Source organism: Ovis canadensis, chromosome 1 (assembly GCF_042477335.2).
Source record: "Ovis canadensis isolate MfBH-ARS-UI-01 breed Bighorn chromosome 1, ARS-UI_OviCan_v2, whole genome shotgun sequence".
NCBI lineage: Eukaryota > Metazoa > Chordata > Mammalia > Artiodactyla > Bovidae > Ovis > Ovis canadensis.
Genome location: NC_091245.1, coordinates 158,372,039 through 158,444,127, shown reverse-complemented (window position 1 = coordinate 158,444,127; position 72,089 = coordinate 158,372,039). Strand labels below are relative to the sequence as shown.

The window sequence follows — 72,089 nt, the reverse complement described above, 5'->3', positions numbered from 1 at the left end:
TAAAATGTTTTCCTTAAATACAAAGTCTCTTTTGTGCTTATTAAACATAAATTACCTATAAAAATCATGATTTGCCCTCGTGTTCCAGGCTGACACCTCTTGTGTCAGTGAGAGTACAGCCCATAGTGTCTCTTAGTGCCAAGGGGTTGTGGGGAGGCGTGAGGCATCATGTTTCCTCTCTGCCTTCTCTCCTCTGAATGACAGCAACACAGGCCTTTGGCTTCATTTATCCTAAAATATTTAAATCAAATTATAAAACTAATGTATTAAAAATGAGAAATAAATTCAAACCAGATTATGCTGGCTGCTGTGATTTATTAGTCCAATTGATCTTTGTCTGTGGCTTGTTAGCCTGGTGGGTTAGAACACAGTGTTAATGACGCCAAGATCAAGGCTTCAGTCCCTCCTGGCCTATTTAGCTTTGTTCCACTCCAAGGACAGAACTGCACCCACACCAGGCCAGATTTCATGTGAATATATTCCACTTGTCACAAGCTGACAGAGAGAATGTAGTTAGATTAGTCCACATCAGCCATTACTACCAGCAAAACTAGCAAAACAACAACCAGCTCAAGGTACACATTGAACTAATGGTCTGTCATTAACTTCTATGAGGACAAATGATCTTTTCATGGTGAAGTACCTACTCTTTGCTGACTTGTTAATGCAGGCTAAGAAGTGTCTTGGTATCTGTTCATTTTATCTCACTGTTCCCAGCTTGGATTCCTTTTTTATTAAATCTCTATTTAAGTATATAAATAAGTAGTACTATAAAATCTTACAATTCCAGCCAAAGTTACTAGAGGAAAAATAATCTCAACAAACTTTACACAGGGAGCCTGCTGACTGTTTCAAAACTGTGTAAACAGAGGTACAGAGTTTCAGTGAACCTCCAGTGAGTGAGAAATTGGTGAAGCAGGTGATGATGCCACTTGCTGTATGTCCCTGGTGTATTCACTGGAGATAAAGTCTCATTTTTATTAAACAAACAAAACTATAAGGACTGAAAATAGACTCATTATTAAATTATAAGTAGATGAAACTTCATCCTTGGAGTCTTTACATGAGAGCTTCAACTTGTAACGAGCACTGTGTGCTCTGAGCTAAACACATCATAAGAGAAGTAAATAAGACAGAGAAGTGGCACTTTATTAGATGTTTAAAGTCATCAGGGGAAAAAAATACCATCTTGAATCAGAGTACAAATAATATCTCTGTAAGAAACCTTGCCTAAGAAATTCTTGCATGGATGTTTTAAAAACAATCTGCAGAGAGAACACGCTGACTCTTATAAGCTTAGCCATTAAATCTCACCAGGCTGGAGAGAATAGAGTGGTGCAAAACACAACAGGCATGTGCCGTGCACAACTCTTGCATGTCCTGTGCCCTAGATTGTCTATGGATTCACAGGCCTGGCTGGTTGGCTTGTGCATTTTCAGATCCGAACTCTTAAAAGGACCCACAAATTATTTTTTTTAAAGTATTTAGTTGTTCTGTAGTTTGTCTGTTTCACAACTTGCTGAGGAAGGTTTGTGACAGGGAAATAAGCTAACATTTTGAAGTTCAGCATGAGTTGATTTCTCCCCTATGAGCTTTATATATACTATTTATTAATCCTCACACAAGTCCTATAAATCAAACTATCTCCATTTAGACATAAGAAAACCGAAGTTCAGACTTTTGTCTGGAGCTAAGGCTTGTGCTCTTTTCATCCTTCATGTAAGTATCTGAAGGCTCTTTGTGACACTGATTTTACTAGTCACCCTGCAGCACAGCCAGCACCTGCTCACTTGGTAAGGAGCTCAGCCAGCTGGTGACTTCCCTGATCACTGTCCCCTACAAGACTTGCTGTCCTGTCCACCTGCCTACTCTGCTGTATTCCCTTCAAAGTCTCCGTTTCCTACAACTAAGGCCACATTTCTGGTACTATCAAAGGTTGTTTGATTTTCTTCTCTAGTTTTATTGAAATAAAATTGACATAAATCTGTAAATGTTTTTAGAGAAAGGAATCCTTCTACATTGCTGGTGGCAATGTAAATTAGTGCAGCCGTCATGGAAAACAGTTATGAAGTTTCCTTAAAAGAACAAAAACAGAGTTACCATATGATTCTGAAGTCCCATTCCTGGGTGTATATCCAAAGAAAACTCTAATTTGAAAAGGGACATGTACTCCAATGTTCACCGCAGCATGTTTTGCAATAGCCAATATATGGAAGCTACCTAAGTATCTATTGACAGGTAAACAAATAAAGGAGATGTGGTGCATATGCATAATGGAATATCACTCAGCTGTAAAAAAAAAAAAAAGAATGAAATGGTGCCATTTGCAGCAACATAAATAGACTGAGAGATGCTCATACTAAGTGAAGTAAGTCAAACAAAGGCAAATGTCATATGATATCACTTATACATGAAAAACAGACTCACAGACATAGGACAAATCTAACGGTTACCAAAGGGGAGGTATCAATTTCTAGGATTGTATCCGAATTTTTGCAACCCCATGGACTGTAGACTGCCAGGCTCCTCTGTCCATGGGATTCTCCAGGAAAGAATACTGGAATAGATTGCCAGTTTCTCCTTGAGGGGATCTTCCTGACCCAGAGATCGAACACTCATCCCTTATGTCTCCTGCATTGGGAGGCAGGTTCTTTCCCACTGGTGTGGCCTGGGAATAACTGAATCACCTTGCTGTACAACTGAAACTAACATAACATTGTAAATGAACGATACTTCAATTTAAACAATGTTTAAAAACTGTGTAAGTTTAAAGCATAATATGTAATATGACTTATGTACATCATGAAATGATTACCATGGTAGGTTTAGTGAACATTCAGCATCTCATATACATTAAAGAAATTGAAAAAAAAAAGTTTTCCTTATGATGAGACCTCTTACAATTTACACTCTTAACAGCTTTCAGAGATAATGTCAATTATCTCTACATTGTTGCACATTACGTCGCTAGTACTTACTTATAACTGGAAGTTTATACTTTTTGACTACCTTTATCTAATCCCACCTAGCCCCACCCCAACCTCTGGTAACCACAAATCTGATACTGCTTTTAATAGATTATGAAAAGAACCAGATAGAAGCAAAAAATTTAACATAAAAGAACTTCTCAGGAAACAAACAAACAAACAACTTCTCAATTCTACCCAAGAAGGAAAATTTGAAGCTACTTCTGTAATCCCTAGCAATTAATTTTTTAAATGCATTTCAGAACTTTCGGCTCTTCCCTGGTGGCTATGAGGTTAAAGTGTCTGCCTCTAATGCGGGAGACCTGGGTTCGATCCCTGGGTCGGGAAGATCCCCTGGAGAAGAAAATGGCAACCACTCCAGTATTCTTGCCTGGAGAATCTCATGGACGGAGGAGCCTGGTGGGCTACAGTCCATGGAGTCTCAAAGAGTCGGACATGACTGAACGACTTAACTTTCAGAACTTCCAGGAGCTCCCTACTCACTTCCTTCCAAACCAGTTCTTAAAGCCAGAAACTCAGGTTCAACAGGAAATTTTAATTAAATTGACCCATTAGACAAATAATTGATGAAGGAAATTTCTGTGAGCCTTATTAATTCTTTTATCTATCTTTTTATCTCTTTCAAAACACAAACACATAAAGTTAAATACAAATATAGACCATTTTGTTAGACTTAGTGCTCATTAATTTTTATATAAAGTATGGTATGATGATAATTTTTTAAAAAACACGTGTTTTGGAATCAGACCTGGGGTCAAATCCTGACTAGGCACTCACCAGGTAGGTGATCTTTAAGCTATTTAACTTTTCTGACTTTTAGCTTTTTCATATCTAGAATGGTAACACCATCTAATTCATGGGATTTTTGTGAAAATTAAATGAGTGAGAGAAAAAGAATCTTAGCATAAATGCCTGGTTCATTGCAGGTGCTCATAAAATGTGAGTTCCCTTTTTTCATCATCTTCCCCATGAAGACTCAAAAATACTGATCCATATAAACCTACTACATTATTCATCTTCTTATAAAGCACATGCTTTAAATCATCTAACAACTCTATAACCTACATTTTGGGTGGTGAAAAATCTACTGCTAAACAAAGCCTATCCCTATAACGGTGACAATATTGAACCTCAAACGAAATTATCTTTTCATAAAGCATACAATCATGATTTCATTAAGTATGATATAGTAGTGAATATGAATAAAATATGGGCTTCCCAGGTGGTGCTAGTGGTAAAGAACCCTTCTGCCAAGACAACAGAGGTAAGAGAAGTGGGTTCGACCCTTCAGTCGGGAAGATCCCCTGGAGGAGGACATGCCAATCCACTCCAGTTCTCTTGCCTGGAGAATCCCCATGGACAGAGGAGCCTGGCAGGCTATAGTCCATAGGTTGCACAGAGTCAGACATAACTGAAGTGACTTAGCATGCATGCAAGAATAAAACATATATATTTTATTTCTTCTTGGATCATAGTGAGGAGATAGGAAGAAAAAGAGGGGGTTAAAAAAGCCTATATATCAAAATAGGATAAATACTAGGAAGGAGATGTGAGCAGGCTGTTATTGGAGAGAATAGTGGGGGCAGAATAGGGGTGTACTTTAAATTGAAGAATGTCTTTGAGGAAGCATGTTTAAGCTCTAAATGGTAAGTAGGCCAAGTCGGAGGAAATTTTTTCCAAGGAAAGGGTGCATGCAAAGACTTAGGGAGAGGGCTCATTGGACTGAAGCAAGTGGTAGGATGACATGTGCTAGAACAAAATTGCAGAGTGGATAGGAGGAAATGGGTAGAAATGGTACAGGTTAGCTGGCAGAGGCAGAGAGAAACAGAGAGAGAAAGAGAAAGAGGGGAAGAGAGAATTTATGATTAAAAAAAAAAAAGCATTATATTCACCAGTGAGTTAAAACTTAGTAGAGCTAGCTGGATTAAGAGTCAGATGCTGCTGCTGCTGCTGCTGCTGCTGCTGCTGCTGCTGCTGCTGCTGCTGCTGCTAAGTCGCTTCAGTCGTGTCTGACTCTGTGGGACCCCATAGATGGCAGCCCACCAGGCTCCCAGTCCCTGGGATTCTCTAGGCAAGAATAATGGAGTGGGTTGCCATTTCCTTCTCCAATGCATGAAAGTGAAAAGTGAAAGTGAAGTCGCTCAGTCATGTCCGACTCTTAGCGACCCCATGGACTGCAGCCTTCCAGGCTCCTCCGATCATGGGATTTTCCAGGCAAGAGTACTGGAGTGGGGTGCCATCGCCTTCTTAGCGTCCCCATGGACTGCAGCCTACCAGGCTCCTCCGTCCATGGGATTTTCCAGGCAAGAGTACTGGAGTGGGGTGCCATCGCCTTCTCCATGAATCCTTTATTATTATTCCTTGAGTTGGTCTAAATTACTACTTGGCTTCCCTGATGTCTACGACTGTAAAGAATCTGCCTGCAAAGCAAGAGACCCAGGTTCACTCCTTAGGTTGGGAAATCCCCTGGAGGAGGAAAAGGCAACCCACTCCAGTGTTCTTGCCTGGAAAATCCCATGGACAGAGGAGGCTGGCAAGCTACAGTCCATGGGGTAACAAAGAGTGGGAAACGACTGAGCAACTGACATTTTCACTTTCTTATATATATATATGTGTGTGTGTGTGTGTGTGTATATATATATATATATATATATATATATATATGCATTTTTTGAAAAGACGTGGTTCCTAAACATGGATCAATTTTTCACCTGGTGGTCAACTGAAGAAAAGGCAAATTTTTCAATGCTGGAGGTTAAATTGTCTGTTGAACTTTCTGAGACACAGTATATGTGATTTTGTTCACTGCGGGGGTTTGAAGAAATTTTCAATAACAATTTGGGCCATGCATAGTTTCACTTGCTTTATTTATTGACTTTCACTTCAGTTCAGTCACTCAGTCATGTCTGACTCTTTGCGACCCCATGGACTGCAGCACACCAGGCCTCCCTGTCCATCACCAACTCCTGGAGTTTACCCAAACTCATGTCCATTGGGTCAGTGATGTCATCCAACCATCTCATTCTCTGTCATCACCTTCTCCTCCCACCTTCAATCTTTCCCAGCCTCAGGGCCTTTTCAAATGAGTCAGTTCTTCTTATCAGAATGCCAAAGTATTGAAGTTTCAGCTTCAACATCAGTCCTTTCAATGAACTTATTTCCTTTAGGATGGACTGGTTGGATCTCCTTGCAATCCAAGGGGCTCTCAAGAATCTTCTCCAACAGCATAGTTCAAAAGCATCAATTCTTCTACACACAGCTTTCTTTACAGTCCAATTCTCACATCCATACATGACCACTGGAAAAACCATAGCTTTGACTAGATGGACCTTTGTTGGCAAAGTAATGTCTCTGCTTTATAATATGCTATCTAGGTTGGTCATAACTTTCCTTCCAAGGAGTAAGCGTCTTTTAATTTCATGGCGGCAATCACCATCTGCAGTGATTTTGGAGCCGAAAAAAATAAAGTCAGCCTCTGTTTCCACTGTTTCCCCATCTATTTGCCATGAAGTGATGGGACCAGATGCCATGATCTTAGTTTTCTGAATGTTGAGCTTTAAGAACCCCATATAAGATATATTTCCATTCCATGAGTCTTGGACTCTGGGCTAGATGCTAATTTTGGTAAGTAACTTGCATATAGAGGTGATTTGAAGATGGATGAGATCTCAGGTTGAGGGGATAGAGTAAGATGAGGAAAAAAAGCCAAGCAAAAGACTAAAAAACTAGATATTTAGAGTTTAAGTAGAGGGACATTTGGTGAAGGAGACTGAGAAAGAATAGCCAAAGTATAAGAAGGCAGATTATCAAAGAGGGGCATAATGGTAGGATGTCAAGAGAAGAGGTAAATGTAAGGAGGGATTAATCCACAGTTTCAAAATTTACAAAGCATCATTTAGGATGAAGTTAAAGATATAAAGTTAGAATTGTTAACATGACCATTACTGGTGACATTAATAAATTTTGGTGGGATGATGAGGCAGAAATATGATTGTATATGGGTGGAAGAGTGAATAGAAAAGGAGAAAGTGGATTTTTGAGGGTTGGTATTGGTGGATAAGATAGGAGACAGTAGTTATAAGAAGATGTGGGTCAGCATGCCGGAGGAACACAGTGAAGTTGCTGGGTACTGAAGAGAGTACCCTGAAGGAAGGTGATCTTAGATGACAACTGCTAAGTGGTTTAACTGTTTTACATGTGACTTTTGATCTTCTGTTTTTATGTCTATTCTACTAGTATTATCAGCATCACCTTTTGGTCCAGACAACTAGAGTCTCTCCTTGGCTCCTGAGATTTAGAGAGCCTCTCACTGGTTCCTTTCCTGCCATGCCTCTCCTCAGAGGTAACTGTAGGGCAAAGGGGACATGCCCACTGAAGTCCTCTCTTCTAGCCTCCCCTGCCCCCCATTAAACTGGTGATTAGTTTCCTACTGCTGCTGTAACAGATCACCACAAACTCAGTGACTTAAAGCAATGCAAATTTATTGTCTTATAGTTCTGGGGGTCTGAAGTTCAAACTGGTGTGGTCGGCAGGATTGCACTTCTTCTAGAGACCCCAGGGGAGCCTACTTCATGCCTTTTCCAGCTTTTAGAGGTCATGTACTTCTTGGTTCATGTTTCTTTTCCATCTTCCAAGTCAGAGATGGCCTGGAGAGTCTTTCTCGCTTCCTGTCAATAGGACACTGACTCTTCTGCCTCCTGCCTACCCTCTTAAAAAGACCCTTGTGATTACTTACACTGGGCTCACCCAGATAACCTAGGATCATTTTTCTATCTTCAAATCTACTCATTAGTAGCCTAAATTCCACTGCAATCTTAACTCTCTTTTGCTGTATAAGATAAACATATCCATAGGAAATATTCTGTCTAGAACACCTATGTTTTTGTACTCAAGGGTTGACAGCTTCCTGAGTAGATGAACCAAGTCTACTTCTTCAGAGCCATACTTCCTAGAGCAGGCTGCATTATCAGTGGGCTCAGCTGAGACCAGAGGGCTAGCCAAGAATCAACTCTTTATACCTTAGGAAGAATGTTTGGATACACATGGTGAGCCATCCAACACATGCCCTGCAGATCTCATTTGTTTTCTCACACTAAGACTCTAAGCTAAAGATAAGCCTAGCTTTCATCCTTCTAAAACAAAAGGCAGCCCCCGCTTTACCCTATGTTATCCCAAGAGATATTGGGGAAATCCACTTCAAGTTACCCCTCCAAATGAAACTGGTTTGCGGAGTTCACCTCATTAAATTCCAGCTAGAAAATTTGGAAGTACTCTGGGAAATCTGGTGGGTGGTGCCAAAAATATAGTGACGGTAAATCCCTGACTCAGAGAGTTGGAAACATTGAAGGTATTCTAAGTATTCTATTGGTGGTTTCCCAGGTGGTACAGTGGGAAAGAACGTGCCTGCCAATGCAGGAGATACAAGAGATGTGGGTTCATTCACTGGGTTGGAAGGATCCTCTGGAGTAGGAAATGGCAATCTGCTTCAATATTCTTGCTTGGAAAGTTCCATAGACAGAGGAGCCTGGTGGAGCTATGTCCTTGGCGTTACAAAGAGTCACGTACAACTGAGCATACACACATACAAGCATTCTATTAGAACCACAGTGGCTGGACTATAAAACAGTAGGAGGCTAAACACCCGGTAGGCTTGAGTTTCATGGCACTCAACCAGAAGAGAAGCGGGGCAGACCGAAAGAAGAAAATAAAGATAAATGAGTAATTTTTTAGGAACTTGAACTCAGAAATGCAAATCATCAAATTTCATCCCATTACTATGTTATTCCAAATAATTGTGACACCTCTGCATGACAGATATGAAAATGAGTACATCATTGGTCAGATTGAAACCTCTGATCTGGATGACTCACTACTGTTAAATGCAGTCAGCCTACATTCCCCCCAACCCACTCCTTTTTCACAGCTCTAGGTTCACCAAAAGATGATCTCATCTAAAACCTCAGCTTATATGCACAAACGAATATGCATGAATAGGTACATGTATGCACACCCACATATATATGTGTGCATGTAAATATATATATATGCATGTAAATATATATATATGTGTGTGCGTGTGCGCATCTGTTTGTTTATATATATTATTGTGGGTGGTAGAAAACTGAACTAAGAGACCAGAGACCAGGAGGCTTTGATTTTAGTTCTGCCTCCATTTCCTTCGTTGTTCAGATCAGTCATGTCTGACTCTTTGTGACCCCATGGACTGCAGCACATCAGGCTTCCCTGTCCTTCACCATCTCCCAGAGCTTGCTCAAACTCATGTCCGTTAAGTCGGTGATGCCATCCAGCCATCTCCTCCTCTGTCTTTCTCTTCCATCTGCCTTTATCTTTCCCAGCATCAGGGTCTTTTCTAATGAGGAGGCTCTTCCCTTCAGGTGGCCAAATAACTGGAATTTCAGATTAGCATCAGTCCTTCTGATGAATATTCAGGATGGATTTCCTTTAGGATTGACTGGTCTGATCTCTTTGCATTCCAGGGGACTCTCAATAGTCGTTTCCAACACCACAGTTCAGAAACATCAATTATTCGGCATTCTGCCTTCTTTGTGGCCCAACTCTCACATCCATACATCCCTCCTGGAAAAACCATAGCTTTGGCTAGACGGACCTTTGTTGGCAAAGTAATGTCTCTGCTTTTGAATATGCTGTCTAAGTTGGTCATAGCTTTTCTTCCAAGAAGCAAGTGTCTTTTAATTTCATGGCTGCAGTCACCATCTGCTGTGATTTTGTAGCCCAAGAAAATAAAGGCTCTCACTGTTTCCATTGTTTCCTCATCTATCTGCCATGAAGTGAAGTGACTGGATGACAGAATCTTTCTTTGAATGTTGGGTTTTAAACCAGCATTTTCACTCTCCTCTTTCACTTTCATCAAGAGACTCTTTAGTTCTTCTTTGCTTTCTGCCCTAAGGGTGGGGTCCTCTGCATATCTGAGATTATTGATATTTCTCCCAGCAATCTTGATTCCAGCTTGTGCTTCATCTAGTCCAGCCTTTTGCATGATGTACTCTGCATATAAGTTAAATAAGCAGGGTGACAATATACAGTCTTGATGTACTCCTTTCCCAATTTTGAACCAGTCCGTTGTTCCATGTCTGGTTCTAACTGTTGCTTCTTGCCCTGCATACAGGTTTCTCAAGAAGCAGGTAAGGTGGTCTGGTATTTCCATCTCTTGAAGAATTTTCTGCAGTTTGTTGTGATCCACACAAAGGCTTTAGTATGGTCAATGAAGCAGAAGTAGATGCTTTTCTGGAATTCTCTTGCTTTAGATCACTTGTTTGCTTATCTTTGAAAGATGTTGTAGACTAGGTGATCTTTTTTATTCTTTTCTATTCTAAAACCCTAAACTTCTACCTAGGGGAAGTCAGACATATCTTCTCTCCTACAAGAACTCCAACTTAGCTTTCCTTAATAGGAATTCTCCTACTTCTCTGTCTGGGCATAATTTATCTTCATTTTCTTCTATCAGTGCAGGATACGGAGGAAGAAAGACACCGAAATATATATATTGCATTATAGAAAATTTTGCCAAACACCTCCAGACTTTTGAGTCTATGACATTAGTGTCTGAGAACTACATCTTTGTCATACATTAAATATTTGCGACATACTAAACAGAGGCTCTATGGGGCATGAGGAAGATGCAGAAATTGGAGCATGAACATGTTCGAGCTAGTTCTGCCTTTATTTTCTAAGTCAACAAATAGAACCTGAAAACGTTCTAAATGTTACATATACAAGATATATATGATTCAGCAATAGTCTAGTGGAGGAGACATATTGCACACATAATTGTACAAAAATAATCAGTTTTAGACATATTATCTGAAGATAAAGTTAGAAGTGTTAAGTGACTATACTTCTTCCTAGAAAGGGAGGTCTCAATTCAGATGGCTGAATGAACAGTTGCAGGAGATGGTGACATAGGTAAGAGCCAAAATTTGGATGTTAAAGAGTTGGGACTACAGACTGTCAAGAGCTGCTGGGGAAATTTTTCCAAAAAGAGGGGCAAGCATCATTACTTTGTTGGATTTGCAGTGACTGGAACGGAAGAGAATAGGACAAATGGATCGAAGAGGTTTGAACTTGAGGCCTGGAAATCAGGTAGGTGCCTCTTGCAGGATTCTGGGTGAGAGATCTCCCAGTGAACTAAGGATCATAGCAGCAGAGATAAAGGGATTAGGGGAGAGACTCAGTAGAAAGGTGTAAGTGGGGATGAAATGGACTCCAAGACTGTATGTGGAGACTGTGATGTTGGATGATACCCAGATTTCCAGCTCAGTAACTAGGATGGCAGTTTCAATACCTGAAATGGAGATCAAAAGAGGAAGATCAGGTCTGGGCTATGGGGACAATATTAGTGCTATTATGACTGAGGTCCTACAGAACATTTGTGTGGAGCCACCCGGACAGAAGGTGAAAAGATAAAATCTGAAACAGAGAAGATGGGTATGACCAGCGGTTTTCAACTTGAGAAAAAGCAGTAATAAGTATTTTAAATAAATTTGTATATGTCTTACTTATTGTTACCCTATTTATTTAACTTATACACAGACCACATCATGAGAAAGGCCTGGCTGGAAGAGTTATAAGCTAGAATCAAGACTGCCAAGAGAACTATTGCCAACAGCCTCAGATATGTGGATGACACCACTCTAATGGCAGAAAGCAAAGAGGAACTAAAGAACCTGTTGATGAGGGTGAAGAAGGAGAGTGAAAAAGCTGTCTTAAAACTAAATATATATATAAAAAAAAATAAGATCATGGCATCCAGCCCCATCCACCTCATGGCAAATTGTTGCTGCTTTTCAGTCATTCAGTCATGTCCAACTCTTTGCAACCCCCATGGACTGCATCCCATCTGGCTTCCATCCTTCACTGTCTCCCAGAGACTGTACAAATTCATGTCATTGAGTCGGTGATGCCATCCAACCAGCTCATCTTCTGTTGTCCCCTTCTTCTCCTTCCTTCAATCTTTCCCAGCATCAGGGTCTTTTCCAGTGAGTTGGCTCTTTGCATCAGGTGGCTGAAGTATTGGAGCTTCCGCTTCAGCATCAATCCTTCCAATGAATGTTCAGGATAGATTTTCTTTGGGATTGACTGGTTTGATCTCCTTGCAGTCCAAGGAACTCTCAAGAGTCTTCTCCAACAACACAGTTCAAAAGGATTAATTCTTTGGTCTTCAGCCTTCTTTATGTTCCAACTCTCACATCCATACGTGACTACTGGAAAGACCATAGTATTGACTATAGGGACCTTATGTTTCATGGCAAATAGGAGGAGGAAAGGTGGAAGCAGTGACAGATTTCCCCTTCTTGGGCTCTAAAATCACTGCAGACGGTGACAGCAGCCATGATAGTAGAAGATGATTGCTTGTTGGTAGGAAAGCTATGACAAACCTAGACAGTATGTTAAAAAGGAAAGACATCACTTTGCCGATCAAGGTCCATATAGTCAAGACTATGGTCTTTCCAGTAGTCACATATGATTGTGAAAGGTAGACCATAAAGAAGGCAGAGCACCAAAGAATTGGTGCTTTTGAACTGTGGTGCTGGAGAAGACTCTTGAGAGTCCCTTGGACAGCAGGCAGATCAAACCATACAATCTTAAAGGAAATCAGCCCTGAATATTCATTGGATGGACTGATGCTCAAGCTCTAATCTTTCGGTCACCTGATGTGAACAGCTGATTCATTGGAAAAGACCCTGATGCTGGGAAAGACTGAAGACAGAAGAAGAAGAAGGGGATAGAAGATGAGATGGTTGGTTGGTATCATCGATGCAATGGACATGAACTTGGGCAAACTCCTGGAGATGGTGAGGGACAGGGACACCTGGCATGCTGCAGTCCATGGGGCTGCAAAGAGTCAGACATGACTAGGCAACTGAAGAACAACAACAACTGATAGGAATATATCCTCTTTTACAGAAAGCACAATGTCTAAATGGTGAAAGCCCTTAATAAATATATTTTTAATTTTCAATTAATCAGAGAATGAGCAAGTGACTAGGAGCTACTATGAGTAGCTAACAGTTCCTATCCAATAACTACAGTTTGTACATTTGAGTGTATGAGGGAGGGCATGTGTGAGAGTACATGTGTTTATATATTTGTATGTCTGGCTAGTTATATATAACCATACACACATTTATATTTATAATATTATAAAAATTAATAATGTAAACAATATGTTAGTACTATACATCTGTATTAGTCTGCTAGGGCCTCCATAAGAAAATGTCACAGACTGTGTGGCTTAAACATAGAAATTATTTTGTCACAGTTTTGGAGGCTAAAAATTTAAGATAAAAGTACCCTCAAAGTTAGTTTCTGGTGAGGCTTCTCTTCTTGACTTGCTTCTCACTTGGTGTTACAAGCCTGCCAAAGCAGACAGACCTCTGGTATCTCTTCCTCTTCTTATAAACACAGCAATCCTAGATTAGGACCTTGTGTTCATGACCTTTATTAACCTTAATTACCTCCTGATAGACTGTGTCTCCAAATACAGTCTCATTGGGCGTTAGGCTTCAGCATGTGAATTTAAGGGGGCCACATCTGTCTGGAACATCAGTACAGTTGACATCCAGATTAACTTCTCAAAGGTTAGTTCCCGCAAACAAAAAGAGATTGTTCGTGTTACTTTGCTTCTTTACAAAGTAAGTATAATTCTTTTCTACTTTACTTGATTAGATTGAAATACAATTATATTGGAGAAGATTGTAAACCACTTGCAAACAAATCTTTAAACAACAGCTGGATGTAGCTTTAATCCCGTGTCACTGTTTGCTATTTTATGGAAACCAGGCTGAAAAGGCCAGAAGAGCTTGACATCCCACAGGAGGTCATACCATGAAGGTGTAAACTTAAAGCGGAGATTGCAGAGAACCGGGCTGCATTCTTGGCATGTGTGCTCTTGCAAGGAAGTTAGCACTTACGGTTGTATTTAATGTAGGAGCTAATCCCACTTCATTTTGCGCCTGCTTTGTTTTACCTCTTAGTACACTTGGCCTTCATTTAGCCTCGGCCTCTACGTTGGTGTTCCCTGTAAAATCTCGGTGCTGGGAAGCCCTCACGCCCGGCGGGCAGGTGACAGGAGATGGGCTGGGAATCCGCGGAGCTTTTTAAGGGCGTGGAGCTTCTCGCATACCATTCCCTCCCACCATCACCCCATTGCCGGGAGGCGGAGAGGGCTTCCAACTTCGCTCCAATCCGCGGCCGGTCCTCCCAGGGGTCCCCCTGCTGGGCGACCGGCCCGCCACCGGCCGAGTTGGAGGAACTTCGCCGAGCTCCGCGTCAGACCCGGAGAGGAGAGCGCTCCCTCTCCTCCCCGGCCAGCCCCCTCCCCGTGCCCCCGCCTCCTGGTCCTCGCCCAGCCGGGAGCGTCGGTGATAGGACGAGCCCCGGGCGTGCATTGTGTATATGCAAACCAGAGCCCGGCTCCCCAGGTCTGCCCAGCCCGGGCCGTGGGCGCCAGAACCCCGCACTGTCATGTCCCCGCCGCGCGGCGGGCCACTGCGTCCCCAAGTCGCTATATAAGCGCAGGCCAGGGGACACCCAGAGGGGCTGAAGATGAGGGTGCCCGCGCATGGGCCCCCGCTAACTGCCAACTCCTCCCGAGCCCGCGCGACGCGCGGAGCCCGCGGCCGCCGAGGATCCGCCTTGGCCGCAGTAGCTGCAGCTGGAGCTGCGACAGAGGCGGCGGCGGCGCCCGCCGCTCCAGCGAGTAGAGCCGCGGCCGCAGCCCCGGGGCCGCCGCTGCCCCGGCTGCCATGAGTTGTGCGGAGGTGATGTATCACCCCCAGCCGTATGGAGCGCCCCAGTATCTGCCCAACCCCGTGGCAGCTGCAACCTGCCCCACAGCCTGTTACCACCCGGCGCCCCAACCTGGCCAGCAGGTGAGTCACCGACCGGGCAGCCTGCCGGGGGCGGGGGCGAGGGGCACGGAGAGTATCGGTCTGGGGCTCCCGCGACGACGTCCCTCTGGGGTGGGTGGCGCGGAGGATGCTCTGAGAGTTGCGGGAGCGCCCTTGAACAGAAAGCCATCGGAAGAGAAGAGCAGAGCAGAGTTTCGGGAAGGACGGACAGCCAGGTGGACTGGGGATTCCCAGCCCCTGGCTGGGGGCTTCAGTGAGCTGTGGTGATAGCCACCCTAGCTCTTAGGGCTCAGTTCTTTGAAGCTCGCCAAGGGCGCCTGTTTTAAGAATATGTGAGTAAACTTCCTTTAAACCAAGAATTTTGTTTCCTTCGGAAAGGTGGAGTGTAGGTTTTCTTGATTAAGAGGATGAAATGTGTCACTGACACGGGGGAGGCTATCCCGATAGTGAGCTCACGGATTGTCTCTTCTGGGACTTTTCTGGTGGAACATGGGTCTAGTGTGATATTCGTCAAATTATATTAGAAGGTCTTTGTAAGGTCTGTCTTCTTCCATACTGTGACTTAGGGGGCAAGTATTGATCCCCAAATCCCTCATCTATTTTTAATTTCATCAAAGCACGGAGGTGCTATGGTTCAGTCTATTGGACAGAACCCTCTCCTTTCCCAGCCAAGAAGTAACCTTGAATCACTGAATGCTGTATCTCCACCATGCCAAGAGTGACTGAATGCTGTTAGATATGAAGGGTTCAGGAACTAGAGAGATGATAGTATTCCTTTAGAAGGGAGAATAGGGTTCTGAGGAATTTAGCGCTGGATATCCCTGGATGTTCCTTTCTGGATGCCACAGAGTGTCAAGGGTTAGTCAGCCTACATAAAGCACATACGTGAGCACGTGGCTAGGGTGTACCAAAATAGGGTCCTCAGACTCTGGGAGTTAGGGTGGGTTGATTTGGTGAGACTTAAAACAATGTGATTTATGTACTCTGAGGTGGAGATACCTATCAGGGATCCAGGTGCGTTTCTAATAATAACATCCACAGTGTTTATTGATTTTTTTTTTTTAAGTTTCTTAAAAACCCTGTGCTTTATTGTGGTCTTCAGGGTTTGGCTCTTTAATTAATCTGGTCATTTAAAATATTTCCTCTACTTCTGTCTCTTTACTAGATTTATTGTGCTACTCTTTGGAAAGAAATGATAACTTCTGTTTATAATTTAGAGACTGAAATTCAGCTGATTCTGGAAGGGTACATACTCTAGATTCATCTGCTGAGCAGTATGAGCTTAACCAGGACAACTAGGGCAAAAGAGGAAGGAGCCTCACTTGGTGGCTTTTTTTTTTTTTTTTAATATTCATCAGCTTCAGCATTTAAAAGCAAGATTACTTTTAGGGAGGGGAATGGGAAAACTGTAATTTGTGATCGAGGGTAATAGGTTAAAACATTTTGGTTAGGCTCTTTGTTTTGATTCTTTGGCTTTAATATAAAAGATAAAAGTAATGGAGAAAACCATTTAAATCCAAGTCAGGCAAGTGATGCAAAGAGACATTGGATATCTGTTTTGTGTGTTTTAAGAACACTCTGTTCCAGATAAACCACCCTCTTCTTCTTTCCTTTCTTCCATCTCAGACACTGTGGAGGCCTTCAGTTATCAATTGGAACATAGATGAGCAATAAACTTAAACTTTATTAAGCACTCATTAAGGTATTTTTCCCCGTCAAAAATAACTTTAGCAGACTACTTTTGAGTAAGATTTTATTTTCTAGTGTTGTGGAAATAGTTGCATTAAAATATGAATATTTAGTGAGGGTTAGAATTGGAATAAGTTTTTGAGCTAGAAAATAAGGCTTGGTACCAGAAAAATTGTAAATAACTAATCATGAAATATAGTTTTTAATAAAAAATGACTCCAGTGCCTTATCTAACTTTTGCAGTAGCCCCGGAACTCAGTTCCCAAATTGCATTCTTTTGCTAAGACCATGAACAAATCAAAAATTGAGCTTTCTTTTTCACTTGAATTGTCTACCTTGATGAGTATCACATATTAGTAAATAGTAATTTCTGCTACCCTTTGGGCTTCTGTAGATATTGTTTAAGTAGGTGTTAGGCTGAGTCGAGCTTAAGAACTTTGTTGAGAAGTGTGCTTGAAATTTTCATGTTGCTTTGACTACACTGGCTTGTTTGAGATTTTGTTTTGTGGAGTAAAGAAACTATTTGACTATAACTGGCTAGCAAAATAAAAGACAGTAGTGTAGCCACTGTTCTTTTACTGTCAGGAGTTTATTTTGATGACCTATATTTTCTGTTGGAAAAAAGATTAAATTAGGCAATTGTTATCAGGCTGACAACATTTTTAGACTATGTGGTGTGTGTATGGGTGAAGTGGGACTAATATTGACTTGTCCTCAACGTAGTCATCTGAGAATACATATTTTGGTTGTTTTTGCATTCCATAAGTTTTTATCATCATTATCCATGAAGATTGTTTTCTCTGTACATGGGAAGTGACCCCTAGTAGCGTCTTGCCTGAGAGACAAAAATAAGAGCTACGAGCCCTACTACACTAAAAAATTGATTTGTTGAGGACAAGAAGCAGAAAAAGTGATAGTGACAAAGTTTAGTCACCACTTAGAAAATGTTATGAAAGATAGCATTAAAGTTTTTCGGTCACTTCTGTATATTCAATTATTGTATCTTTGAATTGATTTTTTTCCCTTAAAGCCATATAGCTCTGAAGTCTTTGCAAATTATTATAATGGTTTATTACACTGGATTTTAAACTTAAGTATATTTTCCTTTAATGTATGATTATATAGCAGAAAATTCTTTTTGAAATAGTAGAACTTCATACTCCAGGCACATGTACTCTCAGCTTTTCCCCTAAAAGCACAGTGTTATGTTTGAAATTTTAAGTTTTATTTTTTTGTTTGAACATACTATACATTGTTGGTGGGTAATAGGTTAGCACTTTATGTAAATATACCTGTAGAGTCAATTTTATAGTCATTGACGTTACTTCCTGGAAACTGCATGGCTGTGCATACATAGTACAGTGTGGTTTCTAGAGCCAGGATTTGTTGAGGGCTGCTAAGCTGTCTGGTCCCCGTGCCCACCATTTCTTCCTAGCTCGAAAGTAGCAGCCCCTACTATCCCCTCAGGAGAGCTCTTGACCCAGTCTCTTAGCACATGCTCCAAAGGCATGATGACACTGCAGAACATGGACAGAAAGGAATGTACTTGTATCCTAGTAGTGACAGTAGGAAAAATGAAAAAAAAAAAATTTAAGATATGTGTCAGGAAAAATTGAGGGAAATAATGTGAAATCAAAAATTCCCTTCATACTCTGTGGATTCCTCACCTTAAATGCGGGCAATCTGCGGTTGTCTAAAATCTCCCTCTCCCTCCCCGCATACTTTCATAATGTTAACATTAGGGAGATATTTAGAGCTTTCAAAACTGGGTAGTTCATAGACGAGGCAGTGAAAACAGAGGAGAATAACCCTTGTTCACTAATTGTGCATAAGAGTTTTTAACACTCACACTTTGGGCTTCATATATGAGTATATTTAATCTCCCCTCTTCCAGGGTGACAGCTGGGTGACTATACATGCATGCTTCCACTTAAGAGAATTAAAAGTCCTGGGAGGCAGAACTCCAGTTATAAGTTTGTAAGGGATTTTTCAGGCTCTTTCTCTGGCCTCTGCCACTTTGGTTAGGTCTTTAAAATCTCTCCGAGACTCTGTTTGTTAGGGAAAAAAAACCCTGGAAAACACGCACTTCAATCCCTCCTTTTCCAGATGGAGAAATGCATGTTTATAGGGCTGAAATGCCTGACTAAAGATTTCAAAGCTAATGGGTGACAAAATTAGGACCACCGGATCCCCTGCTCCCTAGTATAGCATCTTTCCACCATACCATGTGGTCCCCTAAGTTTTTTTTTTTTTTGCTATTGTGCAATAGGCTTATTTTTGTCTTTAGTGCTCCAAATCAACTTTTTGATAAAGAAGATTAATATGCAGTAGATTCTTTGGCCTTGGGGCTTGAAATTCTTTCCAAGTCCTTGGTAGTGTACGTTTTTAGTTTAGGCATTCCAAAGTATTTTTGCAAGCATTTGTGTTATGCTAATGACTTTTGCTAGCCATGTTGCATCCTTTGTTGATGAAGCAGAATATCAGTTAGCAAATGAACATGTATTTATTTGAAAATAATATTCAGGAAGTGGTATTAACAGTCAGCTTTAAGTGCCTTATATATCATTGCTATTCCAACATAAGTTTAGATTCATTAAGAGGAAAGCATACAATTACATTCTAAATAGTTTCAATACACAGGCCACTTATTTAAGTGGGAGGATCTAATTTTCTTGCAACTGTAAGCAAGGACTTAAGTGGATTTGTAAGAGTTCATACAGGACTTCTTTGAGAAAGAACAGCCTCTCTGATTCCATACAACACAAAATAACTTGACTGTAGACACTGAGAAGTTTCAAGTGCCTCAGAGCTTTATGCTCCCAATAACTTTCCAGCCAGAAAATTCAAAGCCAGAAGGAAAATTAAACTTTAAACTAACTAAACTGAACTGTTGTCTCTGGCAATCAACCAAAATGGAGATTACAATACCGATAGTACGGGCAGGCTGGAAATCCATAAAATCACAGGCAGTAAGGCTTCATTCAGCAGAAAACCAAATGCCAGGACAAGGAAGCATTCTGTGGAAATTTAAGTTAAGGATATTTTCTCTCAATGCATGGAAGTCCTTCTTTACCTAGTGCTTGGTAGAGGCTCACATCTCACAGAGTTGGAGAGGACCGGGAGATGATAAAGGAAATGAGGGTGATCAGGAGGTAGAATAATCCCTCATGGTACCTCTTTTCGCAACTACAGAAGAGATGTTGTGCTGACCCAATTCGGCAATATGTACATTTCTATCTTTTATCTTTCTGTGCAAAGGGGCTTTTCAGTAACACTAAAAATATTATGCTTGGCTATTATACAGAGGGAAGTCAGAAAGAGAAAATCAAATATTGTATATTAAAGCATATATACGGAATCTAGAAAGATGGTGCTGATGAACCTGTTTGCAGGGCAACACTGGAGATGCAGACATAGAGAACAGACGTGTGGTCACAGAGAGTGGGGAAGGAGAGGGGGGAGTGAATGGAGATAGTACCATGGAAACAGGTACACTACCGTATGTAAAATAGCCGGTGGGAATCTGCTGTATGACTCAGGGAACTCAGACCCAGGCTCTGTGATGGGGTGGGAGGTGGCAGGGAGGTTCTAGGGGGAGGGGACAAATGTATACCTATGGGGTGATTCACATTGATGTATGGCAGAAACCAACAAAATATTGTAAAGCCATTATCCTTCAATTAAAAATAAATAAATTAGAAAACAAAAACAAAACAAAAATATTATGCTAGGAATGCTTAAGTCAGATTCTAAAGTGAATTTGAGAAGTTAAGTGACTGCTGTTCTAAAATCTGGACACTTGAATCTCATTCTCATAGGCCCTATTTCCAGCTGGCTTTAGAAAGAAATCTCAAAACTGATAAATCTAGTAATATATAACAATTCATGGTATTATCTCTAGGAAAGACATTTTCACTCAAGAAACAAAGCTCTCTAATACTTAAGTTTCCCGACTCTGGCAGAGACCAGTGAGGGAAATAACTTTGGTCAAAACTTTGCACTGAATCTTTGAAAAAGCACCTCTTTTAGCAGCTGGTTTTCTACTTTAGCTATTCATTTAGGAAGAGCCTAAGAATGCCTTGAACCATTAGATACAAACATTTGCTGCTAGAAGTAAGTCATAAATGCCATGTTTATAGATATTTCAGCAGATATCAGATTTATGCCAGTAATTCACAAGTATGATCTAAACTAGGGTAACAACTATTTTTCACTTGTCTCCTACTTTAGTAAAGAAGAAAAAAAAAAAAAAAGGAAAGAAAAGAAAGGAAGAAAGGCCTGAAGTGAACAGGTGTCCTTTTCTTCTAAAACTGTATTATTTTAGTGTGCCAAAACACTTGTCCTTAGTGGATAGGGTGAGAGGATTCGAAGGATGCCTCCTTTCTCGTTCCTGTGAAGATAGCTAAAGGAATTACCCAAACTAATACCTAGGAATTGAGCTAGATGACCTACGTCTGCAAAATAATTAGTCTTCACTGATCTGTAGGTTTTTTTGGCCAGTGTCCTGAAAAATCAGAAGAGGCAGCCAATGTAAGAAACAAAATTAAGTGTGAATTTGTCTAGAGCTCCAGCATGTTGCTTATTAGGATACAGAGTTGTATAAGACCTCTGAGATAATCAAGTCAAAATTCCTCATTTTCAGAAGAGGAAGTTCAGGGCCAGAGGTTTTAGTTCTTTACCTAGATATATGGACTAGTTTTGGTCAAATCTCCTAAACCATTCCAGTTCTTCTTTCTATTGTGTTCCCTTCCCATCTGGGCATCCTTAGAAGCAAGAAAAGCAATTAGTAATTTACCCAGTGTTACTTATTTTCTCATATAAAAATTTTTGAATATTAGCTACTTGGAGAAATTAGACAATTAGCCAGGTAAATAAACCCTCAAGTTATCTTTATCATTTGCCTTACAACCCTCTCTCAAATGCTGTGACTATCATTTTTGTGGCTCCAAGTCTTTGCACACTGACTGACTCAAAGTAGGAGTTAACTGACAATTCCATGAATAATAGATAAATTTTTAAAAGTGAAATCATACCCTAAATCTAGTAATAGGATTATACAAACATACCAGAAATTTATACGTCAGAAATGTTGTTTCATTCAAAGAAGTCTGTTTGAGAGAGAACACATACCCTCATGATGTGATCATTGCTTAAAACATTTTGGGAATGCAAATTTTGAAATTCTCTCTCAGCCTGTGGCACATTTTTTTGAACATCTTCAAAACTGGAAAATGTTCATCCTTTAAGGGGTGGGTTTGATTTTTTGATAATGACCAGAATCAGTGAGCAGCAAGTGTGCTCATAAAGAGCTAATGTTATTTTTGGTTTGCTTCTTCTTCTGTTAAGAAAAATAAAAACAAACACACAAAGCTAACAAACAAATCTTGAGGTATGAATGTATCTTGTAAATTGACTCTGCTTATATTTCCAAAATAGTATTTTCAGAAAAACTTTATTTTGTTTCTGACTTGCTAAGGGGACAACACATTTCTAGATATAGAAGGGCAGGTTCCTCTAGGTATACATATATTTTGAAAAACAATGTTTTATTTAATAACCATATTTTGATATGTTTACATTCCTAATTTTTAAATGTTATAAATAACTTTTGACTTTTCTTAGTATATGATACCATGCTACCTGTGGGCTTCTGTTTGCTTATTCAATTAAATATTATATAGAGGCTCATTTTCTTTAATCTGTTTTCTTAGCAGATGCTTTCTAGTCAAATAGAAATAAGTTCTAATCCCATCCCTGCCATTTACTAGTTAGATGCTGGCCAAATAAATCAGCTTTTGTGTGTATAAATTGAGAATAATTGTTTAGACTGAACATTTCTGCACCGGTGAGAGTTAGTGAAACAAAAATACATCAAAGTTCTGTGAACTATTTTCCTTATCCTGATCCTCACCCTGACCTCCCTCCACCTATTCCCCCTCCTCCAAATAGACTAAGGGCCAAAACTTCAAGTCTCTCTGAGATAGATTTTAAAATCTGTTACTCAAGTAAATTCAGAAAAATATGATCAAAGATCAATCGCACTGCTTTATGGGATTTATAGTTTTGAAACATTGACTAGAGGCTAGTGGTCCTTTCTTATAGGCCCTAACCGTATCTGTCAGGATGAAAGAACCATTGCCTTAGAAAAGATAGTCAGTAGAATTTTTTTTTAAGTTATTTCCAAATATTCAGTGATTCATTAAAATATTTTTGTTTCCTTAGGAAAAAGTTTCCACATATGCACAGTAATCATTTGGCATTTTGTAGGCTTAAGCCTTGGGGAGTTAGTGGTATTTGGCTCGTGACATGGAAGTCTTTCTCTTGTCAGACAAATCCTTTCCCCGGCACATTCCTGTGCGAGTTTGTTTCTGCTGTGCCTGATGGCAGTCTGTGAGGTGGTTTAGCATGGTTTGCACTGCCTAGCCAGACTTCCTTCACCCTGCTGCTTTCAAGCCTCTCAGAGTGAATTTTAACTTTGTGGCTGTTAGCTCAGTCATTGTTTCATCGAACTGAGGGTTATTTTACCTGAAGAAAACTTGCTATTATTCTGCAGTGAGGGGTACATTCAATAAGCCAACTTGCAGTCTTTGACATTCCTTCTGATGACTTATTTTTGTTAACAATTCTTAAGTGTCTAGTAAGAAAAGCATGAATATTTCTGACAGACTGGGCTATTTTTAGGGAGTGATAGTGCATTTTAAGAAAAATATGAACCACATTGCCTTTCAGCCTTGATTCAGGAAATCTATCTGGGTTCTGATGATTTAAGATTTATTTTTAACATTTTGAATTTTGTATATTCTTTTCAAGAACAAAGATCACGCTAGGGAAGTTTCATTCCAAGGAGCATACACCAAGTAAATATAGAATATGGCAACAGCATACATAAGTAACATACTTAGATGTTTTTTGGGGGGGGGAAGGCAAAGGACTAATTTACAGTCACAGAAGAACAGATAACAAGGTAGTCAGGGCTTAAGAATCAATGGGGAGGAAGATTAGAAAGGTGTGAATGTCAGCATATGAATCAATTGCTGTTTTAATTTTGTGTTCCCATTTTCCTCATACTCACACTTAATGTTCAAGAAATGTGTGTAAGTTCAGTGTTGGCCTTTTAGGAAGCTATCTGGCTAATCAGATACTTTAGAATTCTTGTTTAAACCAGTGATGTTGATGGTGAGGTCATAAATGTGCTTGTGTTGTAAATGTAAATATTTAATTGGTTCACCAAAATATTTGTGAAAATTGATGCAACTTTATCTCAAAAAAAAGTGAAAGAAGTGACAGTAAATATGCTTTATGTCTTGTCCATTGGTCGATATACCATAGGCTCCTTTTCTATTTTATTTGTTGGATAGTCTCCAGCAAATTCATTTAATTAGTAGAAGATCTGCCTCAAAAAGCTAGGAAAGAGAAAAAAAAATTATTTTATAATCCTCCCCCAAGTGTATTTAAATAAAAGCATATAATATAGATATTCACGCAGTATCGTGTGTATTTGAAAGGAATATTTCAATATATATTTATATAAAACCATATATAGATGTATATTATATATAGGAAATATAAAGATTATAGAGAATCAATGCATCCATTGACAGAGAATTGACAGATAAAAGGTATTTTGATACAATGGAAGATTTTGCATATCTTTTCCCATTTCATAGTGAAAACTGTGTAAATTTTAGATTAGTTTATTTGTATCCAATCACTTAACAATTGAGCCAAAAAGAATAACATGAAATTCTATAGCAGTTGGAAAATTGTGTAATTTTTAATAGACTGAAAATATATAGTTTAAATTCAACTGCCAGCAATGTAAAAATTAATTTTATTATCATCATTATTGATCATAATACTATGTTATATTTGCATACAAATGGAAGCTAAGTTCGTATTTGATTTGCAGTTCTCAAGTCTTTCACATATAACTTATTTTATTTAAGTATCAATTGCTAATTGGGATAAAATAAACAATTGCCTTTCTTTGGATAATTATCATAGCCAGGGTTCTTTCATTTAAAGAATAAATGTTAAACAAATGAAACAAGTAGATGTAAAGCCTGACTCTCACAAACTGATTCTGTGCTGCATGTTAACGGAGAAGAAGAAATCGATTTAATAGATAATACTGAACACTTGTGGCAGTGAAGCCACTCTATAGTAGTTTTAATTTTTTTCCCCATATAAAAACAATGCTTCTTTCTAACATGCCTGAGAATTTGGCAGAGTGTGTGCATTTGCTTAAAACCTTATAACTTCGGTAAATGCACATGTGAATAGAGAAACAGTGCCATCAAGAAATTATACTATTCATTTAACTTCATAATGGAATTTATAGTCAGGAGTAACTTTAGAGGTCAGTTAGTTCAATACTCTCATTGTATATATAACCTATGTTACTCTGGTGTTTTTATTATTGAAGTTAAACATAAACATGTTCAAATCTGTGCAAAACAGATTGTAAGAATTTTGTAACCACTCAGTCATTACCAATTACTTATTCATCAGCAAGGCATGTTCACTCACAGGGAATGAATTTTCTATTCATCATGAGTCGATAACCTTACTGAAACAAATTTTAAATAAAAAGGAATATATATGTATGTATGTATGCATATGTAGGTACACACACACACACACACACACACGTATATATAATAGCCCTAAATAATAACCGACTGCTTGTAATGTGCCTGAACATTTCAGAGCCTACCTCACATGAGAACAACATATTCATTGCTGGGGAAAAGGGTTAAGTTTTTTGAATGATGCGTTTATAGTTTGTGGCTATGGATTTTGAAGCTAGTAGTTACCATTAGAAACATTAAGAATCTGGCTTAAGTGTTTTGATAACATTTGACAATCTATGCTTACTGATTTTCTGGAACGATTCACTTCTTATCTACTCACATTCACTTTCCAGTATGAATTTTTCTCTGAAATAAGAACAATGGTATAACAAATGGTCAGGTTTTGTAGGTATACAGATGATAGGATGCTGCTTTTGTCGCTAAAATAATGAATTTTAACATTTTTAGCATTCTCTTTTTATATATAATTTATAGTAAAATTGTTGATTATAAAATTGATATGTGCTCGATGGAAAATATTTGGAAATACTGGAAAGCAGGAATAAGAAAATAACAACTACAAGCCTATCACCCAGAAAAAGAATACAAAGCATAACATTTTGGTGATTGTTTTCCACACTACATATCCTTCTCTGCCCTCCTCTGACACACATGTACACACGTGTAAATCTATCTGTATATTTTTCATATTCACTCTGGGCCCACCACTTGTACAGCCTGTGACCTTTTGCAAGTTACTTCACTTCTCTGTGCCTCAGTTTCTTCATCTTTAAAATATAAAGAGTAATAATAACAATATTTGTTATAGGATTGTAAAGATTGAATGGGGTAATAAATATGTGTCAGTCATAATATAAACTACTTATATAGCTATGATTATGTATTTTGAAAATATTTTTAAATTATCAAGTGTTTTTCACTTTGATTTGAAATCCATAGTAGCCACTGCTAGTACTTGTATTATTTTCAGTAAGTCATCATAATACCTTTTTTCCCTCCTTTTATGATAATGGTGGTAAGTGGAACATCTAAAAAATATGTTCCATGCAAAATGGATCTTCACACAGGCTTATTTTGTCATTTTAGTTTGATTTTTGAGAAATGAGTTCAGCACATCTGCCAAATCCTTTTATAAGATGCTACATTCCTGTTTTTATTTTAGTGTATTTCATTTGTGAAAAGCTCTTTTCTTCTCTACCCCTCCCCCAGGCAGTGAGGCCTCCTTCTCTATTCCTCCCCATGCTGAACTATAATGTTGCTGTACATTAAATCTTTAAAATAGAAAATGAGAACAAAAGTGGAAGGGATCTGTCACTTTCTTTTTTAAAAATTCCTTCTCCTTTTGGTATACCTAGGTTAAGAAAAGAAAAACACAACTGCCTTTCACAGTCTGAGAATATGCCATGGGATAAAGGACATTTTTTCCCCAACCAGATCTGAAATAACAGTCTTTTTTCAGGATGGGAAGCAGAAAGCCGCTTTGGGGAAGGGGGTCGGGGAGAAGGAGTAAAGCAAATGAAGAAGAATCAGTTTGCAAACATATGTTAATATTTAGAGTCTTTTTTTTTTTTAAGTGAACAGTTAACTAGTTAATGCTTTTTTTTTTTTTTAACAAACTGTCTTTGATACTGTGTTTTGTTTATTCCATCCCAGAAGAAGTTAGCGGTATACAGCAAGATGCAGGACTCTCTGGAAGTCACCCTTCCCAGCAAACAAGAGGAGGAGGAGGAGGAGGAGGAGGATGAGGAGGAGGAGGAGAAAGACCAGCCTGCCGAGATGGAGTACCTTAACTCTCGCTGTGTCCTTTTCACTTATTTCCAGGGAGACATTGGGTCAGTAGTGGATGAACACTTCTCAAGAGCTTTGGGCCAAGCCAGCACCCTTCATCAAGAATCTGCCATTTCAAAAAGCAAGATGGGGCTAACCCCCTTATGGCGAGGTAAGAATTCCAGAGCAGATGCTCTCCAGGCCACTGGCTGTGTTTCGCAACCGTCTGTACCAGGTTCCAGCTGGAGACCTGCCCCTGGAGGACGGATATCCACTCGCTTTTTAATTTTTAAGGACAGCAAGGAATTTCTTTCAGACAAACAGCTGGATCAGTTTTGTCACATGTGGAATGCAGGGTTGGAAAGGATGCAGTCACACCCCTTAAATTCCTCATGGAAAGTAGTGATGCAACCGGCCTGAGTTTATAGTGGCAGGACTGAGCTGCGAAGCACCATTCCTTAAGCCCCGATGGCCCAATTTGGATCTCTAAATAATGGGCGTGCCTGGATCAGCGTTTAAAAATTAGCTCTTGCTCATTCCACTAGGTGCTATGTGGTAACATAGCAGAGATCTGAGTCTGTCCCAGGAATACAGACTTTGAAAGCCTTCTGTGTTTGCTTGATGGCTTACTCTGTCCCACTCTGTTGTGATGTTAACACTTTGTAGTGTACAAAACAGATATCAGTGACTGTATCTGCCTGATTTCTGCCTTTTTTTTTTTTTTTTTTTTTAACCTCAGTAAAGCAAAGCAATAGATCGGGCTTCTTCTCCTTTATTTTCCTCTCCATAGAGGTCACAGAAGTGTGTTCAAATCTTATTTCTGACTCACAGAAAATGATCAGGTGACAACTTAATTGAAATAAATACAACATCAGAGAAAAAACAATCCGTCATTCCAATGATCGGTTTAGAGAAATGCATTATGAACTTTTCTTCTGAACTCACCTGGTTCCAAGAAAAATCTAGTGGAATTGTTCTCAAAGTGTGGTTTCCAGGACTGGGAACATGAGCATTGCAAGGGAACTTGTTAGATATGCAAATTATTGGGCTAAGCCCCAGACCCACTGAATCGGAAACTCAGAGGTAGAGTAGCCTATGTTTTAACCAGCCCTCCCAGGGATTCATGTGCAGGCTCAGGTTTGATAGTTATAGATCTAGTGCTGTGAAAATCACAGATTGCTGCCTCCTAACTCAAACCTTTGAATCAGACAGAGGGTCCAGAAGGAGGCTCTGGGAGTTACTGTAACCAGTGCCCCAGGCGATCCTGCGATGAGGAAAGGCTGGACACCTGTGTTAGGGGCGGGTGAGAGGTGATGAGTGGCTGCTTCCTTCTCAGCATCAGTAGAAAGGTTTGTACTTGCCTGCCTGTCTGCCTGCTTTTCCTTCCCTTTCCTCCTTTTCCCCTCATTTTATCCTGTCACCATCCCTCCCTTCTTTTCTCCCTCCTTCTAGTAAATACGAAAATGTTAATATACACAGAGACTGTAAAGAGGAAGGTGGAATCCATACTCAAGTGACCTAGACCTCGACATAGGTGAATTGGGAAGCATACTGCTTACCTGATTAGAAATTATGGACTTAACCAAAGAAACGTAGTCCTTCCAACTCTAAGATGCTAATAGAACCAATGATGTCCTATTAGATAGCATATTGTGAATACTTTTAAAACCGTGGAGGGTGAAATTAGGAAAAGTTCAGCGACCTAGCTAACTTTAATAAAGTGTTTGATATATCAATAATAAATCCTATCATGACAGCCAGTCCTGAGATAGTGAGTGAAACTGTCAGTCACTCAGTTGTGTTCGACCCTATGCAACCCCGTGGGCTGTAGTCTGCCAGTTTCCTCTGTCCATGGAATTCTCCAGGCAAGAATCCTGGAGTGGGATGCCATTCCCTTCTCCAGGGGAAAATGCAGTGCTTAATTCTTTTAGCATACTGGCATATGCAGCCCGGTGACCACTGAACTTGGAATATAGGAATGAAAGTTCCAAATTACAAATAGATGTAAGAGTGATCATCTAAAGTATCATAACCAGAATAGTTTTAAGTGAAGTGTTGTGTAAATATAACAACTCTACAATTCATTGTTTCCCCATAATCTGCATGACTTAATGGAGAGGACCTTTAGAAAGATGTCAAATTTTAGCATTGAAAGGGTGGATAATGGGAGTGTTTTAGTATCATTAGAAGTTTCTTCACATTATCTTGAATTTGCCCTACAAATCTGCCTCCTGTTTCATTCATTGACATTGACTTATGCAGCAGATATTTATTAAGGTCCTGCTATGTTCTAGGTAGTGGGAATATATCAGTGGACAGGACAGTCTAAGCTTGTACATTCATGAAGCTTTCTAGTAAAAGAGACAGATAGTAAATGTATCAATATATTGAGAAGCAAGGTATTGTTTTACCATGTTTTATTTAGGGTGACAATAGATGGTCTAAGATTTTTATTTCAGTACATACCCAAAGGATATAACAGTGCTTCTCCTCACACAAATATCTAGAGGAAGATTACTGCTGCCGCGTTGCTTCAGTCGTGTCCGACTCTGTGCGACCCCATAGACGGCAGCCCACCAGGCTCCCCCGTCCCTGGGATTCTCCAGGCAAGAACGCTGGAGTGGGTTGCCATTTCCTTCTCCAATGCATGAAAGTGAAAAGTGAAAGTGAAGTCACTCAGTCGTGTCCAACTCTTAGCGACCCCATGGACTACAGCCCACCAGGCTCCTCCATCCATAGGATTTTCCATGCAAGAGTACTGGAGTGGGGTGCCATTGCCTTCTGGACAGATGAAACAGCCAGTGCAAAGGACCTGAGGAAGGATTGAACTTGAATGTTCAATGAGAAGCCAAAATGCTGGTGTAAGTGGAGTGAAAGGAAAAGGTATAGCAAGTAGAGACCAGAATTTTTAGAGCTTTGTAAGTTAGTTTATCAGAGTATCACAGGATGCTTTTCAATCTTCATTTATCCCTCTTCAGCTAAGACTATATGTGTCCTGTTTAGTCATCTCACATCATTTCTCCAATACGCAGGATAATGCATTTCTATATGAAAAATATGAAATATAAATTGAATGATCAAGTGATTAAGTTAAATGAACCAAATTCATACTATGTACCCAGGATAAGAAAACAAAAAAGCCCTTAATAGAGAATTTATAGTAATAAGTTGTATAAATATTTGGGTACGGTGTTATTTATGAAATAAGGGACTTGAATTAAGGGATTGTTGAAGACTTTTCTCCATGAAATTGTGGTTTCAAATGTATTATTTACTATCCAATTATAAATAAAACTTTGCCATAGTTGTGAATTGGTGTTTTTAGTTAAGTGTACATAAGTTGAATAAGATTCATAGGAAATCCACAACATAAAATTAAGGATTTGGTAACAATGTTATAGAAAAATGTAATAGGGAGTCCCATGTCTGGTGAAGAGAGTTGCTTCAAATATTAACTGCCAAAGCAGCACCAATTTGCATAACTGCTGTCTTTGGTTGGATTATGTTTGTTTGGGGGTTCAAAAGTGGACCTTATTATTGCCTGGTGGCAATGTTATCGTCGATGCTCTAAGTATCTCTGAGAGTAGCTTCAACTATAATATGTGTTTATTATTACTCATCTCCTATTGTTGTTGTAAAGATTTTTTGATGATATATATGAATATATATGAATAATTTAGCATAGGGTTTGATGCAAGGCATTAACTGAAGGTCAAATGACTTTTCTCTCTTAAGTAAGTTTTCACTCATTTGGCACACAGAATACCAACCTTGTATCTTTATTCAGAAACATTGTTTTCTGGAAGTTTGTATTCCTGACAAAAAGCACAGTGTCTTGAATATACTAGATACGGAAGGCTATTGACAATTTTGATGGCCATGGCAGTAATACTTTATGAGGAACTGTTGACCAGCTGTATTAAATTAAAGGGTTTAATTTATGGCATGAGGTTTTTTTTACAGTGCTGCACAAGTGCTGCAGTGCTTCAAAGGAATTTAAAATTGAATTATGTTTGACTGCTGAATGTATTTCCACAGTAAATCTTCAGGCAAATGATAGAGTGTCAGCTAATGATGGAATTGTGGTCATCCTTTGAGCTTGTATCTTGATGGACTTAGGAAAGTCCTCTTTAGATGTTTTGTGACTTTTCCTGTCAAAAAACTGACAGGAAATATTCGTCCTTTATTAGGCACAACATCACATGAACTACCTCTTCTCCCAGTATATCTTCTAATGGATGATATAGGGCTTCTCAGCTAAGAAAACCTAATGAATCTGATTGTCTCATCCCATCCAAATAGAAACATCAGCTTCAAATGTATCTATTCACTGATTTCAGTGCTTAAGTTTTATTACAGAAAGTGTGTATGTGTGTGTTTGTGTGTGTAGGAAAAGGGAGTAGTTCAGTCAAGACACAGCCAAATAGATCACTAACTTAAAAACTATGCTGAATGGTAAACTTGATATTTTTTTTTTCTTTTTATGGTTGCAAAGTAAATATATTCTGCATAATTGATCTACACAGTGTCTTCTTGGAGCAACATTCTCATAAGATCTCTCAAAATGAGCATTAAACTTAGACAGCAAAAAGGAAGAAGGGGAAGGAGGGCCTGTCTCTTGGGTCAGCTAACCCAGGGAAGAAGAGAGTTGAACGGCCTCTCCAGGAGGCCATTGGAAGTGATCACTGTGGGGAAGTTTAAAATAAACACTTTGGAGAAGATTTGAGGCCTGGTTTATCTCAGTTACCTGCCTTTAAGGATTATGGGCATCTGATAGCGCCCTCTGAAATTCTCATTTTAGAGTTACAAGGACTATTTTGAGCAACTCTAGAACAAAATAAGTGGAGCGCAATCTTTGTACATAATGGTAACGATAAATTACTGAGTGACAGGTAACACTGGAACACATATCAGTTCACCTCTGACCCCAAAATTTATTTTTATAGAAAGTAGAATAAGAGGAAGAAAATTGTAGACTGAGAATGGAGGAACATTGCTTTTCACTGAGGTTAATTAAAAAGATAAATATTAACTTTTAGCATGGATGTTTTCAGTCAGTATTAATTCTATGTTTTCTGGAAATTTTTAAGATCTTCAGTTCAGTTCAGTTGCTCAGTCATGTCCAGTTCTTTGCAACCCCATGAACTGCAGCACGCCAGGCCTCCCTGTCCATCACCAACTATCCAAGTTTACTCAAACTCATGTCCATCGGGTCGGTGATGCCATTCAGCCATCTCATCCTCTGTCGTCCCCTTCTCCTCCTGCCCCCAATCCCTCCCAGCATGAGAGTCTTTTCCAATCAGTCAACTCTTCGCGTGAGGTGGCCAAAGTACTGGAGTTTCAGCTTCAGCATCAGTCCTTCCAAAGAACACCCAGGACTTATCTTCTTTAGAATGGACTGGTTGGATCTCCTTGCAGTCCAAGGGATTCTCAAGAGTCTTCTCCAACACCACAGTTCAAAGCATCAATTCTTTGGCACTCAGCTTTCTTCACAGTCCACCTCTCACATCCATACATAACTACTGGAAAAAACCATAGCCTTGACTAGATGGACCTTTGTTGGCAAAGTAATGTCTCTGCTTTTTAATATGCTATCTAGGTTGTTCATAACTTTTCTTCCAAGGAGTAAGCGTCTTTTAATTTCATGGCTGCAATCACCATCTGCAGTGATTTTGGAGCCCCCCAAAATAAAGTCTGACACTGTTTCCACTGTTTCCCCATCTATTTCCCATGAAGTGATGGGACTGGATGCCATGATCTTAGTTTTCTGAATGTTGAGCTTTAAGCCGACTTTTTCACTCTCCTCTTTCACTTTCATCAAGAGGCTTTTTAGCTCCTCTTCACTTTCTGCCATAAGGGTGGTGTCATCTGCATATCTGAGATTATTGATATTTCTCCCAGCAATCTTGACTCCAGCTTGTGCTTCATCTAGTCCAGCATTTTGCATGATGTACTCTGCATAGAAGTTAAATAAGCAGGGTGACAATATACAGGCTTGACATACTCCTTTTCCTATTTGGAATCAGTCTGTTGTTCCATGTCCAGTTCTAACTGTTGCTTCCTGAACTTTTAAGTTCTTAGGAACCCATTTTTCATGTTACTATAGTCTTCATTTTTGGTGGCTCAGACAATAAAGAATCTGTCTATAATGCAAGAGCCCTGGGTTCGATCCCTCAGTTGTGTAGATCCCCTGGAGAAGGGAATGGCTACTCACTCCGGTAATCTTGCATGGAGAATTCTATGGAGAGAGGATTCTGGCAGTCCCCAGTCCATGGGGTCTCAAAGAGTCAGACATGACCGAGGGGCTAATACATTTACTTTCTTTTTTTTTTCAAAATTAATAAAATATTTTTAAAATTATATGTTTAATTTTCTCATGCATAAAATGTTTCTTTAGTTTCTTTTTCAGAAAAACTGAATGTTAATGTAAAACATATCCCAGCTACTGTGAAATTGAAAAGAACCTCTTGATGTACCATGTTAAGCTCTTTTATGTCTCTAAGACATATTTCTGTTAAAAATCACAGCAGTGAGATTACTGGGTATGCACTGGATTGGTTGTATTAGACAATTTATTTCTTTTCCTTTTTGTTGTTAGCAATCGGGTACGTATGTTTGTGTGTAATGTTTTGTAATCCCAAATGCAAACGGAACCAAAGTATACCTAGACATTTTGTGCGTGTTAGACTCAGTGTGAACGTTATCCAAATGTTGTGTCATTGAGCCCAAAGTCACCATAGAGTGTTAATATCACATAGTTCTGAATTGCTGAAAAGTAATATTGCATGGAAATACTGTGTGCAGTTTTTCATAAGCTTTTTCATCCAAAAAATGTGGCTGTGATTAAATACTTGTAAGCAAAGAGTCATGTAATGAAAAAAATTTACATACATATGAAATAAGCATACTGATTCCCAGGCATGAAACAAAGAATATCATCTGTTTCTTTGTATCAAGAATTTCTTTTTTAACAATCAAGATACCAGATAGTGATTTTGAAATGTAGACTTGCGCATAAACATATTTTCTATTCAATATCTTTTCATTTATTTGTAGAAAGCAACATTATTTTTTCAAAACACTGCCTTGATCTCTGCAAACTTTATGTTAATCTCAGGAGACACACTGACTGGGAAAATACTAAGTTGCTTCTAATTTGATTTTTCCCTGGCACATTTTAAAGCTTTGTTCAGCCTTTATGGGGTGTGTTTTTTAGAACAGACTTCTACTTTCCATGATAACATGTTCACTAATCACAATACAATATGTAATAAATAGGATAATATTTTTGTAAGGAATTTTTTCATTATTTATATTTCTTCATGCATATCCAAAATGTGTAAACATCTGTACAATAAAATTAGGTCCATGGACATGAATGAAAGAAACAAAAGGAAAGCATCCAGGAAAATGACATATACTCTCTGTATTTTTGGCATTTTAATGGGAGATATTAATAAGGAGAACTCTATCTCTGGCACACACCTGTGGGTTGAGTTCAGCTGTTATAATGGGATTCTGGTCCCACAAGAGATAAAACTTATGAGCAGAATGAAGGGTTTGGAACCAAAGATTGGATCTCTGAGAGCAAAGGAGCCCGTTGGTGGTGGCAAAGCTACACTACGTAATATAAAAAGCCTCTATAAAATCTTTTATGAGTTTTAAACTTTAAATGTTGACAGCTTTCACTGTGAGTATGATAGAAATATTCTACAAATGTCCATCATTTATAGGCTTCCTGGGTGGCACTAGTAGTAGAGAACCTGCCTGCCAATGCAAGAGACACAAGCGACATGGGTTCAATCCCTGGGTCAGGAAGATCCCCTGGAGAAGGGCATGGCAACCCACTCTGGGTATTCTTGCCTGGAGAATCCCATGGATAGATGAGCCTGGCAGGCTACAGTCCAGGGGGTCGCAAACAGTTGGAAATGACTGAAGCAACTTAGCACTGCCATCATCTAAGGCAAATTGAATTTTCTTCCTACACCTTATACAATTTTCTTTCTTGTCATTAGCAGCCAGGTTTCATATGTCAGAGGAGGACAATGCTTAAATAGATCACATTTGCCCAATGCCAGTAGGCTTGACTTTAAGTGTTATTTTCTAATAGATTGTGATTGCGATAAAACTAAGTCATTCGAGTAAAACTTTGCCAGGTCTGCTGGAAGGTTTGAAGAATAGTTTGCTTTTCATCCTTTGCCTCTATAAGATCATCATTTACGTTTCCTCAAGGGTTTGAGATCCAAGGAGATTCTGGGCAGGGGCTAGGGGGAGACTTGAATTGAGACAGTGAAAAGTTGGCTATCTGTGGATGGGGTGGATGATAGCTCTGCCGTGAGGCTGACAGGGAGAGAGAGGAAGAGCTTACAGTGTAGTGACTTTGCCTTTAGTGAAGCTAAAGAAAGAAAATATTTGAAACAACCCAGTGATATCCTAATTATGTTCATCAAAGTACATATATGGGGGTTGAGTCAAGTTACTTAAGATTTCCCTGAGGTAAAAACAAACAAACAAACAAACAAAAAACTGTCCTGGAAGTTTATGAAGAACATGACATGTCCACGTTCTTACTTCATAAACTTTTATTTCACATAAACTTTTTCATATAAACTTTTATTTCACAATACTTCTTGGGATAACCTTCATTTCATGGAGATATCTAGCAAGGTTCTTTTATGTGGAACCCAGTATAAAAATACTGTTCTACCATACATGCATAACTAATGTACTAACCACCTTATCTTTATAGATAGAAATAATCCCTAGGACATTTCACAGAATGGTTAGAAGCATGGGGCCAGATGATATGTGGAATTAAATGAGCTCAAATGCCTTATATTTGATTGGAAGATACTAAGCCACAGATAAGCTGACAGATCACTTGGGGTCCTACAATAAGAGAGGATGATTGCTAGACACCAGCTCTAGACCTGGGCTTTCCAGACTCCCAGGCCAGGGCTTGCTCAGATACCTGTGCAGGAGGCAACAGGCCATGGCTGGAGTAGCTATCTCTCTAAACACAGATCTGACCATAATCCTTCCTAGGAATTATACTCCATAAAAATTAATTTAAAAAGTAAAAACAAAACTCCTTTTAAGCTCACCTCCTCAGGGTAGTACCCACATTTAGTGCATGGCTTGTAAGGCTATGAAAAGCCAACCTAGATAGCATATTGTAAAGCAGACACATTACTTTGCCAACAAAGGTCCGTCTAGTCAAAGCTATGATTTTTCCAGGAGTCATGTATGGATTTGAGAGTTGGACTATAAAGGAAGCTGAGTGCTGAAGAACTGACGCTTTTGAACTGTGCTGTTGGAGAAGACTCTTGAGAGTCACTTGGACTGCAAGGAGATCCAACGAGTCCATCCCAAAGGAAATCAGTCCTGAATGTTCATTGGAAGGACTGATACTGAAGCTGAGGCTCTAATACTTTGGCCATCCGATGCAAAGAACTGACTCATTTGAAAAGACCCTGATGCTGGGAAAGATTGAAGGCAGCAGAAGAAGAGGAAGACAGAGAATAAGATGGCTGGATGGCATCACCAACTCAATGGACATGAATTTGAGTCAACTCTGGGAGAGTTGGTGATGGATAGGGAGGCCTGGCATGCTGCAGTCCATGGGGTCACAAACAGTCAGACACGACTGAGCGACTGGACTGAAATGAACTGAACTGTAAGGCCATACCCATGTGGGTCCTTCTTGGACCGTAGTATGTTTGCCAGCATCTGCCCACTGAGTCCTTTTTTGATTCCTCAGATGCTGCTTTGTGCCAGTATGTGTTCTCCTGGCCTTTCTCCACACACTTTTTCATTAGCTTAAAACACCCTTCTCTAACTCTTCATATGGCTAGCCCTCCTGACCCTTTTGATTTTGCTGTTACTTTCTAAGACAGTTTCAGTACCCTGTCTGTGTATTTCCCCTCCTGAGAGCACAATCTAAGTTACATTGCTCGTGTCTATTTACTTCTCTGTTCCCTGCCAGATGTGACTGAAGATGGCATCTGTCCAATCATCCCTAGTCACCCCATGTTTCACACGTAGTAGGACATCTATAAATATGTCATGAACATTGAGTGGAGAAATTGAAGCAAAGCTGGGAGTTGTTCTCTCTCTCGCTTATTTATCTCCAAGTGCTATTCTTTGATATCATTCCCCCCTTCTTAATATCTCCTCCAATCCATAACCCACCTGAATCTCCTCCACTCGTGTTTTCCACAGAATTTTCACCAAATTCTAGGTGTTCAGGTTATAGTTACAAGTGTGCTGACTTGTGGCACAGTTGTGATGAGTGACAGCCATTACTTGCCTCAGCTTCTACATCTCTAAAATGCGGATAATAACAGTAACTACCTCATAAGTTTGGAGTGTGGACCCAATGAGATCAATCCATGAAAAGCTCCTGGCCTTGTATCTGGTACTACTGGGTCACTGATATTAAATGTAAACTATTATTATTTTCAGTCCAGAAAGTCCCAGACCTCTACAGAAAAACTAAACTGGGAATACATCCTTCTTGATGTAAAGTGAGTGCTGGCAAGTATCCTTAAGTATGATCTTACTTCCCTTTGTTTGGGCATTAAAATGCTTAGTTTGAGTGAAAATTGTATATGCCTTTAAAAGAAGTTGGTAAACATCATTTGCAATCTACCTGAATCATGTCTATGGCATAACCTTTTTTTTTTAACCTGTGAGGTATGTACCCATGACCTCTGCTCAGACCTAAGGGCATTAAGACACACAGGAGAAAGCGAAGTTTTCCAGTCCTAGACTTGTCCACCTCAGCCTAGACAGTGACCCCCTAAACTAAGCCCCAACGCTGGGAACTCATTCACCATCTGGGCCCCTGCATATTGGCTTGGCGTGAAACCTGTGACTGGTATCATTCACCTCTGTGTGGGGAGAAAAAGAGTGCATACTCATTAGCTTGCTTGAAAATACTGGACAAGTAGAGGCAAGTCTATCCCAGAACTGAATCTTATGTAAATAATGTTATTTTTCTGTCTTCTCAGACAGCTCAGCTCTCTCAAGCCAGCGGACTAGTTTCCCGACATCCTTTTGGACCAGCTCTTATCAGCCCCCACCCGCACCCTGTCTGGGGGGCGTTCATCCTGACTTCCAGGTCACTGCACCCCCGGGCAACTTTACGACCGCCGACCCCAGCCCCTGGCCGGGACATGGGCTGCATCAGACTGGCTCCGCCCCTCCACCTCCAGTGTCGGAGTCCTGGCACTACCCGCTGGCATCTCAGGTGAGCCCGTCCTACGGGCACGTGCATGACGTGTACATGCGGCACCACCCCCCGCACGTGCATCACCGCCACCACCACCACCACCACCACCATCACCACCACCCTCCTGCGGGCTCGGCCCTGGATCCACCTTACGGGCCCCTGCTGATGCCCTCCGTGCGTGCGGCCAGGATTGCCGCGCCCCCGTGTGACATCACAAAGACAGATCCAACGACAGTCACCACCGCTACCTCAGCGTGGGCCGGAGCCTTTCACGGAACCGTGGACTTAGTGCCCAGTGTGGGCTTTGACGCAGGTGAGCCCGGCGATTTCCTCCTTTCTATAGAAAGAAGAAAAATGCCTGAAATGAATCACTGAAAATGGAGGGCGTTTTAAACATGTTGAAGTATTTTTTTTTTCTCTTACATGGGAAGTTAATCTTTGTCCATATGGTTTTCAGTTCACCGTTTCGCAACAGTTCCTGCATTCCTGCGGAAACTGGTGTGACTACCTGAGAGAGGTCTCAGAGCTTTTCTCCCATTTCTTAAGCTAGTAATCTGTTTATTTGAAGTGGAATCTCTGGTACCTTATGTTTACAAAGATTTAAGCACATTGGTTAAATCCCCCATGTCTCCGTACTCTCTAAGGGTGATATGTAATGCCTGACAATTCAGATCTAGTATCTTTCAGTAATTTTTCCTTCTCTCTTTTTGTCAGATCCCATTTATGATGTATAAACCAAACTACTTTCTGAAATGCAATTCATGGAATATAATCATGGTGTTTGAAAAGAATTAGGAAATGAATTTTAAAGGAATGGATTTCTCTTTTCCAACCCCTTTTGTTCCTCTTCATTTGTCTTTTGTTATTTCCCTCCTTCCTTCCCTCTTTCCCTTCCTCCTCCTCCTCTTTCCTCTCTCTCTCTCTCTTATTTTAAAGCATCAAACATAAGAGGCTACTCTAAAATTTATATTCAACAGATTTGGGGAAAAAATAACAGTAAGGGAAATCTTTCTTCAAAGGACATTCAGCTCCTCTCTGGAATTCACTAGTTGCTTGAGCTTGGTTTTTTGACCAGACTCATATTCATAGTGTTATTTGTTCCAAGCTCACCAAAATCGCAAACATCAGAGGCTAAAAAACAAATCAAGTCAGTGATTATATCCCCAGAAACTACATTCTAAAGTCAGCCACCACCACCTCCAAACCCAGGTTCTTTTCTGAGAATCCTTGTGAAAAATTAGGACTTTCTTTCCAGAGGTTTAAGGAAACACACTTTTAAATTTTTTTTATAAATTTTAATTATTTCCTTATTTTTCCCTTGTGATGAGAAAACTCACCTTTTCATAGTGTTCCTTGGTTTTCCTCTTTGTATTGTTGCTGTTCAGTCACTGAGTCATGTCCGACTCTTTGCAACACTATGGACTGCAGCATGCTAAGTTCCTCTGTCCTCCACTACCTCCCTGAGTTTACTCAAATTCTTGTCCATTGAGTCAGTTATGCTAACCATCTCATCTTCTGCCACCCTCTACTCCTTTTGCCTTCAATCTTCCCACCATTAGGGTCTTTTCCAGTGAATCAGCTCTTCCCACCAAGTGGCCAAAGTATTGGAACTTCTGCTGTCTTACTCTTCCTTATTCTTCATGTGTATTACTCCTTATTCTTCATGTGTTGTTCAGTCGCTCAGTCATGTCCAACTCTTTGTGACCCCATGAACTGCAGCACGCCAAGCTTTCCTGTCCTTTCCTATCTCCCAGAGTTTGCTCAAACTCATACCCGTTGAGTCAGTGATGCTATCTAACCATCTCAGCCTCTGCTGCCTCCTTCTCCTCTTGTGTTCCATCTTTCAGATCATCAGAGTCTTTTCCAATGGGTCGGCTCTTTGCGTCAGGTGGCAAAAGTATTGGAACTTCAGCTTTAGCATCGGTCCTTCCAATGAGTATTCAGGGTTGATTTCCTTTAGGATTGACTGGTTTGAACTCCTTGGAGTCCAAGGGACTCTCAAGTCTTCTCCAGCACAACAATTTGAAAGGATCAGTTCTTTGGCACTCAGTCTTCTTTGTGGTCTGGGCTTCCCAGGTAGCGCTAGTTATAAAGAACCTGCCTGCCAATGCTGGAGACATAAAAGACAAGTTTGATCCCTGGATTGCGAAGATACCCTGGAGGAGGAAATGGCAATTCACTCCAGTATTCTTGCCTAGAGAATTCCATGGACAGAGGAGCCTGGCAGGCTATAGTCCATAGGGTCACAAAGAGTCAAACAAGACTGAAGTGACTTAGCACACAGCACACACTTCTTTATGGTTCAACACTCATATCTAATCTGTACATGACTACTGGAAAAACCATAACTTTGGTATATGGACCTTTGCTGGCCAAGTGATGTCTCTGCCTAGATTTTTAATATGTTTAGATTTGTCATAGCTATTCTTAAAAGGAGCAAGTGTTTTTGAATTTCATCACTGCAGTCACTCTCCACAATGATTTTCGAGCCCAAGAAAAATAATCTGTCACTGTTTCCATAGATGTTTCCCCATCTATTTGCCATGAAGTGATGGGACCAGATGCCAAGATTATAGTTTTTCGAATGTTGAGTTTTAAACCAGCCTTTTCACGCTCCTCTTTTACATTCATCAGGAGACTATTTAGCTCCTCTTTGCTTTCTGCCATTAGAATGGGATCATCTGCACATCTGAGGTTGTTGATATTTCTCAGCAATCTTGATTCCAGCTTGTGATTTATCCAGTCGGGCATTTCACATAATATACCCTGCATAATATACCCTGCATATGATGTACAGCCTTGATGTACTCCTTTCCCAATTTTGAACCAATTCATTGTTCCATGTCTGCTTCTATTACTTCTTGTCCTGCATACAGGTTTCTCAAGAGGCAGGTAAGGTGAGCTGATATTCCTGTCTCTTTAAGTGTATTCTTAGTGTACAGGATTTTAAATCTGAATGCCAATCACAACAGAGAACTCCAGAGAGTAACAAATGCTCAGCATCCATTTATGTTCATCCCATACCTAGGTGCATCCTTATCTTGATTAACTGGTTCTCTGCTAAGCTTTTCAATGTTTCTCATTGCCTAATGTCTCCATTTCTGCTTCCTGTTTAGTCTTTGGGTTCAAGCTGCTTTTCTAAACTGTCAGGCAAGAACTTGGTTCTTCCTGTTTGTAAGAAGAGAATGTGATGAAACTAACCACCACAGGTTTGCCTCCATCCTTTGCCACATACTAGTAGTATGAACTACTAGTTTGAGTCGTTTGATGCCTTGGGCCAGATCGAATGAGAGTCCCAGTGAGTTAGCTGCCATCATTGGCAGCCAGTCTCTGCAGGCTCTCAATTTCCCAGTACTTGTGTGGCCAAGGTTAATAATGCTTCTAGAAGCAAAGGGAACATTCTCTTCTTTCTTAGTTTGGCCTGCTTCAGCAGAATACTATATACTGAGTGTGAAGTGAAGTGAAGTGAAGTTGCTCAGTCGTGTCTGACTCTTTGTGACCCCATGGACTGTGGCCTATCAGGCTCCTCTGTCCATGGCATTTTCCAGGCAAGAGTGCTGGAGTGGATTGCCATTTCCTTCTCCAGGGGATCTTCCAGACCCAGGACTCGAACCCGGGTCTCCCACATTGCAGGCAGACACTTTACCGTCTGAGCCACCAGGGAAGCTACTGTATACTGGGTGTGGTAAACAACAAATATTTAGTTCTCACAGTTAGTTCTCTGGGAAATCCAAGACCAAGGTGCCAACACATTCAGTGTCTGGTGAGGGCCTACTTCCTGATTCATAGAGACTTTCTTTGCAATGTGTCCTCATTTGAGGTGGAAGGGACAAAACCAGATCTCTGCACTCTCATTTCTAAGGGCATTAATCACATTTGTGAAGACTCCACCCTCATGACTTATTCTCCTTCTGAGGGCCTCATCTCTAAATACCATTATACTGAGGGATAAGATTTAACATGTGAACTTTTCAGGGATATAAGCATTCCGGAAGTGGATGTGATTGCCTTTGCTCTCTGTTTCTGTCACTGATTACCTACTTTTGTATTTAATTTTGATGTGAGCTTGATTCACTGATTCATTGTTCAGAATTTTGGCTTGAAATAATCTCTTTGGAATGAAAAGTCATCCTCCTACCCTCAGGAAGTAGGAGAAGATTTTCATTCTCTATGAAGAACCTAGAGAGAACCCATGTGGATATATTATATAATAGTTCTTAATGCTGAGCTATGAATTAATATGTATTGAGTACCCACTATTTAAGATATTGCCAGAGATATTATATATATTTATAATAATATATAATATTAATTTATATATTATAATAAATATAAATATATAAATAAACATTTTATTATTATATACTATATAATAATATATATTAAAATTTTGTGTATATATATCATTGCTTTTAATTTTTAAACTAAATCTGAGATGGATCTTCTCTAGTTCAGTTACTAATAAGGAAATGGCTCGGTTTTCCTATTTGAAAACATCTTCCTAAATCTCAAATGCTCAAGCTATATTTGACCCCAAATCTGCCCCAAACTAAAGCATTGTTGGGGTAGCATCTGCCTTTATATGTAGGTGAATGAAACTATTGATTAAAACTGTTATCTTAGACTGTAAATAATTAATATTAAGGAATGAAGATTTATCTATAGAAATATGTAGTGCTCCTTTTTGTCATTGTGGATTTAGGATGATGATCATGATTCATTCCTGTCCATAAGTTTAACCCAGTTGAACAAACAAAGACAAGGGAATCAAAAAGATAAAGGTAAAATCATAGCATAATTATCACCTGTGTGTGTTTAGTTACACAGTTGTGTCCTACTCTTTGTGACCCCATGGATTGTAGCTCGCCTGGCTCCTCTGTCCACGAGATTTTCCAGGCAAGAACATTTCCGTGGGTTGCCATTTCCTCCTTCGGAGGATCTGCTGATCCAGGGATCAACCCACTGAGCCATTGCATCAGTACAAATTTTTAGGCCAAATTAGAGATCTTAAATTAGGCTTACTACCACAATTGAGCTTCCTAGAATCTTCATCTAAATTTAGATTCTGGTAGATCCAATCCTATTGAAATATTCTCTTCAGAGAAGATTCCCATAGACATCTTCCTTGTTGCACAATTTAGAGCCTTGTTACTGTGAAAAGCGATAATGATTGATTAGGTTTGCCACAGAAAAGTATAAACTGAGGCATGCCTTACCTTACACAGGTAGCAGAAAGGAGCATACATCTCCCTGCATGAGGTCTGACCACAAAAAGAGAGGATGGAAGGGATGAAGCCTTCAGGACTCATTTTCCTCTCCTAAACTCAGGCATCATATCAAATATCAAATCTCTCTTCTTTTAGGAAGGGTTAGGAGTGTTTTCAGTCAGTTTCCTCAAGAAACAGACTCTAAGACACAATTTTTCTTGTAGAAAGTTTGTGTAGTAGTGTTCTCAGGACAACATCTTTGTACAATAAGAGAAGAATTAACCAGGAGAAGTCTCACAATGAATAAGTTCTACTGAAACTTAATGGATTCTACAGGGAGTTCTGGAGCTGGGATGGCTTTTTAAAATTATCCTGCCTTAAGTCAAGGTGGATGGGCTTTTATGTTCTCACTTTGATCGGTTACTGTGTGTATTTGCACTTCGAAAAATAGTCATTACATTAGGCAAGGTGGCCTTGTTCCGCTGAAGGCAATTGCCAGAAAGAGACAACTGAAGGCTCTATGCTGCGAACCTCAGGAAAATGAGTATCTCAACACAGAATACAGAGAGATCTGACAGTCCCCAGCGTCCGCAAAGAGGGGCAACAGAAGAATTACAACAGCAAGAGTAGCTGTAACAGTAGCTACTCTTCTGCTTATCTTACCATTTGTTAAAGGATAGAAGTTTCTATATCATAAGCCCAAGCTGGAAAGGTAAGATGGTTGAAAAGAATGAGAGTGCCTGTATATAATTTGTGCAATGTTGACCTAACCATGCCACCCAAAACAGCTCAGAACTCAACATCTATGTTAGGTGGCTATTGAGCAGCTGTGAAAAGAGCCTGCATTCAGCTTATATAGGCATGAAACTTTCCGAAGTCTAGGTTCTTAGGCCACCAAAGTGTAGGTCATTTTCACATTAAGAGGCAAATAAACTAATCCAATTTTGAAAGGGATTTGGTAAAGGATACACTTTTATTTCCTCAGGAGGGAAGAGGTTTAATAATTATTAGGTACCTTTTTATTTTGCAGTCATTTAATGAAATTAAGAAGTCTAGGAGGTTAAATATTATGTAATGCTTAGTGATCTAAGAAAGTTTTAGAGTACCTTGTATGGTATAATCCAAGGGTCAGTAAAATTCTTCTGTAAATGGCCTGATAGAAATATTTAATGCATTGTGAGGATCACAGTTTTTGTTGCCACTTCTCAACTCTACTTTCATAATATAGAAACTACCACAGACAAAAAAAATGAATAAATGATGTACCTATGCCCAATTAAACTTTGACGGACACTGAAATTTGAATTTTGTATGCTTTTTGTGTGTCAATGAAAATGATACTTATTTTTTTTTCATTCCTTCTTTCTCAACCATTTAAAAATATAAAATCCAGTCTTCCATTCTTAGCTCATGGATTATGTATAAGCAGATGGTGGGCCTGATTTGGTCTATGGGTTATAGTTTGCTGACCTCTAGTATATATAGTCCCATACAAATCCTTTTTAATCTATCTATATACATACATATGCATGTATGTGCCTGAAAGTATATACTCCAACTTATAAAGGTCATTGCTGCTAGTAATTTGTGTGCACATGAGCTTTGAAGTTAAACTGCCTGGTTTTATAAGCCTAGCTCTGTGCCTTGCTAGCTACAGAATTTGGGGCAAATTTTTAAATTGCTTGGTGCCTTTAATTCTTTATCTTTAAAATATATCTCACTGGATGGTGTTGAGGATTAAGTAAGTTAATGAAGTTAAACATTTAAAGATATGCCTTGCACATAATAGATACAATATAAATTCTAGCTACATAAGAGAAAGTGATCAGACCCTCACTCATTTTAGCTTTAAAAAATTTATTATCGAACAATGCTTCACCTATCATATACTTCAGCATGTTAAAGCCTACAGTTCAGTGGGTTCTAGTATGTTGATGATGTTCTACAAGTATCTCTATGTATCTAATTATAAAGCATGCCTAGGACCTCCACAAGAAACCCATAACTGTAAGGAATCAGTCCCAGTTTCCTCCCTTCACTATCCCCTGGCAACCACTAATCTGTTTTCTGCTCCTACGGGTTTTCTTTCTGTGGAAATTCCATATATAGAGAGTCATATAGTATGTGGTCATTTCTGTCTGCCTTCTTTCCCTTGGCCTGGGTTTTCAGGATTCATCCATGTAGCATGTATCTGAACATCATTCCTTTTTGGGGTGGACATGAATCCATTGTATAGGTATATCACATTTATTGGGCTTCCCAGGTAATGCTAACAGTAAAGAACCCACCTGCCAACTCAGGAGACATAAGAGAGGTGGGTTTGATCCTTTCCTCGGTTGGGAACATCTCCTGGAGGAAGGCATGGCAGCATACTCCGGTATTTTTGCCTGGAGAATCTCATGGACAGAGGAGCTTGGTGGGCTATTATCCATAGGGTCACAAAGAGTCAACCATGACTGAAATGACATAGCATGCACGTATGCCCACATCTTGTGAATTCATTTATCAATTTTTTTTTCCTACTTTTTGGCTAATAAGGATAATGCTATAATGGATACTCATGTAACAAGTTTGTGGGTGAACATATATTTTTAATTTTCTTGGGTATGTACATACATAGTAGAACTATGGGGTTGAGAGTACTTCACTTTATTTTGAAACCTGTTTCTTAAAGATATAAAGAGAATATATTTTAACTGTAATTAATTTTTTAATTAATTAAAATTAATTTTTAAAAGATTTATTACAGAATATTGTAATATAGTAATAAAATAGAGTTCTGCAGTTTGGTAGACAAAAAATTCTCTAAGAATAAGGAGAGATAGTCCGTCTTTTCTGAAGGGCCCAAGGTAAGGTGAGGAGAGTGAGGTGCCGCAACACAGAATATAAAAAGATATTCACTTTCTGGGGTATGCAAGCACATAAATCCTTAGATTTTGCCTCACCCTGCCCTGGCCCTACTTTCGCTATCACTTATTGCTCCCTCTGTTGAATGGATATTACATATAGATCTCTTGGAATGATCAGTGTGTTGATATAATCGTAGAGCATCTCTGTCTTCCCTCCTTGTGCAAAATATCCTTCTTTACCAAAAGGCTGTTATCAAAATCTCACATAAAACTCTCCTCTTTTCTTTAGCAGTCCCAGAACTGGATTCTGTTCCTTTAGAACAGTAGTTCCTAAATGTGATGAGAGGCTTAATTGAAAAATAGAAAGATTTTTGGTGAAATTAATTTGTTAACATAGCCTTCTCTGTACATCCAATTAAGATCAGAACTCAGTTTAGTATATAAAAGGCTATTATGCATTCTTTAGTAAAGAAACATCTTAAATTTTGCTTAATAGGAGATTTTTCCACCTGACTTTCTTTTGGGCACATTTTGTTTTTAGTATACTTATTAACTTCTCATAGAATGCTCTTTGGGAAATGCTATTACTGTTTTTTTCATGATAAAAGCCATGTGGTTTTCAACTTCTACTAGTAACTTTCACCTAACATGTAGCTACTGTGAAGAGGTATAGTTTAGAAAGGGTAGATGGGTCTGAAGAAAATACCTAGAAGGGTAAACTGAAGAAGAGAGGACTCAGGATACAGAGGATTAAATTCAGTAATCTCAGAGTGTTGTATGGTACCCTTTGTATGTCAGTAAGAAGAGAGTTAAATGTAGAAATATTTGTGATTTTGATATAATGTATTATTAGATATGTATATGTGAATGCAAGAATATCATGCTCAGATTTTTTAATGATGACATTAGGTAAATTCTGACTTACAATTCATCTTTTAGTGGCCATAACCAAAAAATGCATCTTATGGAAATGCTTTCATATGTTCTGTTATTAACAACAGTTTCTCTGATGTAGGACATAAAATGTTGCATATTCCAACCAGTTTGAATTAATTTGTCAAGTAAGATTTGTTAATGAAGTCTTTTTTTTTTTTTACTGAAATACAAAGTTGACTTTATTTGTAAGTTCCATTTCATCCACTGGATTTAAATTTACAGAAAGGAAAAAGAGTCATGCTTTGTGACTTTTTTCCTGTAAACACAAGCTGCTCAGGGCTTGAGATGGTTTTCATCTCTAGATTCACAGATTTATTTTTCTTAGCATCCCTCATGTTATTTTAGCTCCAATTTTGTTATAATTTTTTTTACTTTGAGAAATGTCACAATAATTCTATATAAAATATATAAACAGCTTAGAGTTGAGGTATACATGTTCTTTTTGCTAGTGTATATTTAGGTAGCTTAAAATTTAATAAACCAAACAATAGTCAATAATATTCTGTAGTATATTACAGGTTCAAGAAATCTGGAGCTAAAAGAGAATTAACATATATTTATGTACTTTCTGGTTTCTCAAATATTTTGTCATATAAGCAATAACTCTGTGTGTGTAGCTCTTCTCAGGTGGCACTAGTGGTAAAGAACCCACCTGCCAATGCAGGAGGCACAAATGTGACATGCGTTCAGTCCTTGGGTTGGGAAGATCCCCTGGAGGAGGGATGGCAACCCACTCCAGTATTCCTGCCTTGAGAATCCCATGGACAGAGGAGCCTGGAGGGTAATGGTCCATGGGGTCACAGGGAGTCAGACACAACTGCAGCGACTTAGCATGATGTGTGTGTGTGTCTGGCACGTGCATGCAGTTGTCTCTGGCTCTTTGTGACCCAGTGGACTATAGACTGCCAGGCTCCTTTGTCCTTTGAATTTTCCAGAATTTTCCAGACATTGATGAATATACCATCAGGTATTAAAATCAAGATTATTCATCATAGGATGGAACAGAGTTCCTCCTAGACAGAGAAAAACTGTAACTACAATAGCTGATAGATATGAAAATTTCTTGCTAAATGGAGGTTATGAAAATTTCCAGGAAAACTCAGGAAACTACTTTTCTAGTATTCTTACAAATTTTGAGGCATGTAGCAAATTATTTTTGAAGAGGGTTTCATACTGATGGGCTTAACTTGGGTATAGATATAGTCTGTTAAAAAACCTGGAAAAAATATTTTTGAACTCCTAAATTGTGATAGTGGATAGGGCACATTGGGCAATAATAGGGAAGTAAAAAGTTCACAAATGACCTTATCTTTTTTTTATTCTTCATAGACACTTTGTGTCTGAAAATATTATGAGTAAAATCACCTTAAATAGTTTCCTGAATTTTTTATGGTATTCAGTTCAGTTCAGTTCAGTCGCTCAGTTGTGTCCGACTCTTTGCGATCCCATGAATCGCAGCACACCAGGCCTCCCTGTCCATCACCAACTCCTGGAGTTCACTCAGACTCACATCCATCGAGTCAGTGATGCCATCCAGCCATCTCATCCTCTGTCATCCCCTTCTCCTCCTGCCCCCAATCCCTCCCAGCATCAGAGTCTTTGCCAATGAGTCAACTCTTCGCATGAGGTGGCCAAACTACAAATATATGTATGTATACCTATAACTTTATAGTTATACATATATTTATATTTATACATATGTATCGGAGAAGGCAATGGCACTCCACTCCAGTACTCTTGCCTGGAAAATCCCATGGACGGAGGAGCCCAGTAGGCTGTAGTCCGCAGGGTCGCTAAGAGTCAGACACAACTGAGCGACTTCACTTTCTCTTTTCACCTTCATGCACTGGAGAAGGAAATGGCAACCCACTCCTGTGTTCTTGCCTGGAGAATCCCAGGGACGGGAGAGCCTGGTGGGCTGCCGTCTATGGGGTCGCACAGAGTTGGACACGACTGAAGCAATTTAGCAGCAGTAGCAGCAGCATACATATGTATATATATTTATACTTACATATATATATATATATATATATATATATATGCAGTGCTGTGCTTAGTCACTCAGTCATGTCCAGCTCTTGCAACCCCATGGACTGTAGCCCACCATGCTCTTCTGTCTATGGGAATTTTCCAGGCAGGAATACCAGAATGGGTTGCTATGCCCTGCTCCAGGCAATCTTCCCAACCCAGTGATCAAGCCCAGATCTCCCGCATTGCAGGCAGATGCTTTACTGTCTGAGACACGAGGGAAGCCCATATATATCAAGTTTAATCTGAATCTTCTTATCTGAATATTTTGTGAAAAAAACATCTTTCATAAATGACAAAATGTATTTTAATGCACTCTAAATTGTAATTGTTGCTCACAATTATTATATAGTGTTCCCTTAAAAATAGGCTAATTGAATTACTTTTTTGCTTAGGATCATGGTGGTCAATCTTGCTTAATACTATAGGGATGCTTTACATTGAAACCCATTAGAAATATAAATATCTTTGTTTTATCAGATGCAGGAAATAAAAGGCCAGGTTAAAAATAGTTCACTTACTAGAACAGCAAATGGACAAGCAGTTTCTGTCTATGAAAGAGAAATGGTTATCAAGTTACCACTTGCTCTTCCATCCAGCCTGTAAGTTACCATCTCTCTAGATCACATCTCAAAACCATGCTTTCTTGAAGGTGGTCTGGTGCTGACAAGCCTGGGCAAAACTTAGGCATGAAAGTTTTCAAAATAACCTTGCTAAGCTATTTTAACATCTCACTTTAAAATGTCACAAATTTTGGTATTTGGATCACTAAGGATATCAAAATCATGGAGCTTTGCATAAAATAACCTTTTTAAATTTGTTTCTCTCTATAGATATATACATTTATGAAAAAAGACTAAAGGAAACCTAGAGTTATCAACCTAACATTTGAATATTTACCTGATAACATAATGTTCCAACTCCAGGTTTTACAGTGAAAGAGAGATGCACTAAATTTGGAGAGAAATCATCTCAGTTCAGTTCAGTTCAGTTCAGTCGCTCAGTCATGTCCGACTCTTTGCGACCCCATGAACTGCAGCACACCAGGCCTCCCTGTCCAACTCCCGGAGTCCACCCAAACCCACGTTCATCGAGTCAGTGATGCCATCCAACCATCTCATCCTCTGTCGTCCCCTTCTTCTCCTGCCCTCAATCTTTCCCAGCATCAGGGGCTTTTCAAATGAGTCAGCTCTTCATATTAGGTGGCCAAAGTATTGGAGGTGCAGCTTCAACATCAGTCCTTCCAAAGAATACTCAGGACTGATCTCTCCTTTAGGATTTGGACCTCCTTGCAGTCCAAGGGACTCTCAAGAGTCTTCTCCAACACCACAGTTCAAAAGCATCAATTCTTCGGTGCTCAGATTTCTTTATAGTCCAACTCTAACATCCATACGTGACCACTGGAAAAACCATAGCCTTGACTAGACAGACCTTTGTTGACAAAGTAGTGTCTCTGCTTTTTAATATGCTGTCTAGGTTTGTCATAACTTTCCATGCAAGGAGTAAGCGTCTTTTAATTTCATGGCTGCAGTCACCATCTGCAGTGATTTTGGAGCCCAGAAAAACAAAAGTCAGCCACTGTTTCCACTGTTTCCCCATCTATTTGCCATGAAGTGATGGGAATCATCTAGAGCCACAGTAATCATTAACAAGATAGTATTAATTATATAAAAATATTAAAGCACTAACACACTTTTCAGTATAAAGAAAAGAGGGCATTAAAGCAACATATATGATAAAGGCTCCACTAAAAGCCATGTCACTCTTTCCTACTTTACCACTTCTTTGGAGCATAGTTATTACTCATTTAATATGTTTATGAAGGTTGTGGGGTTGGTGATTTATTGTAATCTTTCCTAACATTATTAATGATTTTTACAAATAAGGAAATTAATGAATTTTATTTAATAGTGTCATAAAATAGAATAGACAGAGAAGCTTACTTCTAATTATTTGATTTCAGCAGGGAGACACATTAAATGGCTTTTTAATATAGAAGCCAGCCCTAGAACTATGTGATTTTTCAGTGACAGCCTGTGCTGGTTGATAGAGATTTACAGATTTCTGGATACTTACCTTCAAGGCATTATCTTAATTAGAATAACTAAAATGTCACAAAGAAATAGTTGTGCATTAAAGAAAATACTAGGAAGAATATTTGTAAACGGATACTTCCTGTGGACTTTTACTATTTTTTTTGACAGTTTATTATGACTTGATAACATAAAGACTCTAGTAATTAACAGCTGATTGTGCCACTTTGTTTTTTGCAATTCTTTGTTTTTCTTTTGGCCTGTGGCATAAGCCTATTTTCCACTGAAAGGAAAAAAAAAAAAAAAACCCGAAAGTATGTTACAGTATTTACACACTCTTGAATGGTGTTAGTTGTATAAGGCACATGTCCAGAATGACAGTTCCGTGACCAGAAGGGTAATGGAAACCATCTTTGAGATGCATGTAGAATGCCAGTAGATCCCAGCCAGAGAGTGAGATCTGCATTAAAAGTAGCAGGATGGTGAATCAGAGGGAGAAATACATTCCAGAGTACTGCTGTCAGTTTCCAGCATCCAGGGCTAGATTCTGCAGGACTGTAATGAAACTCCCTTGCTGTCCCAGAGTGCTGTAGATCTTCCCCATTCTCTATCCTGGCCCTTCATCCAGAGGGGTGCATGTGTGCGTGTGTGTGTGTGTGTGTGTGTGCGCACGCGCGCACTTAGTCATGTCCTACTCTCTGTGACCCCATGGAGTCTCCTTTGTCTATAGGATTTCCTAAGCAAGAATATTGGAGTAGCATTGCCATTTCATACTCCGGGGGATCTCCCAGACCCAGGGATCAAACTCATGTCTCTTGAATTTCCAGCATTGCCAGGTTGATTGTTTACCATGGAGCCACTTGGGAAGCCCATCCTTAGGATGGTGCCATAATGTTACAATGCCCAAAGCATGGAGGTTTCTTCTCAGAGATTCTCTTTCAATCTTACAGGACAAATACAGACACCTTCTGAGAGAATTCTGAATGTTTTAAGGTGCATTTGTATAATACAAATAAATGCCTCTGTGTGTGTGTGTGTGTGTGTGTAAATCCTTGTAAAGGACATCTTGGTTAAGGGAAAATGCTATTTTCATATATTGCTGTTACAAAATTAGAGAAGTGTAAGTTTTTTTTTTTTAAAGTAAACTGAAATATGTACTACAGTTAAAAATTCTCCTAAATTTTGACCCAGCATTCTTCTCTTGTGAATCTGTACCACACAAATACAAGCAGAAGCATGTGAGGACAGGTACAAAAATGTTTATTGTGACAATGTTCATAATATCTCAGAGGTGGAATTAACTGATTGCCATTAAGAGGGGATCTATGAGTGAAGTATGTTTTGTGTGATGTTGCTGACTTTAAAAAAAAAAAAAAGATGAAGAAGCACATTTAGATGCCCTTTTCTCAAAAAGACTTTTTGATATGGACCGTTTTTAAAGTCTTTATTGAATTTGTTACAATACTGCTTCTGTTTTACATTTTGGTTTTTTGGCCCCAAGGATTGCTGGGATCAGGGACCCAACCTGCAAACCCTTCATTGAGAGGCAAAGTCTTAACCACTGGACCACCAGGGAAGACCCTATATGCCTTTTTTTTTTTTTTTTGGGAAAAACAGATGGCAAGAAATCCTGTATGTGTATTTATGCATTTCAATGAAAGCAGAGAAGACTAGCTTGTTAATTTGTGTTTCCTTTTGGGACTGAAAGTATTGTTGTCACTAACGTGGTTTAAGGAGGAGAGAAGGAGGAATTTATAAGAGAAAAATATGTTTGAGTGTGTGTGCATATGTGTATTCCTGTGTATATATGAGAAAGAGACAATGAAAAAGAAGAGAAATATTGATTTTTATCAATAATTTACTCTTCCTCCCAAACTTAGGGAGCTAAGATGCAGAATTGATGATAAAATGATGATAAATGTATAGGGAACATTAATCTTTGCAGTGTTTATGGAAAAAGCAGAGAGCCAAAAAGTAGATTGCTGAACCTGTATTTTATTTTAGCTATATTGTGCTGAGCAAATCTCAAAATCTCTCCACTCTCCTTTCTTAGATGCAAAATAGAGATGATACTTCCTACTCTGACACAACCAGGAGATTCCAATGGACTAATGCACACGGCTGTGTTTTCTAGACTGTGATGCATAGTGCAGAACTGAAGTTCTCATTCTTCTCCATATGTATGGTACTCTTCAAACAGGAAAACAAAGTCACACTGGAGATGTGAGGCATCATGCATGACAGAGATGCAAACTTTAAATCTTCCATCACTTCCTGTTTCTAGTTTAATTTATTTCTGTTCTTGAAGAATAGCTGTAATATTTGTCAGAGCCAAATTTCCCAGTAGTGGTGTCAGCTTGTGTTGGCCATACAATGAAAACCGGGTACTTTTATATTATTGGGCAGATTATGAGAAAAGGGAAGATAAAGAATCAAAAAGATAAGGATTTGAAGGGTCATCAGAATATTTTCACATTTTTAAATATAGTTTTCTCCATCTGGAACTCTCTACCATGTGGTTCTGTTCAGTTCAATTTAGTCGCTCAGTAATGTCTGACTCTTTGCGACCCCACAGACTGCAGCACACCAGGCCTCCCTGTCCATCACCAACTCCCGGAGTTTACTCAAACTCATGTCCATTGAGTCAGTGATGCCATCTAACTATCTCATCCTCTCTCATCCCCTTCTCCTCCTGCCTTCAATCTTTACCAGCATCAGGGTCTTTTCAAATGAGTCAGCTCTTCTCATCAGGTGGCCAAAGAATTGAAGTTTCAGCTTCAGTGAATATCCCAATGAATATTCAGGACTGATTTCCTTTAGGATGAACTGATTGGATCTCCTTGCAGTCCAAGGGACTTTCAAGCGTCTTCTCCAACACCACAGTTCAAAAGCATCAATTCTTCAGCGATCAGCTTTCTTAATATTCCAACTCTCACATCCATACATGACTACTGGAAAAACCATAGCCTTGACTAGACAGACCTTTGTTGGCAAAGTAATGCCTCTACTTTTTAAAATGCTGTCTAGGTTGGTCATAACTTTCCTTCCAAGGAGTAAGCCTCTTTTAATTTCATGGCTGCAAGTCACCATCTGATTTTGGAACCCCTCAAAATAAAGTCTGCCACTGTTTCCACTGTTTCCCCATCTATTTGTTATGAAGTGATGGGACTGGATGTCATGATGTTAGTTTTCTGAATATTGAGCTTTAAGCCAACTTATTCACTCTCCCCTTTCACTTTCATCAAGAGGCTCTTTAGTTCTTCTTCACTTTCTGCAATAAGGGTGATGTCATCAGAGATTACTAAAAAATATATCCTACTCACTATGATTATGGATTGTTGGGATGTTCTTGTCACTCATAGATTGAAAGGAAATTTTATGTGCAGACAAGGAAGTTAGACTATGCATGTAGTTAAATTCACCAAAACTCCGTTAATAAAATATTTGCTATCTCCAAAAGTTGTGAGCTAAAATGTGTTCTTTTTCCATTCTAGTATTAGTTTTATGAACAAGTTTCTATGGGTAGCTATATAAATTGGATGGCATCTCTTGCTTTCTGAAATATTTTCTTAAAAATTGCAAGCAAATGTGGGCTGCACAATTTTCTTTTGTTTTCTTGAAGGAGTTGTCATCAACTCCCTGTCATTGGGATTGGCGATTTTGTCAAAGTATACAGGGTCTTCCCAAGAGAAGCTTATTTGCTTGTCTAGGAGGGGAGCTATAGAGATTGAAAAAGTGTTTAATTATCACATGATTACAAATAAATAACCACTCTAAGCATTAAAAGGCTTGTTTCAGTGGTCAGCATATTTCATATCAGCAAATTATCTTTTCAGTACTGCTTTCCTATTTACTGTATCACATATAGCAGTACATTTAAAAGAAACAGCTCCTATGACAAAATCTGTTTCATAACTTGTATCCAGGCAATTTTACATTAACTTTGAAATCACCTACAAAGATTCTATACAAAATTTTATGTGGCCGGTGGAATTGACAAGTTCTTTTTATTCACTTTCTGGCTAACTTTTCTCTTATTTTATTCATCAACAATATAATGTTTCACAAACAGTTGTTTGTGGCCAACATGTTCTGAATTCCTTGGCAAAAAGATGACCAAAAAAATTCTTGCAAGAGACTGATGAGAGGCCCAAATATGCCATTTTTTGTTTGTTTGTTTGGTTGGTTACAGCCTGATATACTAGGGATTTAATTTTTGTCGACCACAAGCATGTGTTATAATGCTTATTTTCATAGCTGCCTTGTTTGAGCACTATCAGATGACACTTAGCATCTTCACAGTCATTGAAACCCTATTTATGTATGCTTGGATTGGACAGAAGTTTCTGGAATATGTCAGAGAGCACGCTTGTGTTCATGTCACAGAGAAGTGAGATGAAAAATTACTGATGTCAGTGAAGAATTGATCTATATGCAACATGTCTCATTCTTACTGAATATTTTCCAATATGGTTTGATTTAATGGGGAGAATGATTACTTAAACTAAGTAGGCATAAAAGATACATTGTACTTCTGCAGTTAAAATGTGAGAGTCCTTAACTAACTCATAGTTTCAGGTAGAAAACTTGTGCTGATGTTGTGTCCTTAATTAAGGTTTTATGGATAAGCAGTGGATCCAGATTACCTCTGCCTCTGGTTGGATTATCTATTTTCTGGATCGTAAAGCTGTCACTGCATAACCTAGAAACCTTTTTAAAGATGCATGTTTGGCTGCATTTGTTATCCAGCAGATGTCTGGATACTTAGAATCTCTTGAGAGTATTATAACTTGTGGTTTCAGTTACAATAAATGATCCAGGCGTTTCTTTCTTTCTTTCTTTTTTTTTTCTTTTTTGGTCTTGTTCCTCTCCAGTTCTGAGGGAAAGTCTGTAGAAGAAATTATAGAAGGTATTTTATTTCACTCTTCCCCATTCCTTTTTTCCTTTATTCTTTGTCTCTATCTTCAAAGTTACTTTTTATCTGCTTTTGAAATTGAGGTCACTGACTTGATGAGCAGTGTCTACACACCATATTGCACCTTCCGGGCCCCAGCTTCTCTCAGCCAAGAGGTTATCACACTGACGTTCATGTTTTGAGCATGGTAAATTGCTGCTATGATCAAAAAAACTACTGAGTGCTCTGTGGTGACCTAAATGGAAAGGAAATTCAAAAAAGAGTGGATAATGTATATGTATACCTGATTCACTTGCTGAACAACAGAAGCTAATACAACATGGCAAAGCAACTATCAGTTCAGTTCAGTTGCTCAGTTGTGTCCGACTGTTCGTGACCCCATGAATCGCAGCATGCCAGGCCTCCCTGTCCATCACCAACTCCCGGAGTTCACTCAGACTCACGTCCATCAAGTCAGTGATGCAATCCAGCCATCTCATCCTCTGTCATCCCCTTCTCCTCCTGCCCCCAATCCTTCCCAGCATCAAAGTCTTTTCCAATGAGTCAACTCTTTGCATGAGGTGGCCAAAGTATTGGAGTTTCAGCTTTAGCATCATTCCTTCCAATGAAATCCCAGGGCTGATCTCCTTCAGAATGGACTGGTTGGATCTCCTTGCAGTCCAAGCGACTCTCAAGAGTCTTCTCCAACACCACATTTCAAAAGCATCAATTCTTCGGCGCTCACCTTTCTTCACAGTCCAACTCTCACATCCTTACATGACTACTGGAAAAACCATAGCCTTACTAGACGGACCTTAGTCGGCAAAGTAATGTCTCTGCTTTTGAATATGCTATCTAGGTTGGTCATAACTTTTCTTCCAAGGAGTAAGCATCTTTTAATTTCATGGCTGCAGTCACCATCTGCAGTGATTTTGGAAACCAAAAAAATAGTCTGGCACTGTTTCCACTGTTTTTGCATCTATTTCCCATGGAGTGATGGGACCGGATGCCATGATCTTCGTTTTCTGAATGTTGTGCTTTAAGCCAACTTTTTCACACTCCTCTTTCACTTTCATCAAGAGGCTTTTTAGTTCCTCTTCACTTTCTGCCATAAGGGTGATGTCATCTGCATATCTGAGGTTGTTGATATTTCCCCAGCAATCTTGATTCCAGCTTGTGTTTCTTCCAGCCCAGCGTTTCTCATGATGTAATCTGCATAGAAGTTAAATAAGCAGGGTGACAATATACAGCCTTGACGTACTCCTTTTCCTATTTGGAACCAGTCTGTTGTTCCATGTCCAGTTCTAACTGTTGCTTCCTGACCTGCATACAGGTTTCTCAAGAGGCAGGTCAGGTGGTCTGGTATTCCCATCTCTCTCAGAATGTTACACAGTTTGTTGTGATCCACACAGTCAAAGGCTTTGGCATAGTCAAGAAAGCAGAAATAGATGTTTTTCTGGAACTCTCTTGCTTTTTCCATGATCCAGCGGACTATACTCCAATAAAAATTAAAAAAAAAAACACAAAGAACAACAATAACAAAAGAACTATCAACTCTATAATTTGTATTTTATATTGTCCAAAAGGTCAGTTGTAGAATGACTAGTTCGGATTTGTAATTACATATCCTGATGCTTAAAGTACTTGCCAGTTCCCTCCTAGCTGAGCATTTAAAGTGCAGGAATCTGAGGAAGTGGATATGGTTAAGGGCAAAAGCTGGAGAGTCAGTGCACAAATTTGTGGTTTTGGAGGGAGGAGGGTTCTGAGAGAGCAGACAGACTAAGTGTGCTTGCGGCTTGGGCCAGGAGCAGAGGGAGACACCTGGCCACTGAACTGCTAGTCACCTGCAATCTTGGCCTCAGGTGTATGGTTCCCATGCTTCTTCCAATAATATAGTAAATTATAGTCTACCAGTAACATCAAGTTCAATGGGCTTTAAATTTCTCCTTCTCTTTTGAATCTGAATTAAAGATATTTGACAGGTTTAGACAGCTTTCAGCTCATTGTTTCTGACAAGACTACTACATGGACATTTTAAGACAATTCTAAATGTACCCAGGAAGATACCTCCACATACTGAGAATGCTCCCTCTGCTAATAAATGATTATGCATTCATAGTTAGGTGTCTTTTGTCATTGTTTTAGTATGTGAGAGTTGTAATGATACATGGATAATTGTAATTCAGTTTAACAATAAATTTAATCTTTGGTCTGTTTCAAGAATACATTCTTGTTTGTGATGACTTTTAAAATAATTATTGTCCAAAGTTTAGGTAGTAAGTATGGAGGTATTTAGTACTCATTAAATTGGCCAAAAATATGTGTGATACATGAGAAAAAAATGCTAATATACAAAAGGCATTTAGAAGTCAGTGAGGAAATTATTTTGTTATTAATCAAAGCATAGAAAGTCAGCTAAAAGATAAAACGCAGGAAGAAATACTAAATCACATAATGTTCAGCTTCACAAGAACTGAAGGAAATGCAAATTGAAACAATTAGATACATTGAATCTATAATGATAATAGTAAAAATATGAATATTGAGGCAAACTACCTGAAACATTTACCACTCACCATGAACTATGTAAGTATAAATATATTTATACACTTGGGTTCAGCGATTATACAAATGTATTTTCAGGAAGCTATCTTACCTACCAAAATATTCACATAAGTAACAAATATATTTTTATGTACACACCACAGTATTCAAACGATGCATATCTATATAGAATTGAGTAATTTATGGTATAGGGAAGAATGAATATTGTGCATATTGAAGAATTAATATTCTTCAAAAGAGTTGATCGACATATACTGACATGAAATGGTTTTGCAAGTCAATATTGCTGGTGAAATAAGCATTGTTGTCACATAGGATAAACAGTGGTGTATGTATGTACATCTGAAGTATACTCAGCAAGCTGTGTGATGACAGAGTACATTATATAGAACTTTTACTTTCTAAATACTTCATAACTTGATCTTTAAACAACAAATCTATGATATTTTGAGGGTTTTTTTTTTTTGAAGTTTTAAAAACAAATGAAGGGAATTCTTCCTGATGCTTAAACATGATCTATCTTGATATTTACCTGTAATGAAATCAGTTCCCAAACTGAATAGCCTTCCACTCTTATTTTTACTTCGTTAGTGTTAAGGTACTACCCCCGTTTAGATCTTATTTAAACGTTCTTCATTAGCATTTAAACTGATTGCCCAGGTGCTCAAACAAATGCAGTTGTATGATAATTATCAGTGATAATTTTATGAAGTAGAAGAAGATAACGTGACTGTCTCTCACATCACGTAGTTTGTTATCATTTGGCAGTGTGTCGGTGTCAGATGTTACGCTGTTGGCGAACGCTGGGTATTTTGATATAGCTGCCAATACAGCGTTGTGTATATTTATATTTGTGACAATTATGGCTTTTCTCTGTTAAAGCAAGGATGAAGCAGGTATTCATGTTTTAAATGTAGAAATAAACCACCAGCGTCTTTTAATATAGTATCAAGCATTCTGATCCACAGGGGTTTTCTAGACTCAATATCTATGAAACTAAGTATTTCATTTAAGTATTTTCTTTTCTTTTCAGTCATTAAATATTACACCTGCACACCCAGGTTTTATGTTCCTATTTTTCTTCTCTTTTTATCAACAGCATATTCACCAGTGCATGGTTACCACATTACTTCTTTTATCTCCAGCAATAAAATTAATTGGAATCATATTAAAGTTACTTAAGAGTGATAGTGATGTTGTCAAGGGATTATTCTTCTTTAGAAGTAGGATATGCTTTCCTAGTGGATATGACTGATGATCACATGGTCCTGAAACTCAGATGTGCTGGAGTATAGCATTTTCAGTAAGCCAGTTTATTATTTACTTCTACCCAATAGCAGAAAATTTAGCTTTTCAATTCATTTTCTCTAAATTTATTTTATTCTAGTATAGTTGATTTACAGTGTTGTCAATTTCTGCTATACAGCAAAGTGACTAAGTTGTATATACGTTCCTTTTCATATTCATTTCCATTATGGTTTATCAGAGGATATTGATTATAGTTCTCTGTGCTATAATGACTTCACCAGTTCTGAGTGTTTGTAGTCCAGCACAGTGGTTTCCTCATTCCTCAGTTTAAAACACTGCCCTACTTCTAGTTGAACCCTCTTCCCAGATGCCTCCCTCATTCTCTCCCTAGGGACTGCCCCTGTTTTCCCAGTTAGTCATATCCTGAACATTGTTGGTTAAGTGGTTGCTGCCTGCTTCTTAGCTTTGTCATTTCCTTCTTATCTTGCTTTTGTTTGCAAACATATCGCCTCCCCCACCATTTCTCTGTGCATTCCCCACGCAGTGCTCCACTGATGACTACTTCATTCAGCTTCCTAAAGTTTGTGATGCCTCTGAGGTGCTCAGCTAGGGTGGCTCGTATCATTTTATCTGCCACGGGGTACCCATATCACAGCTATGGGATAAAGAGGCAGGCCTGCCAGAAATCTCTCTGAAGCAACTTCTGTATCCTTGTTTGAGGAGCCCATGAGAAATTTAAGATCTTTTCATCAGACACCTAGGACTTGAAGGAAACAAGGGAGGGGGAAGTTTCTAGGCTTTCTCTGCTTAGGCACACCCTGCTGCCATCTCCACCTCCTTATTCCTAGAGGTTTATTGGAAGAGAAGAAATCCGTGAAGCAATAGGCTCCCAAAAATTTCAGCTAGAAAATGAGTTACAATGCCTTGTTACATTGTCAGATTCTTCAAATTTTGAGCGGAAGTCCTAATATGATCTCTTTTAACCAAAACTTCTTTCCCACTCCCAAGTATTCAGTGCATCTTTCCTATGTTTGTACTTCTGTTGCTCTGTTCCTGGATTTGGATTTTCTTTTTTCTTTTGATGGTCAAGTGGTGGTGGTATTGGAACTGAAGCGAGGAACTGGGTCTGTGGGCTTGTTTTCTTTCAGGTTTTTCTCCTGACTTGATCTCAGACTCTCAAACTCTGAAGCGAACAGGGTGATGTCTTTGTTCTTTGGGCCCATTTCTGACAAACACCCCATGAGTCAGATGGCCACCCTACGTTTCCAGTTTTCATACTGTGGCAGTTTATTTGGGTGGGGGCAGGGAGGAATGGTTACACATCTATTCATGAAACATGTCCTATTACACGATCTGAAGTATAACAAACTACCGTGCAGTCATCTTCTGTGACTCAGAAACGCTTTGCAAATGTATAGTTTTAAAAAAACACACAGAGTTATTTTATTAACACTGGTATCAGTTCTGATAAATCAGGGTGTTTCTAAATAGTGCAAAAATCAATATTTAAAATGTATTGACTTTTCTTTGAATTGATTTAATGAAAGGATTTTGACTCTGGGAATTCCAAGAATAGAGGCTGGTGTCACAGCCTACAGACAAGATAATCCACAAAAGGGGAGCCATACACACCCGTGGCGGATTCATGTTGATGTGTGGCAGAACCAATACAGTATTGTAAAGTAAAATAAAATCTGGAAAAAAAAAGGGGAGCCATATACATTGTGGTTAAAACTATTGACTCTGAAATCAAACCTCCAACATTCAGTCCTGGTTCTACCACATAATAGTTGGCATAATCTCGCTTACTCTCAATTTTCTCATTTGTAAAATGAATATATATATATATACATTATATATATATATATATCACATGATTGAAAGGATTAAATGAGATATTTCACATAAAATAGAACAATATCTAGTGTGTTCAGCCCTAAGAAAGTGTTTGCTACCATTATCATTATAATGTTTTACTTTCACTGAAAATATCACAGAGTAAATAATAAACCTAAAACTGAGTTACTAATATCAAGAGATAAACCTGAGTGATTTCAGCAAGCCAGTAAGTAGATTTCAAAATGTATTATAAACTAATTTCATATAGGTTTGAGTTTGAGGAGTGAGAAGAAAAAAAAAAAAAAGCCTGAATAGTAGCAAAATAATAGCAAAGTGGATTTTATGTTCTTGTAAGAAAATTTGGGGAATCCCCAAGTATCTATAGCTCATGTAAGGATCATGGATTAAAGATATATGCATCCAGTCCCATCACTTCATGGCAAATGGAAGGGGGAAAAGTAGACAGGTTTTCCTTTCTTGGGCTCTAAAATCACTGTGGGGGCTTCCCTGGTGGCTCAGCAGTAAGAATCCACCTGCAGTGCAGGAGACACAGAAGACTTGAGTTTGATCCCTGGGTTGGGAATATCCCCTGGAGGAGGGCATGACAACTCCCTCCAGAATTCTTGCCTGGAGAATCCTATGGATGGAGGAGCCTGGCAGCCGATAGCCCATAGCGTTGCAAAGAGTTGGACATGACTAAAGCAACTGGAGCACAAAATCACTGTGGACAGTGACTGCAGTCATGAAATCAAAAGACCGTTGCTCCTTGGAAGGAAAGCTATGAAAAAACCTAGACAGCATATTAAAAAGAAAATACATCACGTTGCCAACAAAGATCTGTACAGTCAAAAGTATGGTTTTTACAGACGTCATGTATGAATGTGAAAGCTGGACCACAAAGAAGGCTGAGCACTGAAGAATTGATACTTTTGAACTGTGGTGTTGGAGATGACTCTTGAGAGTCCCTTGGACTGCAAGGAGATCCAACCAGTCAATCCTAAGGGAAATCTACTCTGAAAATTGATTGGAAGGATTGGTGCTAAAGCTAAAACTCCAATAGTTTGGCCACCTAATGTGAAGAGCTGACTCATTGGAATAGACTTGGGTGTTGGGAAAGATTGAAGGCAAAGGAGAAGCGGAGTGGCAGAGGATGATGTAGTTAGATAGCATCACTGACTCAATGGACATGAATTTGAACAAACTCCAGGAGATTGTGGAGGACAGAGGATTCTGGCATGCTACAGTTCATGGGGTTACAAAGAGTGGGACATGTCTTAGTGACTGAACAACAACAAGACCACATTAAGAATCATGGGTTAATGATTTTGTCTCCTTTCACCACTGGGAAAACTAAGTGTACTGACAGATTCTTAAATATTTTAATCTTCCTTCAACAAGTGTTTAACAAGAAAAATCATATCCCTGTTACAACTTACTAGTAGTAGAGTCTTTTATCTGTGGTTGTTCCTTTTCTTTATACTGACTTTGAAATTTACAGGTATGGATACCTGGTAATCAAAGGAAAAGTTGTATTTATGTCCCATCACTGAGAAGAAATTAAGCCAAAAGAACAACATAAGCCATTTAATATGTTGTAGGCCATAGGTGAATTGATTTTTTTAAGGTTTGCTTTGGAGTCATGCAGACTTGGAAACACAGTTGAAGAGCGAGAATTATTCCAACCATTAACTCTGATTAGAATATTTAGGACTGTGCTAAGTAACATAATCCTTGTCCACAGAAAAAGGCTAACATGATTTTGGTGGAGTCATCTCTCTTTGCAAACTAAGGATTGCTTTTATTTAAGAAGAAAAAAAGACACTCAAACTACTTGATGATTCCAACACTATTCATGACTTGCGGTGCTGACATTCTATAGATTGATGGGGTCTTCAAGTGTGGAAAATACTGAGTCATACAGAAGATGAGACGTTTTAATAATGAAAAAAATATTTATGCAGTCAGCAGATTGTCGGTTAAGGTGGTTTAGATTATAAAAGTCACCCAGCGGAGACTTTGTCAGGTTGCAAATTATTCTGACCACAGAATTATTTGAAAATGAATAAAGCAAACTTAGAGTGAGTTGATATGCCCCAGATCCTTTTTATTTTTTTCTTCCTCCTCCTCTTCTTTTGAAATGGGAAAGGGAAACTGTGGCCTCTCTGTCTAAACATAATGCTAGTACACGAGATAAAACTTAAGATGGCACTAATCATTTGGCATTCAGAAAGAGTTGCTTTTTCCCAGTATACAAATGCTATAAAACCAAAGATCGTGCCTTGTGGTTCTATGAACTGCTTCTTTGACTCCTTTTTGTTCTTTTCCCTTTTATGTAATTTGTTTAGTATAGTGTCTTAATGACTCCTGTAATGACTGACTAATTGTAACTGTTTTGTAATGACATCCATTGCTTTACACAATTATTTGACAAGTTGAACGGCAAGAAATAAAATCACTACAGATGCTTTAGTGGGGCTTCTCTGGTGGCTCAAATGGTAAAGAATCTGCTCACAATGTGAGAGACCCGGGTTCGATCCCTGGCTTGCGAAGATCCCCCGGAGAAGGAAATAGCTACCCACTCCGGTATTCTTGCCTGGAGAATTCCATGAACAGAGGAGCCTAGCGGATGACAGTCGATGGGGATCACAAAGAGTTGGACACGACTGAATGCGCACACACAAATATTTTCTGAAAGAGGAGGCAATAAAAATAAGTAAATGTAGTTCACTGCCTCAGTCCAAAAGTATCATCTGATGTTTGCTGAAAAGTGGTAACTGAAACTCTGCCTAAATATGCCCTAGAGATCAATTGTATCATTTTTTTCCCATGTCAGTTCCTTTTGAGATTAGAAATAAGAAAGCTTCATTTATATTATTTATTATTCATACCTACTCCAGTAAGATAAAAGCCACCGTAAAGAATGCGTACTGTGCTAATAGCACTGCTCCAGTCTAGAGTTTTGGTTGGCTTTTTGAAACTTGTGAGCTCAGTTGTCACTTTGGTTTCTATCTCTAGTGCATTGTAGAAAATGCCCATTCTCAAGTGCTGCACATATTGATACTTTTCTATTTCTCACACCTTTTCTAGGTCTACAGCATCAAGACAAGGGCAAGGAGTCACCGTGGTACTGAAACACACAGTATTATCAAGTTAAATTGGAGCATGAATCCATGGTCCCACTGGGAAAAGATGCTGCCAGGGACTGTCATTCTGCAGTGGGACATGCTAGATGTGGAAGGAAAAGAGGAAGTGCTCTCCAGCTGACTTTGGTTTGGAGCCTTTTCTTGGGAAAGCAGAATGAGTCCTAGACATTGAAGAAAAGCATTTTTGTTTATTTCTTTCCCTCATCTGAGCCTTTGCCAACTGTGCAACTCTCTCTCTTTTTCTTTTTGTCTTGCTTTTATCAATACATGGTTTAATTTTTGATTTGACTTTTTTTTTTCCCTTCTTTTTGAACAAGTTACCTTGTCAGGAAAAGATGAACCACAAAGAAAATGTTCATTCTTTCAGGAACACAATTTTGTATTTCTATGTTCTTCTATTTTTGTAAAAATACAGGAAGTTTGATTTAGCATTGATGGGCTATTTTTGAGGGATTTTTTTTTAATATTGTAAAAATTGTTAAGTTCTGTTTAAAGAACTTGCTCTCAGAGAAGCCCTGGCTAAAGTGTTTAAAATGCTTGTCTCTAAGATGTCTGTGATATGCTCTGTGCTCTGAGTTACCTCAAATGTTTGATAGTTTCTCCTTTTTGCAAAAGCAGCACCATAGCCAAGCCAGTATAGTACTGTTTTACATTAAGTCTCAGTGAAGAGTTACTTCCATGATAGCTTACTTAGCTCTGAGTTACATGTGTAGCTGGAAAAGGAAATTTTGTAATGATCACACTAAAGAAAAGCTATTCATTACTTTGATTTCTCCCAAAGATTGCTTGGAGGTTGACTAAGAAAGTTTTCATAAACGTTGAATCAGATGGAGAGTTTGCCTGAAGTACATAATTATCTTTGTAGTCCATCCAACTTTGATAAAATGGAACCAGAATTTACAACCAACTCCTGGGGGAAAAAAAAAAAAAAAGCATTTAACCATGCTATCTTTGAGTGCCAGTGACTTATTTTTCTTGTTTATAATTATTCATTTTTGACAATTTTGGTCATATTTTAAGTGAGTTTTTCCTGAAGGTAGTTTGAAAGGATTCTCTTTGGGAAAGTACCAGACACATGACAAACCCTTTCACTCAGTGGCTGTTTCTGAGAGTTTTATCCATCATTATAAGTTGAAGGATAATGTATTGCGTGTGTATTGTTTTAAACAGGTTTTGGTGAGTCTTATTTGTTTAATTCTGGTTTTAATTGATCTGATTCTTTTTAAGAAAAAAATTGGGGGCAGGATAAATTTTTATACTATAATTACTGAAATTAATTTAATAAATTAGCAATTCATTGTTTGAAATTTATTGCTGGGGACTCAGCATTCAACTTGACATGTCCTTCAGGATCTAAATAAGAAAAAGTTGGAATAATCATTAAAATATAATTAGGAAAAGATTAAGGTTATCAAATAGCAGTTATTGACATTTTAAGAACTTTCAATATAAAGTCCATTCTTTCTGATGCTTCCAGAGTTGGGTCATGTTAAAAAAGTAGTGTGACATAGATGTTGTAGTTTGTTAACAATGTTTCTCAAATTTTTTCCATCCCTGTCCTCATCCATATGAAATTAAATGTTTAGTGAAATATCATTTTCCATCTTAAATAGGATAACTTATATCTATGAACGTTTTAACTATAAGAATAACACAGTCTGCATAGCTAGGCAAAATTCTCACAGATCATTTTCAAATATTTCCCTATTGTGCCATACTCTTCTTTCCTGGTGGGTGCATCTTATTAGTTATAAATTTATGCCCTCTCTTGTATTTTCATCACTATATTTCTTCTTAACCAGACTCCGTTTAACACGGTATACACATTTACCTAATGTGAGGTCCAAACTTAAGGAATCGTCCACTTACTAATGATTTACTAATGATATAAACTTAGATTTCTAGGGAGTGGCTTGATTAAATTATTGACATTTTGATCTGCAGTTGGCTTCCCTGGTGGCTCAGACGGTAAAGCATCTGCCTACAGTACAGGAGACCTGGGGTTCGATCCCTGGGTTGGGAAGATCCCCTGGAGACAGAAATGGCAACCCACTCCAGTACTCTTGTCTCGAAAATTCCATGGGCTGAGGAGCCTGGTAGGCTACAGCCCATGGGATCACAAAGAGTCGGACACGACTGAGCAACTTCAGTTCAATTTTGTATTTGTACTCTGCCTTTATCTGTGTAGCACAAGGTTTAACCCATCTTTAAAATTGGTGTTATTTTGTATCCTCCTGAACTCTCAAAGGCCAGTGTAGCAGCCATCCCATGGGTGGGGATGATTTATTTTTCTCTTCTTCCCTTGGAACTTGGTAACTGTGCAGTTTCTCTTAGAACTGTGTGGTATTCCAGTCTATTCAGATCACTCAATTGGATTTTCCCAATTTTGAGAAGAAATATATCAACTCTCTGCTTCTTTCTTTACTCTCTAGTGAATTGAGTTGAAGGAGAGAGAGCTGACAGATAACGTCACCCTAAATTTAGGGTGACACTGTGCCCTGGTGTCATCCCTGGTAGCTATCTTGTAAAATATTCCTCGGCTCTGAGGACCCAAGAAACGTTAGGGACCTAAATTCTGCTGTACACAAGAGAGATTTGTAAATAAGATTCCCCGTTGAAAATAGGCCCAGGTGGTGTTGGCACTTTGCAAAGACTGGATCCTTGCATATGCAAGAAGTGGATCAAAATCTGAGTCAAAGAAAGATGGCTGTGTCTCTGTGATTGGCATGCCTTTGTTACCATTATAGTACCATAACCCCGGGATGTCATACAAGGGATGAGTTGTAATTTAGTATGGTAGTCTGAGTTTAAGCTTAAAATGTTATCATTCGTTGGATGGATTTTCTCCCACCAAAAAGATACAGTAGTCTTGGAGGTTTCCGGACTGTGTTATTGAGGGCTACCATTTCCCTCTTCTGTTTCATTTGGAAACACTCCTCTTTTGGTTATTTTTCAAATTAGTCTTTATTCAGGCTTTCTAAAGATCTGTGAGCTAGACCCTAGGAAATTATCTCATTGATTTTCCATCTAATCTATGCTTCGACCACTAAACTATCATTATCTGAGGAACAATAAAATAGTGACTAGTTAGATCCTAACAGGTTATTTGGTTCCTCACTGTTTAATTGAAAAGCACCTCTAAGTGTTTAAAAATCAATGTTTCATCTTTATAAGGTTAACAGTCCCTTCTTAACTTTCCCATTTAATTTTTCTCCCCTCTCTTTCCTCTTAAAGTTATGTGCATTACTATTTTAAGCAAAAAATAATGGGGATTGCTCTACATTTTGCCATGAGAACAAGTGGATTGCAAGTAACTGAGGAATTAATTTCTTTCATGTTGTAACAACCTTAAAAAAAACCCACAATTCCAGGCACTGGCATAAAATGTGCCCTCATGAAGCTCCTTATTTATTATGCAAATAGCAATCAGATACTATATTTTAAGAAACTGCATTCTGTCCCTTACTGAGTAGCCCTTGGTTACATAATATATGCCAAATTAAGAAAATGGGTCAGTGACACAAAGCAGTAGAAAAGGACAGTATTTATGTTACAATTCTGACTGGAGGATGAATAGAGAAGCAATGAATCAGTGAGCAAAAATTGACTTGGACATTACGTCATTTTCTGAATTCTGGCTCAGCCACAATTAGATGTGTGTTTTGGGGCTTCATTTATTTATCTCATGAGTAAAGTAGGATAATAATACCTAACTGGCAGGCTAGGAAGGTTGGAAATTATATTACACACACACACATATATATACACTCAATAATATGGCTCATAGTAGACATTCAGTTAATGACAGATTCCTCAAGTATCTGTCAGTTGAGTAAGTAAATCATCAAATTGAGCTCCCAAGTGTCCCTTTTCTTTACACACCCATATCTATAGCAAATTGATATACAGCTGTGCTTTTATGTAAGAAATTGTTGCAAGAGAGTCTTTGTCTTCTACTAGATATTGACAATAAAATGTAAATTTCTTAATTATTTCTGACATTTTAATGTGCTGTTTATGAAAGAAAATAAATTAACTTCTTAGTGGTGTGTAGGTCCAACTCTTGAGTTTTCTTAACTTCAGACTTATATTCATCCAGAACCCTGTGATTACTGTCTCCAAAATGAAAGTGACATTTTCATGAAATTACCAAAGTTTTTATTTTTTTTATTATATTTTGGGCTTTCTTAGCACCTAGATTAAAAACATCTCCTTTGAAGTTATCCGTTTTTTCAACTTGGAGGAAAAATTGCAAAATATGGTGGAAAAAAATTTTTCCGCATGAAAAGAGGAGAAAAAAAAAAAACCCTTTACAGTCTCAGTCAGCAGATTTATTTGACTTGAGAAAAAAGAAACAACTTCATTGGAAGCAGATGTTGACACTGTGTCAGTTGTTGAAGATGGAAAGCGTTCACTTGAGCCCTTGTGGTTACAAGGGAGGTATCGATGGCCGTTAGAATTCTTGTGATTGAGCATCTTCACAGCAGATAAGACAGTGGAAAAGCCAAAACTATGATACTAAGACTGAAATCAACCTGCCAATTTTAATTTACTGGACCCTAAAGACTCAGTTGTTTTATTTTTTCCTCCTCCAGAATAAAAGTCATATCTTTCAAAAGATTTAAGGTGAATTTTGAGAGAGAAATTAAAATATATTCTCTAAAAACATGGCCCAAGAACCCTTTATTATTGAAGATTAAAACAATATTCAAGTCATATTAGAAGAATCAGGGTAAAAATTTGGTTTAATGGTATATGTTGAAGAAATAGTCTCAAAGACATAGAGAGCAGACTTCTGGTTGCCAACGGGGAGGTAAGGTGAAGGAAGGAAGGATTAGGAGCTTGGGATTAGTAGATGGAAACTAGTATATTTAGGACTGATAAACAACAAGGTCCTACTGTGTAGCACAGGGAACTGTATTCAATATCCTGTAATAAATCATAATGGAGAAAAAGAACATGAAAAGGATATATACATATATATATATATATATGTGTGTGTGTATATATGTATATATGAAGTGACTCACTTTGCTGTACCACTGTATTGAAAAAATTAACACAACACTGTAAATCAAATATACTTCAATATAATTAGAAAAATAATGTATATTGAATAAGAATATATAAACTGTGCACAAATGGAAGGCTCTAGAAAGTGGGGAAAAGGTGAGGTCCACAAAGGAACCTCACATCTTAATAGTTCCTCAATGTTAATTAATTGGTGACTTGATCTTAGAGATTGGGCACAGAACAGACTTTCAGAATTTTTTAGTAAGTTTTTCTCTTTTTAGTGCTCTCTGGGAATTTCCCTCTGTATACTTTTCCAAGGTATAGAAATAGTCATAATTAAAATTTCTTAATTCTGTCATTTCTTTTATTGTCCATTGTATGTGCTTGTTTGAAAAATATTTTTATGGTTTCAAATAATTGATCAAACTAGTGTTCTCTTGAAACTGCAAATTGATTTGATCCAATTCAATTATCCCAATCTTCTTTTAAAATTTTAAGAAATGGTAAGCAAAATGTACCAATTCTCTTGTGTAAATAAACAGTCACACCTTCTAGAAAATGATAGGTCATCATCAGTTAGCTTCCTTGTTAACAATTTCTGGACTACTAAATTTTGACCTAAGAATAATTCTTTTAAAATACAATATTCTTTAATTAGTTGTTTGGTATATGTATAAGATGTGAACTCTTCTGTGATATATTTTCTTTTTATATTGATAGAGCTGTACATTTTTTTCTTTGCTATAACTAGGGCAAAAATTAATGATTATTTACACACTTGATTTAATTCTTTAGAGTGTTTACAATCTTAGATATGGTATCTGATTTAAAATCACTATTCCATACATGTTTCTGGATACACAATTTAGGGAAGGGTTTTCATGTGAATTCTTTGCATCATTTTAAAGTTCATATATTGAAACAGAAAACATAGACCATTTTCATCACATAAATTTAGATCAGGTGAAAGCTTTTGTAAAAATACATAGTACAATGAGCTTTATATTTGTCACTTGATTCAGTGAACTGAAAACGTAATAGAAATGTTATCTTAGAACCCTTAAATTAAAAAAAAAAATTCCAGATTTATTAGTTTGATGAGCAATTTTATGCTATCTTCATTTTACATGCCCAGAAAGAAAAATTAATCTTAGCTCTATTGTCATTCTTAATTTGGAAAGTATATGTAACTCATAAGATTTTAGCTTCACAAGCTAACTATAAAATCATATATATATATATATGTTTGTTGTTTTTCATCAGGATGGAGGAAGAGACATTTTTGTATTTCTATTCACTCTTCAAATAGGTCTCATAACTATGTGTTGATGATATAAAATAATGGAGGACTTTGTAGTTAAAACAAATGTCATCTTCAGTTCAATAAATAACTTAATGTGAACTCGATGCTTATATTTTAATGTAGCAATTTGGTTTTGTCCACATTTTTGACAATTAAGCCTTCTGTTTTTTTTCTTATTCAGTTAAGCAACTTACAAATATCTTTAGAAATTAAAACACCTTTAGGTGGTGGTTTATTTTTTTTTAATGGGGTTAATTTTACAGTCAAGGGATTTATGTGTTGTAGTGAGAATTGTATGGTTACAAAACAAGGGTTATAATAGAACAGGAAGTGAAATGGGCTATATCAATTACAGAATAACAGGCTTGGGAACTTTTTAATACAATGCTTCTGAAGTTATCAATTAACTCTTTAGCAGAGGTGTACTTTGTTGTTTTGCTTTTGCATTTGTTAATGTGGAACTTGCTGTAAGTCCTGTGGAAAACTTTCCTGACAATTCATTGACATTGAAGAAATACGCTTGGAAAGGAGAAGTCCAAGACTTTATATTTTTAAAGTAAGCTAGAGGTTCCCTTGGAGAAGGAAATGGCACCCCACTCCAGTGTTCTTGCCTGGAGAATCCCAGGGACGGAGAGCCTGGTGGGCTGCCGTCTATGGGGTCGCACAGAGTCGGACACGACTGAAGCGACTTAGCAGCAGCAGCAGAGGTTCCCTGCATGGGCCCTCTATTTTTTTGTTAAATACATTTCTGATGTGTAACTGCAAAGCTTGGAGATCAGTATTTCAATTAGTAGACATTCATCGTTACTGGTGAAAGTAACATGACACAGCCTTCTTAACTGTTTGCCATATTCAGATTAGACAGTGTAA

General features: G+C 38.5%; 1 protein-coding gene across 3 annotated transcripts; it reads left to right on the top strand.

Moving 5' to 3' along the window:
- The first annotated feature begins 14,168 nt into the window (after positions 1 to 14,168).
- Positions 14,169 to 68,963, top strand: VGLL3 (vestigial like family member 3). 3 transcript variants are annotated; one of them, XM_069578780.1, is made up of 4 exons: positions 14,169 to 14,899; positions 26,983 to 27,100; positions 37,941 to 38,474; positions 64,848 to 68,963. In XM_069578780.1, exons 1-4 carry the CDS (start codon positions 14,774 to 14,776, stop codon positions 64,889 to 64,891), a joined length of 822 nt encoding a protein of 273 aa, XP_069434881.1. In that variant the 5' UTR covers positions 14,169 to 14,773; the 3' UTR covers positions 64,892 to 68,963. The 3 variants fall into 3 exon arrangements, with proteins under 3 accessions (XP_069434881.1, XP_069434867.1, XP_069434876.1); XM_069578766.1 differs by having other exon boundaries at positions 14,222 to 14,899; positions 26,815 to 27,100; XM_069578775.1 differs by having other exon boundaries at positions 14,380 to 14,899; positions 26,818 to 27,100.
- The last annotated feature ends 3,126 nt before the right edge of the window (positions 68,964 to 72,089 follow it).

What these genes read in the sequence shown, in the direction of transcription:
- VGLL3 (XM_069578766.1), top strand. Translation starts at nt 14,774, where the DNA reads ATGAGTTGTGCGGAGGTGATGTATCACCCCCAGCCGTATGGAGCGCCC. An exon ending in GCTAACCCCCTTATGGCGAG is followed by an intron (nt 27,101 to 37,940) that starts GTAAGAATTCCA and finishes CTGTCTTCTCAG; the next exon opens with ACAGCTCAGCTCTCTCAAGC. An exon ending in CAGTGTGGGCTTTGACGCAG is followed by an intron (nt 38,475 to 64,847) that starts GTGAGCCCGGCG and finishes CACCTTTTCTAG; the next exon opens with GTCTACAGCATCAAGACAAG.